This window comes from Athene noctua, chromosome 6 (assembly GCF_965140245.1).
Source record: "Athene noctua chromosome 6, bAthNoc1.hap1.1, whole genome shotgun sequence".
NCBI lineage: Eukaryota > Metazoa > Chordata > Aves > Strigiformes > Strigidae > Athene > Athene noctua.
The window spans coordinates 9,099,642-9,169,531 of record NC_134042.1 but is presented as its reverse complement, the minus strand read 5'-3'; the positions used below and the strand labels follow the sequence as shown (position 1 = coordinate 9,169,531).

General features: G+C 46.4%; 3 protein-coding genes across 4 annotated transcripts; 2 read left to right on the top strand and 1 right to left on the bottom strand.

Moving 5' to 3' along the window:
- Positions 1-18,257: 18,257 nt before the first annotated feature.
- Positions 18,258-39,768, top strand: SLC39A13 (solute carrier family 39 member 13). Of its 2 annotated transcripts, XM_074909439.1 has the most exons (11): positions 18,275-18,374; positions 23,934-24,042; positions 25,244-25,543; positions 25,976-26,089; positions 27,774-27,895; positions 28,974-29,126; positions 34,420-34,509; positions 34,875-34,925; positions 35,141-35,273; positions 35,404-35,503; positions 37,020-39,768. In XM_074909439.1, exons 3-11 carry the CDS (start codon positions 25,276-25,278, stop codon positions 37,093-37,095), a joined length of 1,107 nt encoding a protein of 368 aa, XP_074765540.1. In that variant the 5' UTR covers positions 18,275-18,374; positions 23,934-24,042; positions 25,244-25,275; the 3' UTR covers positions 37,096-39,768. The 2 variants fall into 2 exon arrangements, with proteins under 2 accessions (XP_074765539.1, XP_074765540.1); XM_074909438.1 differs by lacking the exon at positions 23,934-24,042 and having other exon boundaries at positions 18,258-18,374.
- A 2,290-nt stretch (positions 39,769-42,058) lies between these two features.
- LOC141962002 (transmembrane protein 178B-like) lies at positions 42,059-56,336 on the top strand. Its single transcript, XM_074909437.1, has 4 exons — positions 42,059-42,529; positions 51,280-51,393; positions 52,784-52,921; positions 54,675-56,336. The coding sequence occupies exons 1-4, from the start codon at positions 42,151-42,153 to the stop codon at positions 54,917-54,919; spliced, it is 876 nt and encodes a 291-aa protein (XP_074765538.1). The 5' UTR covers positions 42,059-42,150; the 3' UTR covers positions 54,920-56,336.
- Positions 56,337-56,794: 458 nt separating this feature from the next.
- PSMC3 (proteasome 26S subunit, ATPase 3) lies at positions 56,795-64,616 on the bottom strand. The gene is made up of 12 exons (XM_074909436.1): positions 64,464-64,616; positions 64,307-64,387; positions 60,512-60,637; positions 59,661-59,765; positions 59,504-59,566; positions 58,927-59,064; positions 58,644-58,787; positions 58,274-58,422; positions 57,667-57,763; positions 57,378-57,523; positions 57,121-57,202; positions 56,795-57,010 (listed from the first exon to the last, which is right to left on the bottom strand). The coding sequence occupies exons 1-12, from the start codon at positions 64,488-64,490 to the stop codon at positions 56,900-56,902; spliced, it is 1,269 nt and encodes a 422-aa protein (XP_074765537.1). The 5' UTR covers positions 64,491-64,616; the 3' UTR covers positions 56,795-56,899.
- Between the last annotated feature and the right edge of the window lie 5,274 nt (positions 64,617-69,890).

Genomic DNA, 69,890 nt, shown 5'->3' with positions numbered 1-69,890 from the left:
AAAACCAAATTTAATATTTTACCTGCTGCTATTACCATGGGAGTCTTCTACCCAGATTTCTGTTCTCCAGATTGCTTTAGAATGGAGTTTATAACACCTTCAGCACAGTTTACTTTTGAAAATACTTAATCTGAGATTAAAACTTCATACTTCCTTTTGAAGTAACTATACAGATTGTTTCTGTTTTGCACAGTCATTCAGCAGGCAACTTCAGTTTGTCTTGTAACTCCCCTCATTGCATTAACTCAACAGCACACACTTCGGAATTTTTCTAAAGCTTGTAACTGGTTTTTTTCCTGCCATGAGATACATTTTCATTTCAAGTGTGCACAGAGATTAGCAACATGACTACTTCCAATATTAACACATCCATATTCTCTTCATTTTGATCTAACATCTCTCTCTTCCTGATGGTTATTCTGTCTGTTGGCTATTTTCAAAGTTCTAAAAATATTAATAAAATAATGAAGTTTACTGGACAGAATACTGCTGTACTGTTCATGTCTTTTCTTCTGAAAGCTACAACACAGCTACCCTTTTCTCTTGGTGGCAGACTAGGCAAAATATACAGCTGATCCTGTTTGTTTCTAGCAAAATGTCCTAGTTCACACACTTGTCACAGATTTTCCATGGAGGGTTTAATGAATTTATTTTTTTTTTTTACAAATTAGCATATCCTTAAACTCCAAGACATGTTTTACCACTCTACATACATGCATACAAAAAAAAATCACTAGCTCACTTAAATTTGAGGTCTGCACTGTTCTGTACCTTTGGGAATACTGTGCATGTACCTGAGATTGGCCTTCTGGGATTCCATCTCTTGGCCATGTTAATGTGAAAAATAGCCTGTCCTGAGCAAGGAAGAGATCTTTATCATGCCTGTTACTGTGAAAATCTGTTGTGGAAACCAAACATTCAGAAACAAACTATTCCACCAGTTCTTCCTCATTTACTTTACTCAACTTCGAGTACAACTCACAACTTGCCTCCAGATGTTTTCCAGAGGTCCGATGATTCGTCTCAGCCTGTTTCTAGCTTAAGATTTATTGAGATTGATTTTTTCCTTGTGACCTATCCAAAGTGAGTATTACGAAGTTTTGCAGATAAGAATTTAAGTACCGTGAAGAAAAAAAAAAAATCACACTTTAACATTAATTTGCATTGCACTAAAACACAAAGCCAGTGAAGGTGATCAGGGAAACCAGGGGTTTTCAGTCCTCTTAAATTTTGTGTGTTTATTAGACTAGATCATGCTCTCTGAAATTTGTACCTTATTAGTGGTCTAATATGCGGTATGAAAATAATCTAAAGTGTGAGGCAAGAAATAGAAGGAAAGGGGAGCATTTTATGCAAATGAACTCAGAAAGTGTTCAGGACTAGTGACTTTTAAGTGCTTAGGAAACTGAGAGGTTCTTTTAGTCAGAAAGACTTTTTCCGTGCATCTCGGTGGAGAAAGCTTTGATTGGTTGGATTTGACATAGCCCTTTGCAAGTCAAGTAGGTACAAAATTGCCCTTAAGGCTAGAAAAAACACCTTCTATGAAGAGAGGTATAACTTGTATTGAACTGTATCATGTAGGTGCAGACTGGAAAATGAAAAATGGAAAGCACTCTTTCAGATGTGGATGTGATCAGTGTTTTGAAGAGCAAAATGCATCCTACAGGATGCTGTTAGTTACATTTGATTACATTTCAATCACTTATTTCTTACTATTTTTTCAGAGAGAACTTTTAAAAATGCCAAACTCTGGTCATCCCTCCTGCCTATGACTGTGCCTGGGCAGTCTCTGAGCTGGTTCCTCTAATTTTCCTTTCAGTTGTTGTTACCAAGCTTATAGAAAGCTTCAGGTAAGAACCATAAATGCGTAACGTTATAGGCCTTCACTGAGAGCAAGAGGAAGCATCATTTCTCCAGTAGTCATTCTATAATACAAATTTCTTACTTCAAAACCATCTGTTCTGATTTTTTTTTTTTAATTTGAAAATTATTTTGCACACTTCACTCTGTCCCTTCATTTGTTCTCTTAGATTTCACTGACAAAGTAACAACTTTGGTTGTTCTGTACCTACACTGTGTTTTCAGCAGTCAGCATCTTCTTTTAACCCCTTGTAACCTGATTTTGCTAAGCTACAACCCTTTAGAACTCATTTTGTGAAATATAGATCAGGTTTATTTGGTTATTTTATTCATTTGGTTGCTTGTATTAATTGACAAAACTGAGAGACCAAAGAAGAATTGGAGCAATGGAGAAAGAGAAAAATGAAAGGAAGGCTGAAAGCTCAAAACACAGTTTCAGCACTTTCAGAGTAACATATATTTTAGTCCATCAGTTTCTCAATTCAACCTTAGGTCAAAACATATTCTTATTACATTAATTGAAGCATAATTTTGTTTAATACAAGTTCTGACTCTGTTTATTGTTTCTACAGTGTGAAAGGGAAATTCTTACATAGTTAAAACATGATTTTCATAGGTCCTGAGCTCTCTTGATTTCAGCTGCAGTTGTTGGAACATTTAGACCACTAGATATTTTACCAATAAATAATCCAATCCTCTTCAGAGCTGCATATGATCTATAAAGTATTTGATAAGATCAGTAGTGCTATTGAAGCTAAACCGGTGCAGAAAAATACTTTCAGCTTTTCTTGATGTGATCAGAATTTAAGGCAAAACTCATCATTAACTTTATTTATTGCTTAAAGCAAATGCTTTAGCTTTGCTTTAATAAAATCAATATCTAAAATATGAAAATTGTGTATTTTGAATGACAGAGGGTTTCTACATGCCAATTCCATTCTGGTTTCACCAGGTTTTTTTTTAGAGGGAGTAACTTCCTTATGTCAGGATTATGTGACAGAGCTAGAGCTACGTTTGGGATAGAGCTGACCTCAGAGAAAGAGCAGATCTTTGTTTCCCTTCTTTGTGAGATTTTTTTAGCAGTTTTAGCCTTATTTAAAATTATGCTTGTCCCAGGTTTCAACTATGCAGATGCTCGCAGTACTTACTGCCTTTGAGCAGACAGCTTGAGCCTGAATCAGATGACAGAATGGTTGGACAAGTTTGTCCAAAGACGATGGATGTTCTGCTCTGGACATTGCAAAGGGAGGGACTGCAGCTGCCATAGACCTGCCTGGTGAATCCACACTTGCTTATTCTATAGCCCTCAGGAATGTAAGAACTTCCCTTACTGCATAAAACTCCAGAAGATCAGGTAGAAGATTTTCCTTAAAATGGGTTAAGGACCACTTCGAGAAGATCAGCTCAGATCTCTGTTTTTTCAGTGATTCCCATCTTACTTTTAATTATTGTTTTCCACTAAAGAGTTAAAGATTGATTTTGGTGCTTTATCTGCCAGAATTGTTGGTTTCAGTCTCTAGCCTTCAAAACCATCAGTCTCGGTCTCTCTGATTATGGGCTTCATTTAGGATTTGCATTTCCTGGGAAGAAAAATAATTAAGACTTGCATGAAGAGGAAAATAAAATAAAATAAATAAATAAATATAAAGCAACCAGAACATTTCTACTCTGCATTTTTTCCAGTTGGTGGCAAGATTGACTGTATCTCTCCCCCACCCATGCAAACTTTAAGCTTTGTTTCTGCAGGTCACAAATGGCATGATTTTGCATTTCTGCCTGCCTGCTGGTTTGGGTGAAGTAAAGCAGTGGGGCTTTGCAGAGTGGGACAGCTGGGTGAAATGCTTCTTGCTCTCTTGATTCTTTCTTTCTCTTTCAAACTGAGTTGCACTCGTCCTTGTGGGAAGGAAGGAGAAGATGGTGGTTTTGCACAAACGTTCTCAGAGACTGTTCTTTTCTTTGGCAATCTTGGAATTTCCCTGAAGGCTTTTGTAACTTGGAGCTCCTCTGATATATTTATTTTCTTCAGATACTGAAGTCTCCAAGCCCCAAACAAACGTGGTCGCTCTCTTTCAGTAATATAATGGAAAACTAATCTTTGACCCATCCAGACCCTTTGGAACACCAGGGCTGTAATAAACTACAAAAAGATGTGGAGGTATGGCTGCTGCCTGCCTCTGGTAGATGGATTTTATCAGAAAAGGTAGTGCTGATTTGTATCACCCAGCCACACCAAGGTTATACAAAGAGCAGCAAAGCCCCAGGAGCATAACAGTCGGTCTGCTCTTAACCTCAACCTTTATCTCTCACAGCCAGCTTCCTTCCCACACCACAAGCACCACGTGTTTTTTTTACACTGAAGCAACACTCAGCAACTGAGGTCTATCTGCCCAAAGAATGGAAAGGGAAAAGGAGGATGACATGAACACGAGATGGGTGGGCGGCATGAGGACTAACAATTATGGAGCAACGCTCTTACAAACCAGGGCCAATCTACTACCTGACACAGTGTGTGAACTTCGCAGTGGTCGGGATGGGCTCTTCATCAGTCATTTGTTTTTGTCTCAAGCTGTTACCTTCACTTTGAGGTGATGAGCAGTGAATTTGACTAACAACTGCTGAATGAAATGAGAGCAAGCTGAAGGAATCAGAGGGTGATAGCACCTGCTTCAGTCTGCCGGAAGGCACCCATGACTAAAAACAGTGACCCCCCATGCCCCAGGGGGATATATATTCATTGTATCCGGAGCTTGGTGGCAGCTCCTGTGAGGTTCCATCATTAAAAGGTCACATCAACCCACATCTGATTTGAAATTTGTGGAACCCCGTGAATAAGTAGGGAAAGTGACTGTACTCCTTTATGAATTTCCTGTAAATCAACTCTACAGGGGGAAGAGCGGTGCTTGCTGATCTTCACAAGGAGTGAGGCCTTCTAAAGCCTTTGGCAGGGGCTAAATCCCTGAGATATGTGCCTGGAGAACAAAAAGAAAACAAAGGAAAATCTGAATCCCAAGGGTAAAAGTCTGTCTGAATAAGAATGTGTTGGTATTTCCTATTTAAATACTAGCAAACAGGACACATATTTGGTTGCTGAGGGTTTCGTGATCAATACGTTGCAGAAATCAGAACAGTATTTCTTACTCTTCATCTCCCTGATCTGCAACAAAAAATTGTAAGCCGTTTATAAACACGAGATGGGGTAGGCAAAAAAAAAAAACCCAGAGACAGCTGCATAGACCAGCAGCTGTGACACACACAGGAAATTTGGATGGAAAGAACCATTAGTGCATTGAGACCATCTCCTCGCCTGTTAGCAGGGCCAGCCCCCTTTTAGCAGACTTTGAAAGAGCAGCTCCTTCATGACAGACATGGGTGACTTTAAGATTTTGTGCTTCTTAAATAACCTCTCAGGGAAAAAGCCTTTTGCCTTGTATCAGTCTCTGCTTCACCTTTTCTAGTTTGAACTTGTGTCCATCCTGCAACAGAAATAGGCCTATCCTCTGTATTTGAAAGACCTGACAAACTACCATTTGCTCTGTATTATCCAAATAATGACTGTTTCTTTGTTATTCTACAGCAGGTTCAATTACATGACAAAGCCCATCCTAGGATAGGCATATGATGACTAGGAATAGATATTTTGAGTTGAGTGATGGATGTGTATCTTAAATGCTAGAGGAAATAAATAGCAGGCAAGATTGTACATGACTGCGGGCCAAAATGCACATCTCCCATCAAGCCTCAAATATTATAGTTTTGTTTTGCAGGCCATCTGTTTATCATCTCAGTCCCTTAGAAGCAGAGAGTATTAAACGGTTGATAAACACAAGTTCAAATTTTAGAAACTTTGTGACAAGTCTGTACTTGGGTCATTCTGTTTTCCTGCTGATAATCTGACTGATTTCAAACTAATTCTGAGGAAAAAATCCAAAGTAAATGTTCCATGTTGACTCGATAAATTTCATGGCCACTCAGTGTCCAAGAATATTCTATCCAAAAGTAAAACCATTTATTTTATCCTATTACAAACTTCTAAAGATATTCAGTGGAAGTTTTTTGAAGAGCCACAGCTGGGAAACTACTAATTGCATTGGCTAAATAAGAGCTCTGAAGTCTTGTCTGGCTCTTAAGCCCAGCCTATCATCTTCCCCATCTTGCCAAACATAGAAAACCATGTGTTTTCTGTCAAAGTCCCACAGCAAACCATGTGGAAAACAAAAGGCTATAAATAACTCCTCCTCAACATGAAAGGTGACTAATCTGCTGCTTCCAATAATATCACCCTCCAAACCCCAACAATTTTACTTTGCCTCTACCTGTCTTTGTAATAAAGCCATATCGCTGTGCTCTTTTCCTGAACACCTCTCTCTTGACCTCTCAGCCTACTACATTTGGTATTCTCTTCCAATCCTCAAATACTTGCAAAAATGTCACTTTAATTACCTGTAACATCCAAATTACTTTTGTGGAAAAGTAGATCTCATAAAATAAAGTGGAACTGCAAATTTTAACATAGGAGTGTATGATCCACTGTTTGGGGTCAGGCTTGTAATCTGGAATATTGGGTTAATTTTCTGGCTCCTTGTAACATTAGCTGGCCACTTGCATCATTCTCTCTGCCTTCATTTTTTCTGTTGGTCATGGTGGGGTACGTGTTCAGTGCCTTATTTGAAGTAAAATACTGTGTCTAAAGACGAGTAAAATGTTTTGAGATCTGTTGACTAAAAAAAAAGTAATATAAGCACTACCACAGAGAAAAGTGAGCTGAAACCGTGCTAGAGTTTAAAATCCATACAGGTCTGGGACAAAAAAAAAAAATACAGGGAAGGATTTCCTCTTGTGGTCACTGCCGTCACTCACCCTTTATCAGTTATGGGGCATAAATCACCCACATGGTATTGAATCTGTCCTACATTTAATGGAAATACAGTGCCAACAGTGGTGCTGTCTTTACTAAGCATATGCTAGTGCTTTCAAAGGGAGAAAAATTCAACAGCCGATGACATTATAGCACAGTTCTATAAACCTTCATATAATGGTACAAAAGGATGTTTTCTCAATAGAATTGGGATGGATATGTTTAAAACTATGAGATACATAAAGCACATGATAGAGAAGTTTATGCAGAGTTTGAAGGCCTGCTTTAACTAACTACTTAGTAATAAATATGTAAGCATTTTTAATTTTGTACTGTGTTTTAGTGTGCTATGAGCCAAACAACACGGTTGAACTGAGCAAGGGAGATGATTTCATTTGCTGTTAAAAAATAAATTTTTCACATGATCGAAGTCACACAGTTAATGTAAGTCACTAGTCATATTTTTTAAACTTATCTTTTCTCCCCAGTAATTTCTTCTGTAGGTTCTGTCATTCACTTGTTGCATTTGATTTCAAGTTAGGTTACAAGATTTTTCTTACACATGTGTCATTTCATCCAAATGTTGTTCTCACTTACTGCTAAAATAATAATATCAACAATAACAATTCTGTAATATGTTGAAAATCTGTCCTGGTTTAATCCCAGCTGAACCCAGAGCAAAAACAATGATTTGTGTCAGCTACAGTATTTCATAATTCCAGAGCAGTTTGTATTTTGAAGTTATTATGTATTGTGATAATCTTAGGGTGAGTCATAGTTACTGGGGAAGACTGTCAGTAAATGCAGAGCTGAAATCTTTATTGCTTTTCCATGTTTTCTTTTTGAGTACAGCTTTGTCTGTTTGTTAGCTGGCTGTAAAATCAGAATTTGGAAGAGACCAGCAGAAGAACAGTATTCCAGTAAAAGAAATTCCAACTTTCTTTTCATTTCTGAATGAAAGGTTTTTGTTTGTTTGTTCGTTTGGGTTTTTTTTTCATTTGTGAATTTTCCTAGATTTTTCTAACTGATGTCACAGTTTTAAACTGAATTTCTGGAAGAGATCTATAGGTATCTTTTCCTGATAAATTTGTTTAGATAGTCAAAGTCTGGAATTTTCCCCTGTATACTTTAGCAAATCTATATGGAGTCTATGTATTAGTTTAAAGTAGGACAGTTAAATTTCACTGGGCTATGAAAAGATGGCTTGGAAAAGCATTTATCTGCACATAAAAATTTTAAATGCTTATGACTTTATACATAGAAAATTTTGATCGTTATGAAGTTTTTTGGATGGCTTGATAATAGTGTCTTTCTTTCCTCTTGTTTTGCCAGGCCTCTCAGACTTCCTCTTTGACAAATCTTACTCTCGTTCCCTGTATATTTTTAATATTTCATTTCTCTTTAACTTCTTGTCTCTGGGCATCAATGTCTTCCTGACTATAACCATGGCTCCCCCTGCCTCTTTCTTCTCTTTTCTGTGTCATTTTTGAGTCTTTCTATGTTATGTAATGCTTTCCAAATCGTTCTATTCCATGCATCCCTTTCCAGGTACTGCACCATTTTTTTTCCTCAACGCTCTGAATTGCTAAGGAATCCAGTTACAGTGCTGAAAAGGCAAACCATAGTTCAGCTCCATCTACAGGTTTAGGAATAAAGTCTGTTGTAACTAAGCACGCTAACAAAATATTTTTTGCAGTGCAAATAAGTCCTCTGTGTGGGAGGCCAACTTTTCAAATGTGCAGTGTATCATTTGAAAAATTCCCTTGGGGCTCTGACCTTGTAGGCAAATCGCTTAGAAACTTGTTCCAAATGGCTTTTCATGGTAAACTGTCCAGACAGTGTCTGCTCAGCAAGGCTGCCTTTTAACAGGTCAGAATCAAATCTTGGTTGTGTCTGTACAAGTACTTTATCCTAGACTGAATGAAGAGAACTCAGCCTGCTTCACCCAAAGTGCCAGGGCAGGAGGAGCTAGGAAAAAAATCAGTGACTCCATTTTGACACAGGCAGGAAACAATGAGAGGGAGGGGGCCTTGTTTCTACAGCATAAATAATATTTCTGTGACTCCCATATCATGATTCAGCAGCTCTGATGTCAAATTACAGTAACAAAGAAGACGGGAGATGGTCTGTGTGGGAAGGAGTGTTGACAAAAGCATCTTGTACAACTTCCTCTGGGCTCCTCAGCTGTGTTATCAGGGGTGGGCAGCTGTGTAGGACAAGCCCAGCATTAGGGGAGCAAAGAGAAGAGGTCTGTGGCAATAGCAAGAAATAAGGGTGGTAGATAAGCTTTCAAACTCAGGATCTGTGATCTTTGTGGGGCCACTGGCTCTCCCAGCCTGCAGATGCATTTGCTCAGTGTAAATGCCTGTGCTGGAACAAAACGTGCTGTGCACTCTTCAGAGCATACCCCATTTCTCATAATGCAAAATCTGCGAAGCTTAAAAATACAGGATGAACCTAAAAATGTCATAGTTGGTTAAAACATTTTTAGATCCTTGCAATATTAATTTTGGGTTCTCTTTTTTTGTGTTTAGATTTTTCAATTTTGGCAGTTTCATGTTTTCAAATTTTTCAAGCTGTCTAATAAAAAATTTCTGAAAAAAAGAGAAACTGAGATTCCACAGGACCTCGGAGTATGCTGAGAACACAAAACAAAATATGAAATACAAAACACTTAAGTGTGAAGTTCTGGTGAAAAAAAAAAAAAAGAAGATTTGGCAGTACTGTATCACAACTTTTCTGAGCTTTCTTTTCTCTGTCAATCCAATTGCATGTAGCACGGGGAATAAAGAAGAGGAGCTAGACTGCACATGCCTGCAGGGCATTGTGGATCTTCTTGGCATCACCTAGATGTTGTGGGATGGCTCTGATGACTGGAGTGTCAGAATGGAAGGATACAGGCTCTTTAGGAAGGACAGGCAGGGGAGATGAGGAGGTGGGTCACCCTCTATGTCAGCGACCAGCTGGAGTGCACAGAGCTCTGCCCAGAGATGGGTGAGGAGCTGACCCAGAGCTAATGGGTCAGGATTAACGGGAGGGCAGGGACAGGAGATGTTATAGTGGGGGTCTGCTACAGACCACCCGACCAGTAGGACCAAGCAAATGAGGCCCTCTATGGACAGATAGGAGCAGCCTCACGTTCACAAGCCCTGGTCCTCACGGGGGACTTCAACCACCCCAGTATCTGTTGAAGGGACAACACAGCAGGACATAAGCAATCCAGGAGGTTCCTGGGATGTGTTTATGATAACTTCCTTCTCCAAGTGATGGAGGAGCCAACAAAGAGAGGTGCTGTGCTGGACCTTGTTCTCACCAACAAGGAGAGGACGGTGGGGGTGTGAAGCTCAAGAGCAGCCTTGGCTGCAGTGACCATGACATGGTTGAGTTCAAGATCCTTAGGGCAGCGAGGAGGGGGACAGCAAGCTCACTGCCCTGGGCTTCAGGGGAGCAGACTTTGGCCTCTTCAGGGATCTGCTTGGTGGAGTAACCTGGGATAAAGCGCTGGAGGGAAGAGAGGCCCAGGAAAGCTGGTTGATATTCAGCGCTCACCTCCTCCAAGCTCAGGAGTGACACGTGCTGACAAAGAGGAGGTCAGGTAAGAACGCCATGAGGCCTGCATGAACGAACAAGGAGCTCCTGGACAATCTCAAACACAAAAAGGAAGCCTACAGGGGGTGAAAGCAAGGACAGGTAACCTGGGAGGAATGCAGAGAAAATGTCTGAGCAGCCAGGCTTCAGGTTAGGAAAGCCAAAGCCCTGATAAAATTAAATCTGGCCATAGATGTCAAGGCCAATGAAAAAAAGCTTCTGTAGGTACATTGGTGATAAAGGGAAGACTAGGGAAAATGTGGAACCTCTCTGGAAGGAAATAGGAGACCTGGTTACCCAAGACATGGAGAAGGCTGAGATACTCAATGACTTTTTTTGCCTCAGTCTTCACCAGCAAGTGCTCCAGCCACAGCACCCAAGATGCAAAAGACAAAGGCAGGGACTGGGAGAAAAACCACCCACTGTAGGAGATCAGGTTCGAAACCATCTAAAGAACCTGAAGGTGCACAAGTCCATGAGACTTGATGAGATACATCTGTGGGTCCTGTGGAAACTGGCAGATGAAGGGGCTAAGCCACTATTCAGTATTTGAGAAGCTGTGGCTGTCTGGTGATGTTCCTACTGACTGGAAAAGGGGAAATATAACCCCAGTTTTTTAAAAGTGGAAAAAAAGGGAGACCTAGGGAACTACAGGCCAGTCATTCTCACCTCTGTACCTGGCAAGATTGTGGAGTGGATCTTCCTGGAAACTGTGCTAGGGCACATGGAAAATAAGGAGGTGACTGATGACAGCCAACACAGCTTCACTAAGGGCAAATCATGCCTGATGAATCTGGTGGCCTTACACAGTGGGGTTACAGTGTTGGTGGATAAGGGAAGAGCAACTGACATCATCTACCTGGACTTATACAAAACATGTGACATCCTTGTCTCTAAATTGGAGACACATGGGTCTGATGGATGGACCATTCAGTGGGTAAGGAACTGCCTGGATGGTCACAAGCAGAGAGCAGTTGGTGTTCCTCAGGAGTTGGAGTTGGAACCAGCGCTGTTTAGCATCTTTGTTGGTGACATGGACAGCGGGATTGAGTGGGATTGACACCAAGCTGTGTGGTGCAGTTGAGATGCTGGAGGGAAGGGATGTGCCATCCAGAGGGACCTGGACAGGCTGGAGAGGTGGGACCGTGCAAACCTCATGGAGTTCAACAAGGCCAAGGGCAAGGTCTTGCCCATGGGTCATGACAATCCCAAGTACAAACACAGACTGGGACATGAGTGGATTGAGAGCAGCCCTAGGGTGAAGGACTTGCAAGTATTGGTGGGTGGAAAAGTGACTATGAGCCACCAATGTGTGCTCACAGCCAGAAAGCCAACTGTGTGCTGGGCTGCACCCAGAGCAGTGTGGCCAGCAGGTCAAAGGAGGAGTTTCCCCCTCTCTACTCTGCTCTCGTGAGACCCCCCCTGCAGTGCTGTGTCTAGCTCTGGGGGCATCAACATAAGAAGGACACAGACCTTCTCGTGCGACTCCAGAGGAGGCCATGAAGATGCTCGGGGGGCTGGAGCACCTCTCCGTGAGGACAGGCCGAGAGAGTTGGGGAGGTGCAGCTGGAGAAGAGAAGGCTCTGAGGAGACCTTAGAGCAGCCTCCCAGTGCTTAAAGGGGCTACAGGAAAGGTGGGGAGGGACTCTTGATCAGGGGGTGTAGGGATAGGGCAAGGCGTAATGGTTTTAAACTGAAAGAGAGTAAATTTAGATTTAGCTGTAAAGGAGTTCTTCCCTGTGAGGGTGGTGAGACACTGGCAGAGGTTTCCCAGAGAAGCTGTGGCTGCCCCCTCCCTGGAAGGGTTCAAGGCCAGGTTGGACGGGGCTTTGGGCAACCTGGGCTAGTGGAAGGTGTCCCTGCTCATGGCAGGGGGATGGAACTAGATGATCTTTAAGTCCCTTCCAACCCAAACCATTCTGTGATTCTATCACTGTTGTAACTGATACTGTCCATATCCAACTACAGTAAGATCAGTTTTCTAGACCTCATCTTTGAGATGCTATGCCTGCACCCCAATTTTCTCCTCCTAAGACTTACTTTGAGTTGGTCTCTACACAACCTTTCTTGCCCCAGGCTGCTTGTTTCCTTATTCTAATCAATCCTTTTAATGTCTCTGCTAAATTTACTCTGTCTGCACCTTTTCTTCATTGATCATAGCACCAGGAAACCACTGCTGCGTACTGGATTGCTTATCTTGAATGTTGCTTGTGAATTGTTCCTTTTAACCAAAACTTTGAGTTTCCCAGATTACTGGTAACAATGAATGTTAGTTGAGCTTCAGTGGCAATTCTCTTCACTATTCTTGTTCTGAATCCTCCTCCATAATAATGTCTGCCACTGAGTTTCAGTCTTGCCTGCGGCACTCCCACTATTACTCTAGTCCTGGGTTTCTTTGCCAGCTAGAAAAGAAAAAAAAAAAAGGGCTTCCCCCACCTACTTTGAAGTACCTCAGATGAACTTTGCTATCAATTGCACTTTTTTTAGTGCCAGCTTTATACAACTTCTGTCACCTTGGACAAACAGAAATGGAAAAACCCTGATCTCATAGTTTTCTTCCGTCTTTGAGAATGTATTCCATAATGCAGTATGTCAGATTGAAACATAGCAGGAGATGTTCTCCTTGGTCTTCTTAAAGAGCTGTTTGTACCAACCTACTAAGTAGTTTTGTATTTTAACCAAATGGAGACTGCATAGATTCATCAAGAGTCTGGAAGGAGACTGTGACCCACTGACCTCTACACCACGGTGGCCTCCTCATTAGAAAAAAACTGGACTAGTCTGCAATACCTGGACTTAAGTGGTGAATACTAATAACGGATCCTTCTGCATTTAAGAAGCTGGAGAATTTAATTCTGTCTCTGCCACCACTCTGAGGTGGTCATCGTTCTCAATCACAGTATTACTGTTTTGGAAATCCTTTTGCACTCCATGAACCCCTTCATCACAGGGGCCTGATATTTAAACTTTTCTGCACACCATTGCCTTAGCTTGTAAACACTAATCTTACAACTCTGCCAAGTGATGGCTACTCCACTTACAGGGTATGTAGCACTGTACAGTCTGGAGCTTGAAGCACTCAGGGTGAGCAACAGGTCTCACTACTCGCAGTAGATCAGAGTGTGAATCTCGGCACTAGCATTCAGAATATGAACCTCACTAGAGAGGGATGTAGATCTCACTCTGTGCAGAGAATGAAAGTGTGAATGTTGGTTGTAAAGTATTTGTATGCATGCAACACTGATATTGAAACATCCGTACTGAACTGCAGCCTCTCCTCTGTCAACTGAAGGGCAGCAACCGTTGTTTAGGCTGTACCCTGGAGACAGGAAGAAGATGTATTAGGTTGTAGAAATCAGGATTTTCATTATTGAGTGCTGAAGAACATAAGAAAACCCTCTTTCATGGTCAGAACCCAACATTAACGACGTTTCCACATAAGATAAAGACTGTATATCAAACACATAACACATACCGATCCCCAGCTTGGCAGGGTAATATTGTGGCCTCATTATTTAAGTCTGAAACCTCAGCAAAAAAAGCATGCTGGTCTTCCGCTAGAGGTCTAGATTCTGCTAGACCTCCCAGCAGTATTTGCTGTTCATGTTCATATAGATTTCCCTTCATTTTCTTGCCAACATTTGTTAAGACTAGGTAGAGCACCTTTTTATGATGAATCTCAGTTCTAACTTCTGTAAATCCTCTATGGCCCATCCGCCCCATTTCACTCATTTCACCCTGGCAGGTTTCTGCCCTAACCTGTTCTCTTTCCCAGACCAGACCCATCTTTTTTCTTCTTTCTCCAGCATGACACTGAAAACTGCCCAGATTAAATAGCCCTCACCAGGCAGCTCATTTACTCCTTACAAACACTAGTGAAGTGCAGCACCTCAGACTCAGCTCGCAGCTGGAAGTTGTGCATCTGTGCATGGAGGCAGGCCTAAAGGAGACACTGGGGCTGGCGGACAAATCTGTGGTGCACACAGAGTTAATATGCTGACAGAAACACTGAGGTTTACATCTGAAAAACCAAATATAAAAATAATATGATGAGTAAGACTAAAATTCCCTCTTCTGAGCTTCCATGGGGCCAGCTCCCCTCCCCCCCATTCAGGGCTCAGCCCGTCACTTCTCCTTTTCTGCTGTGCCTTGCAGAAATGTGTCCTGGGATGAGTCAGAGCAGGACTTCCAGGCAGTAACATTACTGCATTTGGCTCCCACCAAACAGCAGGCAAAAATGCCTACTGCTGGGGCCTGGCAGCTCCTTTCATACACTTAGCGGGCTCTCCCTCTGATTCATTTGTTACCCCTTGATACTGTTCTTTTCTGAATCGTAGGATCATAAAAAACATTAGGTTGGAAAGGACCTCTGGAGGTCACCGAGACCAGTCTCCTGCTCAAAGCTTCACAATTAGACCAGGCTGCTCAAGGTCAAGGCCAGCCAAACCTCTGAAAATCTCCAGAAAATACCACAGCAACCTTGGACATCTCTTCCAGTGCCTGACCACCTTTATTGGGAAGAACTTTTTGAAATCTTCCTGCCCTATCCACATTCATGGTCTGTCTCTGTTCCTCTGCTTGTCTGTGCCCTGTCTGTCGGTGTGTAACATTTAGTCTTACGCATGTTGGGCCCTCCAGAGATGTTTTTTATGTGCCCTTTCCAGAGGTTTTGCTGGGGCTCTGATACCTTCTCTTTGCAGCTAGTGCACTTTCAGGGCACCGTTCATGTCCCACCCTTTTTCAAAAGCAAGCTTCTGATTGTACAAGAAAAAATATGTTTAAGAATGCCCTGGGGACAGAGTGCAGAGAGTACTATCAGGTGTGAAGAAGCATGAATTTACTGAACAACTCTGATTCCTTTATTAGCAAGCTTTATGGTGGAAATTCAGCTGTCAAAATGTCTTCCCAGGAAAGCACATGCACCCCCCTGCCCCATGGTGGAGAGGGACCCAGCGTACTCTGGAGGGTCCCCTCCTCCAACCAAAGAAGATGCTTGCCAGGCTTTCATGAGACACTCAGGGCCTAAATCCCCCTGAGGCTGTGCCTGGCTAAAGGAAAGTCTCCCACAGCACCCGAGTGACCAGAGGGAGGTTTGGCACTCCCTGGGCTTGGGGTGTTCCCGTCCTGCCAGCCCCAACCCCGACTGCACACAAAGCCCAGGTGCCATGCTGAGCTGTGAACCCCGACGGCAAAACAAGTCATTGCCAAGCTCTTGCTGCAAGGTGCCAAATACCCGCGGCATTTGGGTATTTCACAAAGGCCACTCATGTAGTACTACCTTTGAGTTTAATTGCTTGTGTCCAGTAGCTGTGTGAAAGATCAGATCTAATCTACCAGTGTGTATCTTCTTCCCTGCCCTGACGCTGGTGAAATTCCCTATTTCCCCACCAAAAGACGCTTTAGCTCTAACCCGGGCAGGGAAAGGGGAAGCCGGTCCGGACCCAACGATCTCGTTTTGCGGGCAGGCGGCACCTCCCTGCGGTGTCCCTGCAGAAATACAGCTTCACCGGGATCGCCGCTTTCCCCAGCAACCCAGCAACTGAGTGCTACAGACTCCAGAAACCTCAAGAACCAATTAGGCTTCTGAGCATAACTGCTTTTCCATTTTTCATTTTTCCTCCTACAGTTATTCCACCTTTTTTTGCTTCTTTTTTTTTTTTTTTTTTTTCAGTCTGAACGCTCTAAATGGGCTTTTCAGATTGATGACCCAGCCAATAATGTACTACTGTATCAATCAAAGCAAGACTTTAAAAAATAACAGTAACAATTTAAAAGAAAATCAAAAGTAGTGCTTTTAAAATCAACCCGTTTGCAGCATGTGTCATTAATTGACTAACACTTTTGAGTGACAGAATTTTTCAGCAAACAAATTATTTGCCCAAAAGATAGCTCCACTGATATCTCTTGGCTTTTGTCGATGCACAGCATGACCTTTGGGGGCCATGCATGATGTGTACCCCATGCCTCTGTCTTCATGGGTGCCAGCGAGCTATAATGGGTTCACATTTTTTTTCCAGAACGCTCCTCGGTTCCATCATTGTCCCAATCTAGCAAGAAAGATGCAAGAGATGTAAACAAGGTTAAGTGCTGGAGACATCCAGGTAAATATGTTAGAGAGGCAAGAACATTGGTCACAAGTCAGTGAGGACTGGATATACAGTGACGGGTTTTGCTAGTCTGCCTTTAAAAGTGATCTGGTTTTTTTTCTCCTCAGCTGAGGAAATAGTACAGTAAAGAACACAGAAACATAAATGCTGTTTTCAGAGAAATCAGGTTGAAGCAGCTCTGTGGCTTGGGGGAGGCAGGAGAAGGTCCCAGGCCCCTGCTCCAGTCATCCAGTTGCTATTGTGACAAAATTCCAGCTTTTGGACCCAGCCTGCTGGGCTTCGATTTTGCCGCACTGATCTCTAGACCATCAAGGAAAATTCACTCACACAGCCAGCAACTGTGAAGAAGCTCCATCTGATGCACGTCTATTAGCAGCTGCCACCTGACGACACGAGCTACTGAGTGCACGTTTCATCCAGCATTCTTTCTGTGTTGGCTTACGGTGAGATGTCATAAAAGCTGAAAGTCTTGAAGTCCTACATCACTGAAGTCAACAGCAAACTCCCACTCATTTCTCTGAGACCATGATACCGCAATAATCTGAAATTCTCAGTGTGGCTCGATTTACCTGAGGGGGTGTCTGTTGTAACTGTGCCAACCACAGGTACGATCCAGCAGCACAGGGAACTGTGTCCCTGGAGAAGGGTGACAGTTATTCAGGCAGTGGAAGGGTGGCTGCGGACCACAAGCACCATAAATCCTACAACCTGAGAACAGAATGCAAAATACCTTTCCTTTAAAAATTCCCTTTCAGAGTTCAGCTTTTTATATAAACGTTCGGCTTGCAAGCGAGAAAGAGAAAACTTTTCTTAAACTGCATTTGCAGTGCAGCAGCACGTAGGATTGTTTGCTGTTACGTGAATGCAGAGAGAGCAGCTGAACCAGCGCAGGCGACTGAGGCTGATTTAATTCCTAAATCCTGCTCCAGGGCATGACATTGGTATGATGCAATGAGGCTAGGGTGAAACTGTAGAAAGAAGTGTCAGCATCAGCAGCGTCTCCTTGGGCAGTGGGATTCATTCCAGAAACTGGGAGTGAGAAACCAGTTCTCAGGGAAAACGGTGAGAAGTGGACCTAACATCTGTACGTTTTGGAAAGTGTCTCTTGGAAACTACATAGCTCCAGACTAGCTCAGCTTGTATAAAAGTAAATCTTCGTCCTCCTCTGACCCAGTTGCGTGAGCACATGCACTTTCTGCAGATCTCTGTAAGAACCCTTCACCACCGACAGTCGGGACAGTAACGCTCAGGGAGCCCTGGGGTTACACGGCTGTCATCGTGGAGGTTGTGACGAAGCTGTAAGGAGGGGGCAAGTCTGTTTAAAAGCCATCGTATCTTTTAAAAACATTTGGAGGCTGAGCCCTAGAGAGCTGTTAGATTTTCTTCCGCTCTAACAACTTCCAGAATTCTGCTCAGAACCAGGTTTCCACGGTGCTCCTCTTTACACATCTGTAGCCCGTAGAATTTATAACCCAATTAGATTAAAAATAAATAAATAAATAAAATATCCCCGCAAGCATATTCTAGAAGGACGGGTCTTCCACAGCGTGCCTGTTTCTGTCCCGCTGCCCAGAAAGCTCGTCCCGGGGCTGTGGGACCCCCCCCCCCCCCGTGCGCGGTGGGCTCGGAGCTGGGCCGGGAGGCGGCGGCGGCGCTGGGGGAAGGGCGGGGGGGCCCGGCCCGGCCCGGCGAGCTCCGCTTCCGTCCCGCCGGCCGGGGCGGGGAGCGGCAGGAAGCGCCCGGTGCCCCCGCTCCCCCCAGTCCCTCCCGGCGGCGGCGGCGGCCGGAAGCGCGCGCGGCGGCGGGTCCCCGCCGGGGCGGCGACGCTGGTGCCGAGGAGGCCGGGACCGACGTGGCCGGTCGGGGGAGGCGGAGCCGAGGGGCCGCCGGGCGGGGCAGGCCCGCGCCGAGCCGCGGCTGGATGGCAGCGGCGGCCCGGGGCACGGCGGCGGCGGCGGCGCACGGTAACGGCGGCTGGCGGCCCGGGGCGGGGGGGGGGGTGTCGCCGGGCTGCCCCCCGCTCCGCTGCTGCGGTGGCGAGGGGCGATGGCGGGGCCGGCGGGACGGGGTCAGCGGCGGCGGAGCGGCGCGGCCCGGGGCAGCTTTAGGGAAGACGCGGGGGGCAGCGCCTGGCCGGGCCGCTGCCGCCGGGCTCCCGGGACCGGCGCGTCGTCCCCCCGCCGTGCGGCCGCCGCTGCGGGCGTGCCCGGGGCTGGGGGCTCGGCCTCGGCGGGACGCAGCGGGGAAAGTTTTAGAAGTGGCTCCTCCGGCAGCCGATGAGGCGGGAAGGGCTCGGCGGCGGCGGCGGGGCGCTCCCTGTCCCGTTCCGCCCCGCCCCCCGGGATGTGTCCCGGCTGCGCGGGGTGGCCGGGGGCTGCGCGGCCACCACAGTGGCACATGGACCCCTGGGGGGCAACTAACGCAGCGGTCCAGTAAGGTGCGTGAACAGGGTTAATTTAGTCCCCCCCTTCCCCCCCCCCCTCCCCGTCCCGGGAAATCTGTCTCGCTTTGCGTGGGTCAGCATTCCGCTAACGGCAGACCCGCGCTGTCTGTCCCGGCAGCCGCCACCCGCGGTGCTGTTAGAAACAACGGCGAGAGCGGGGCCGCCGTCTTACCGCCCGCAGATAAGGGTTGTGCCGGGGCCTGCCCGGCCTCTGCCACGGGCTGCTGTGGGGAGAGAAGCCCCACCTCGGCCTGGGGGGGTGAACGCCATTGCCTGACCCGCAAACTTTACTCTTTCGTCCTAAGTAGGATGGGGAAGGAGTCGCCGTCTCCCAAACGACGGGGATGCTCAAACCAGCGGTTTATCCGCCTCCCTTGCCAGCTCTTGGGGTTGCCCCCGGGGTCTGTAATCCGTTCGGATCTGCGATACCCCCTTGTTCTTAGTCCTGCGTATCTCCAGCTTTGGGCTGCGCACGCTGTGATGTGCGTGATTCGCAGGAATGCGGGGCTCTGTAACGCGGGGTTTGGGGAGAGGGATGGGGGAGAGGGGAAGGGACCCGCCGGAGCAGCGCGTTCCCTGAAGGTGGGCGCTGGCTGAGAGAGGAGGGAGTGCTTGGAGGGGCTGGAGACCTTTGCTGCCTCTGCCGAGGTCGGGCCTTCCAGGAGGAATTCAAAGCTCTCCACAGGGCTACTGAAGGGAGGCAGCTCGTGGAGAGTTTTTTGGCTGAAAATTATGCTTCCTCCCTGGAAAATAGCTTTTTTCCATTCCATACAGTACTCTTTTGCAACTGTAAGACCAGGCAACGAGCTTCCAGGGAAAACACTTGTAAAAAAGCCTTTTCTTTTTCATTTTTTTCCCCCAACAACATCTAAAATGTCAGTGTGTGGCAATGATCAGTTGGGCTGAGACTGAGATGAAGCTGTGTGGTCTGAAAAGGCAGAGTGTCTAAGGGGAGGAGGTGGGTTGCTGCAGGAATCACTGTCGTGTCAATATTTTATTTTTTATTTTCCAGTAGTTTTTTGACTTGGCACTTTAAGTTTTGTCCTTGTTTTCTCAGGCAATGCCTGCTACAGAGGTGCTCAGTGAGTGCTGTGAGGTGGGGGAGGCCCTGGGACCCTCTTGGAAGGAGAGCAGGATCTCTTCTAGAATGGTTTGAGTTGGAAGTGACCTTCAAGACCATCTAGTTCCACCCCCTGCCATGGGCAGGGACACCTTCCACTAGCCCAGTTTGCTCACAGCCCCGTCCAGCATTTCCTTGAACATTGCCAGGGAGGGGGCAGCCACAGCTGCTCTGGGCAACCTGTGCCAGTGTCTCGCAGTGAAGGAACTCTGCCCTATATCTAATCTAAATCTGCCCTCTTCAGTTTAAAACTCTTACCCCTCTCCTATCCCTGCACCCCCTGATCAAGAGTCCCTCCCCAACTTTCCTGTAGTCCCCTTAAGTACTGGAAGGCTGCTAGAAGGTCTCCCCGGAGCCTCCTCCTGTCCTGGCTTGGTGTGCAGCCTCCCCCTGCCCCTACTCAAGGGGTGTAAATGGCAAATTCTCATTCATTTGTTCTTCCTGAGCTGGGAAGAACTCATGGTTATTCCAGTGGTGAGGCTGTTGCAGAAGGAGCTGAGCAGACCTGGCTCCTGAATGCTGGGCTAGGAGCCCTGCGCAGGACATGTGATGCTCTGGAGACTGCTCCAGTGGAAACGGTGACCAGGTTGTGATCCGGCACGGCTGGGAGCTGTGATCCCAAACAGTGGTGTTGTCAAAACTGACGAGGGAGTGATGCACTGGCTGTTTCTCTCCTATGCATGTTCTTAAATAACCCTTCCTGAGAAAAACACATCTCTATAAGCCTGGTTGTGCCCCTGTCTCATAGTGACCACAGACTTCTCTGAGAACATACAGGTGCTTTCTCTAGAAATTTCTCAAGACCTACTTGGTTTACTAAAACAGATGCTGTTGTCTAGGGTAGGTAAAGACTTCTTCCATCCTCTGCAACTTTAGTGACAGGGTATTAGTTTCTCTCTTGAGCTTTTTTTCCCTAGGACTACATATTGACTGCTCCTTTTCTTCCTCTTAAATATTTGTCTTAGGAGCAGCTAGTTTGAATTTAGAGACTTTGCAAACATTAAGTAAACTTCATGTCTCATGAGGAGCATGTACTAGTGAGATAGAGAAGCAAAGGGGCACTAGAGACAAAAAGTGCATTTTTTTAGAGCAAGTGGTTATGATAGGAAGAAGCAAATGCTGGGAATATGCTCAAAATATTTAGCTGAGCACAAAGATCAGTTCAAGCAAGTCCTGGGTGATGCACCAAGTTCCTCGTAGGTGTTTTATAAGCATTATTGCGTGAGATATGGGGATGTTCTTGAGCCACAGGGTAATGGTCAGGCAGCACAGGTGTAAAGAAATGTACTGGTTTTCCCTTGTGTAAGTAACATGAGAAGACCGACCTGTGGGCCACAGAAAGTTGACTGACACAAATGTGAGTTAGGGGAATCAGTTTTCTACCCCTTTATGCCCATTTATTGTCCATCACCATCCCTTTTTGGAGGGAGCTGGTCCCTTTTGCTGCTGGAAGAAGGACATGACTCCAGGTATGCAGCCTGTTTTCAGAGCCCTGAGATGCCTGTTGTGTCCTGTGTGCTGGTTGCCTCTCTCCAGGATTTTGGTCACTTAGTCTCAAAGATCCTTTCAGGTGTCCCTTGGAACAGATGTGGGCTGTGAGTGTGGAGAACGAGATGGAAGAAATGGACCTGTTGGATCGGTTGCAGTGATTACTTTTCCAGACTAATTCTCAAAATCTGTGATGACAATGGTGCAAAGAGGCCAGTTTGTGCCACTTCCCATCATTGCCGTGCTGCAGAGAGCAGTCGTTTTGCTGTGTGTGTTTGTTGCCTCTTCTAGGCATATGGTGGTTGTATAAATCCTGATTTTTTTTTTTCTCTGTTCCTCACAAAGAGGCTGTTCGCAGTCATTTTCTAGGTCTAATTCCATCATAAAGGAAGAGGACATCTGCCAGGCCTGCTCTGGGATTGGAAGAGGTGCCTGTCTTTTTTAAATCTGGAAATTCTAACTGCAGGTTGTTATGCAGCAGCTAGTAAGCAGAGAGAAGGCTGTGGCTAGTGTAATCTGCCTGCAGAGTCCCGTCCCCTCCCTGTGCAGATGCCTCTGTGGCTGATGGTTTCAGCCTGTATGGGTCCTCAGGACAGGAGAAACTCTGTTCACTTAGGGGACAGCTAACATTTTAAGAGCTTCCTATCTTTTTGTGGGTTTGTTGGTTTTTTCCCAAGGAGAAATTTGGGGGATTCTGTGGCGTAGTTTTACTGTAGTTGTGTGTGTCTGTTTGCATAGCTGTGGGGGGAACCTGAACCCCAGTGAGGGGAGCCAGAGGGCCTGGCAGTGTCCCAGGGGTGTGCATGTGGTGGAGCTGGGACGAGGGCAGCATCTCTGGCTTGTCAGGCTCTCCTTGCCGTTGTTACTGCTGCCCTGAGCATCAGCCCAGTGCCTCTTCACCTCAGGGTCTGTGAGTTGGTGCACGGAGTGTTGTGAGAGATGAAATTGTCCCTTGCTGCCGCCCCACCCCAGCCCTTCCCTGTTGTTTTGAAGTGGTTGTGCCAATAGTGATTTACAGCTGAAAACCTGCCCTTTTTTGTAGGGTCCTGCCAGTAGAACAAGGATCTCACCAGCTTACATCGAATTGCAGGTGCAGGGCTGGAGGGTCTTCAAGAAGGGATCTAGTCTTTGCAATGAAATAGCATCTGCATCAGGTGTTATTTTTCTCAACAGAAAAAAACCAACCATAGTGCCAGAGATTCTGCATCATAGGTAACCTGTTTCAGTGGATCACCACTTTGGCACTACGTAACCATATTTTTTCCTCTCCAGGCTGAATCTTGCTTACCGTTTGAGCTGATGGTACAACGTGGAGGAAGAGTTGAGCGCTTTTCCCCTTTCTTGCAACATTTAGTATATGCAGACTGTTCTGTTCACTTCAGTGTTATCTTTTTAAGACTAAACACACCCAGGTCCTTCAGTCATTTTTTTCCACGTTATGCTTTCTACACTCTTAATTTTTGTTTCTTTCCACTGTGATGTCTCTGATTTTTCTATAAAGAAGAGTATGTGAGGCTGGGTGTGGTCCGTTTCCTGAGGTCTTGTGTGTGGAGGGGAATGGAATTACTGCTTCTGTGTCACACCTACAACGTAGTTACTAACATGTCCTAGGATGTCATTTGTCTGCTTTGTAGCAACATAAACTTGCTGGCTTGAAGTTAAGTTTTGAATCAATGTATGAATGTAATGTATGAATGCATTTTTATTTTTTGCACATCAGAGTTACTGTTTTGTCATGTCTGTTTGATTTTTTTTTTTTTCCCCCTCTTAGTATACTGTTTTATAGTGGCCTTTGCTGAGATTGGTTTGATAGTATGCTATAGGTAGGTCTAGGATTCCTGCAGCCAGATCAAAACACTGTAATAAGATGCCACAAAATCCAGAACTGGTTCAAACTTGTTATGTTGAAGGATTTTATTTTTCCTGTCAAAAAAAAAAGAAAAGTGATGGGTTTTGTACGGGTCAGTAGAGTTTACACTCGATCAGACATTATCTTGCCACAGACAATTCTAGTGGTTCTTGCAGAGCTAACTAAGCCAGTGTCTTCCTTGGTTCCTCCTTGCATCCTCCCTGCTCCTGGTGCCCATGGTGGCTGTGCTTGGAGCTCAGCGTGCTCCTTCATAGGAGCCTGTCCTTTGATTATTTTTTTTTTGTTTGCTCACTGCAACTGGGTCTTCTTCCCACAGTGACTGAATTCAGGGACTGAATTTTGAGAAGGGCTAAGCCTTTAAAGCAATAGTTTTTCATGATAGTTTGTTCTGAGCCTGCTCACTCATGGGGTCAGGTGTGAGTATGGGGAGGGGATGCTTCATGAGGGGGAGTGGGGGACAAGGGGCAACATCGCTCTTTTCAGCTGTAGTGAGCCCTTAGACAGGTTCCAACACTCTGAATTTTGTCTTGATAATTTCAGGCCCCCTTCTGTCTGGCTGTTACTTAATGCTTTGCTATCTTTATCACTTTCTTATCTTGTAGGTAACTACAAACTGATCATTTAACTTGATCAAGAATCTTTCAGAGGATTGAAGTTACTGGTCTGTAGCTTCTTAAGTCTTCTCCCACCTTTTTTTTTCTTTTTATAAAGGTAGGTGAGGCATGATGCTTCTCCAGCCTTCTGTGGCCTTCCTATATTCCTGTAAATTTTCAAAGATGGTCACTAATGCTTCCGAGATTACTTTGACTGGTTTCTTACATGCTTTCAAGCGAATGCTGTTATTCCCTTCTTAATCTACAGCTGTTTTGCGAACATTTGTTAAGCTGTTCTTTTATAACCCGCTATTTTTCTCCCATTTCCAAATTAATTTTGCTTGTCACATTTCACTTTTTCTTTTGGAGACTGAAGGAGCCTTTGCATCATTTGCTTTCCTTTCCTGTTTGCCAATGAGAGGGTAATTATCATTAATTTCCTCTTCTAACATGCCCGCTTCTCTTCAGTTTTCTTGTGACTGAAGAGTTCTTAGTAACAGCTCTGCTGATTTTGACTAAGAGACCATCTAACCCAGGATCCTTCTAGGAAAGACTAAAAATAAGACAAGTATGTATATTTTCCAACCACTCTTCCAGCCTCCAGCTCCTTTCAGATAAGGGGATTTCCTGAGTCTAATGTGAGCTCTCTAACCATGAACGATCAATAGGTTTGTCTTTCTAGTACTTGTCCTGCCTTTTGTTGAATCCATGTAAAATTTTTCATCATTTTTGGAGAAGTACTACCACACAAGTTACCTGCTGATGAAGAGTCACATCTTTTTGTTTTGTTCTGAAGCTGACCCTCGCTGGCTTCATGTGATGGCTCTTAGCACTTAAGTCTGAAGAGACAGTGAATAACCTACCCTTGTTCACCATCGTTATGCCACTAATGATTTTACAGACCTCTGTTATGTTGCCTGTCTTGCATCCTAATTTGTTACATGGGTGTAGTTCCATGGCAAAGAGAAGACTTGTCTGGGTAGCATCTCTGGTCAATACATTTCTCTGAAGCCTGAGGACACTGAAGGGCAAGGACAAGGGTACTTTGAAGTCCTTGTCCAGCCCACCTGAGGGGAGATGCTGAAATCCAGACTCTTTCACAAGTTGTCACATGCAGTTTCGTACACCTGATGATAAACAGCCTCTCTGTCCTTTAGTACTGTGTTGAAATCAGGAAGAGTTTCAGATGTTCCTTACGGGGATCCCTACCTGTGTTAAGGTGATGAGGGAGGGGGTGGTGTGACCAAGGCCTTTCCTCTGGGATGGTGGGAGGGAGTCTTGGGCATGCTCTCAGAACTGCTCTCCCCTGCTCTTTTCAGAGATCGGCCAGCCCGGCTGAGACCACTTAGCGATGACCAAACAAAAGCTTCTGCTTGATGGGACGGTCTCCTTGTTTCTGTTCATGGCCTGTGAAGCTCAGCAGCTCCCAAGGAGTCATGTTGCTGCTAGTTCTGGTCCTCTGTGCGAGAAGGAGGCAGAGTCCTGGGGAAACCTTTTCAGCAGCGAGCGGCTGGATGCCTGGATCTGTTCCCTCATTGGTTCATTCATGGTGGGGCTGAGTGGGGTCTTCCCCTTGCTGGTGATCCCATTTGAAACAGGAGCTGCTCTGCGGTCAGAAGGTAAGCCTTATACCTGCATTAGCCTTTCTGAAGCCAAAAGTCCTGGGTTGTAACTGAATGGCACGGTGGTGAATGGGACCTTGTCACAGAAATATCGTCCTCTCAAATAGACAGTCCATTTCTGGTACTTTAGACCATACCTGCCAGTTTGATAGGGAGTCCTTGGACAAATGCATGCCCTGGGTGGAGCTTGTACAAAGAGTATGGTTTGTTCTGCACCCTGTGTGCTCCAGGACCCTCCCACACACTGCTGGCCCAGCCAAGTGGTGCAAGGGCTTTTTCTTGCACTCCAGCTATTTGTTTTGTGCTCTCTCCTTTGAAAACTTGCTTTGCAGATGCTTCCAATTTAGGTCTCTTTGTGCGAAATCTCAGCTGGAGATGTTCTGGCTCCCAGCTGAGTTGCGATCCGTTTTTGTTTTGTTTTGTTTTTAGCTGGATCACACCGTTTGAAGCAGTTGTTGAGTTTTGCAATTGGTGGGCTACTGGGGAATGTGTTTCTGCACCTGCTTCCCGAAGCCTGGGCCTACACATGCAGTGCAACGACAGGTATGAAAGCCTTATGTACCAAGAAGCAGTCTGTGCTATGCCTACTGCTACATTTTTTTGAGTCTGTTCCATCTTGAAAATACAAGATCAGCCAGGCTGGGTCAGCCCCCAAACTGGTCTAGGCTGGTATTCTCTTTCAAACAATGTGTAAAAGCAAATGCCTAGGGGAGGATATAAGAACAATAAAAACATATGTGATACTTCATCTTTGTACTCTGCAGTCCAAAGATTTTGCGATTGGAGGCTTCCTGAGTTGGCCACTGTTTCTTTATGTTTAGTAACTTCCAATGGATTTATTATCTATCGACTTTTCCTATGTTGCCTTGGACTTCTGTAAACATCTGGTGATTTTTCTTTGTCCTTTCTGTAAGAAAAGGGAATTCTGCTTTAATCTGGTGAGAAGTTGTGAATGTGCGTGTGGTCTGGTACATGGACATGTGCACCATCTCACGTGGGGATTCTGCCCCATCAGATGCAGCTTGTCTAAAAATCTGTCCCTGTAACAGTGTTAGTCCTAGAGCCTCTTTCTTGCGACTAACTGGAGTCCCTCTGCTGGGTACTTCGATCTATGGGAGCCCAAATGCGTTGCCCTCTCAATCTTTGCTCGGAGAGAAGTAACGGAAAATTGTCCACAGAGCCATGACTAAGATGGAGTAGCGAGGTCAGAGGGAGAAAAAGGAAATGAAGGTGACAGAAACCTGTGTTCGCCTGCAAACTAAACACTGTTTGGGTTGGGATAGATATCAGTGTATCACCTTCACCTCTCAGATAGCCAGGGTTGTTGAAAGCTGTAGTGATTGCATCTCTCTGCTTCAGCAAACTGATAGCATAGAAGGCAAGTGCTGCTGCATCCCACCTGTTGATAGACCAAGAAATCATTTCGTTGCTAAAGACATGAGAGAGGGAAAAGGATGCCCTGGGTTTCCTGGACTTCCTTGCACATATGGCCTTGGATTTCAGATCTGCTGGGCCTTTGGTTCTCTTCCTCATGGCTCTAGCACTGCCAGCAGAACCTGCTGTCCTTTTTTCCCCCTTTCTACAGTGGTTTCCAAATGACTCTGTCTTCCTGCTCTAGCTTGTTTGCTTCTGCCAGACTGTCCTGAAGCATAAAGGTTTCCTTGACCCATGTGAGCCCCATTACGGAGTCGTTCTGTTCTTCCACTGCAATGCAATCTCCATTTCTGCAGCCAGGGTGAATGGATGATTATCTCACAAGCTTGGCTGTAATTGAAAAGAAAGTTTATAGCTTTGGGCTTAATAACTTGCCCAGGTGTGGCAGAAAGGGGAAGGTGAGTTTGTAGCTCCACTAATACCAGATTTCATGTCAGGGCTTGCTGCTCAGTAGATACAGCTGCAGGATTTTTGTGATGTGTAATCTTCACTTGCCTCTGGAAGAAGGAAATTCCTAGTGTTGTCAGGAAATATTCTGGATTGCACTATTGAAGCAAAAGGGGTAGGGGCTCTCACTCTTAGTGTCCTGAGATGAGGATATGTTAGATCAAGAATAAACAAGTTAAACTTATTTGTCTTGAGATATGTTTGCGCCTTATTCCTTGCAGGAGGTGTTTCTATTGTCTTGGGTTTTGTCTTGGGACTCCTGGTTAAACTGTCTGGGGTGAGGTGGGTTCGCATGTGGGAAACACTGTGTAGCTGATAATGACATGGTTTCTCTCTTGTCCTTCAGGAGAAGGGCAGAGCTTTCAGCAGCAGAAGCTTCTGGGTCTCTGGGTGATTGTTGGTTTCCTGACCTTCCTGGTGCTAGAGAAGATCTTCATAGAGAAAGAAGAGAAGGAATGTCCTGGTGTGGTAAGTTAGCAGTCAGAGGGGAGGGAGTGCTGTTAGGTTTGGAGCACTCTACTAATCACCTCATCTGCCCTATCTGGCAGGCTCGGCACATGATCGTGGAGCTGTGAGTAGCTTGTCAATGCCCTGTGGGAGTTTTTTGACACTTCTTTGACACTGGGGCCTAGAAGAAGGGGTTTAATCTCCAGGCTTTGGTTTTGTGGTTTTAGCTGCGGTTTCTCACCTTTGGGCTGGTTTTGTTTTGATGTGCTGTGTGTAAAAGAGAGCTCCCCTTTTATGAGGACTGGGAGCCAGAGCACTCTGCGGATGACTTTTGCTCAAGTGAGCTTTGAGGGATAACAGCTTGCTGATCTGTGTTCCACTGAGCCATCGTGACTCACTCCCCTTCTGGGTGCTCAGTCAGGATAAAGACCAGCCTTCTGTGGAAGGTGTTCCTCACTGCTCACTCTTCTTGGGTATAGCTTGGACTAGGCGTTTATTTGGGTGGCTTTGTGTGGTAGAAGGGGTTTATGGTTGGCCGGTACTAAGTACTGGTTCAGAGGAGAGTCACCCAGCGGCAAAGGGGCAACACGGACAAGTCTGGAAGGAACTCGGTCTTCTCATTTACAGAGACTGAAGTCTGAGAGGAACATTTTGTTGTTTGGAAGCTGACAATCCCAGCTGTAGAATAATTCTCTAGACTTAGCTATTCTGATGCACTGGGAAGTGGAAGACTTTTCCCCCCATCCCCTGCCCAGATGGAGTTATGTTTCTCTGGGCAGCAGCTGCAGCAACTCAGTCCCTGGTCTTTCCAGTGGAACCTGGCTCATGCCAAGTGGGCGTGACTCCAATTCCTCCTTTCTACTTTCCTTCTCTTGGTGATTGGGGAAGTCCTCGTTCTTGTTTCACAGTGCAGATGTCACAATGCTCTCTCAAATCTCTCTCATTTCTAGCAGTTGTCCTCATTAAACAGGGGTACCGACGCTGTTGATGTGCTTTGTAAGGACAAAAGGGTTAAGGGTGAAGATTGGATTTCTGACCCTGATTCATATCATTCATCACTGACAAAAAGGCAGTGACAAGTTGTTTTCCCTTAATTTAGGGCTGTGATTCTAAAGCATCAGCTGGAAAGGTTCCTAATGGCAGTGGCTACCCCCTACCGAAGGTGGCAGGCCAGCCCCAAAGAGCGGGAAGAGATTCAGCTCAGTGTAATGGCTCCTCTCTCCAGTCTTGTCCAACAGACAACAGAATCAAGGTAAAGAGACCCACAAACTGACCTTTACATCTTCTGTTTTCAGGGTATGTATTTTAAAATTCATTCAGGAGGATGAGTTGTCTTCGAAAAGAACTGTGTCTGAGTGGGGAAATCAGTGTTTGAGTTGTGCTTAATTGTCAGAGTGTCTGTCCAGGTCACAACAGGGAGGAAAAGCAGACTTGGAGAAAATCTGCACTGCATTTTATGCAAAAGAGGCAGTCACTATTGTGAAGGCATAAGGCTGATGATGTTTGTTTTGGCTGAATCCTGAGACCAAAGTGCAGTACTTTCACATTTTGGTACTCTTATAGTCACTGTATCTTTGCTTAAATTTTTGTGCCATGATTTCTCTGTTCTCTAGTACCTGCTTTGTACCACTTGTGAACTGCATGTTTCCTTTTAAGGCACCTTTTGGAAGCATTTCGACAGTTGAAGCTATCCACTGTAAAACTTAGCAGTTCAGTTTCTCAGATAAACAGTTTATCTGCTGCCAAAAAGGGTTGCTTGTCCACTTCTGCCTCCAAACCTGTATTTCCCATCACTTCCTTTGCACTGGACCTCATCTAACCCCGCAGTCAGCCTATTCATGGAGTTAAATAAGCAAAGAATTAGCTTTTTTCTTTTTTTTTTTTTCTTCTTTTTTTCTCCCTCTACCCCAGGTTTATTTATGTCTTAACTTCTTGAAGCAGCTTGGCATGTAGACAGACAGCTTGTAGTGCTGGTATAAGGGAGATCATCAAGCTCATAGGGTTGGAGGTGGAGGAGGGAAGAGGAATACTGTACCGTTGGGCAGCAGCTAACCTTTAGATTGGCTTTGCTTTCAGTTTTATGTTACTATCTTTACGCTGCAGAAGCCCTTGTCCGGGTGAACATCACAAGCCAGAGAGTAAACGACCACTTTGGTGAAGGAGGACCTATAATTTGAGTTTGAAAGCCCATAAAAATGTGCAGGATGGTAGGAGAGTAACTATGAACAGAAAGTGTGGTTGCATGAACTAGCCCAAACCTGGATATGTGGTCAGACAGAGGCCCTTCAGTCTTTCTATTTTAAATTTGTTTTGCTATAACTTTATAGCTCTTACTACACAACGTGACAGATATGGTGAGGTCACTGGATATTTTTGGTATGTCTTATTCGTGTAATCTGTACAGAACCCTGCACAGACTGCAGGGTGCCGCGTTGGTGTTTCTAGATGTGATAGTGGTGAAGGAGCCAGTATTACTGGGATATGAAACATTGTGCCGTGATTTCAGAAAGGTTTATATAAGGAACTGTGGACTTAGAGGATGGTTGGTCTACCACTGATCTCAAGTAGAAATGAAACACTGGTGGGGGACACAATTGCTCAGGGCCTGGTCCTAATGTAAAAAAAAAAAAAAAAGTAATTAATGGTGCTAATTGGTGTGATCTTATGGAAAATAAATACTTGTCAACCAGACATCTTTCCCTGCCTTTTATTCGGTCATCAGATTGTTTGATAAAGCTAATGACACTGACAAATGTATATAAAACAGAACTTTAACATTCTAATGAAACCAATTGAATTTCATTGCGTGAAATCAACTTTACTCATGTTAGCTGTATTAAAAATCAGTTATTCTATATTATCAACAGGAACTGGATTAATGCAGCCCCCCCTGCCAGTCTGTTCACTGGTTGTTGATTTTTTCCTAAGTGATTATAAAAACAGTATATCTTCACATTTGCAGATACTGTAATATTACTTAAATGACACATTGTGACTGGATGAGATCAGTGATACCAGCTAAACTGAGTAACTTCATCAGAGCTGAATTTTTAACATGTTTTGATACATGCAAATACTAAGGAATAGATTAAGAAAGAATGCAGGTCATATTTACAAGATAGGGATGGTTTCTAGGAAGACAGTGCCGTGGAAAAAGGTATGAGAATCACAGCAGGAAATTGTTTGAACACATTCTTCCATTATGATGCTACAGCCGGGGAGATGGGTGAGTAGGAAATAGTATCTATGAGAAGAGGCAAGTGTTCCTCTTTCTGTACAGCAGTAATGAAACAGGTCTCTGACTTTTTCCGGTAGCATTATTCACAATATCCATAATACCATGATAATTTGTAAAGTGGTCAGGAGAGAGCTGAAATAATTATTTTAAGTTTGCAGTACATGTTAACAAGTTGTTTTCTGTAGTCTTTAGCTCTGTAGATGACAGATCAGGGGTGACTTAAAGTATACAAATACTCATGTAAGAGGCATGACTAAATTTGAGTAATTAAACCTATACCGAACAGTAGCAGACTAGAAATCAAAGACAGCTCTGTAACTGAGGGAACTTGTCGGTGGACCAACTTACCTTAGAGACACGGTAGATTCTTTGTCACTTGTGGGCTCTAAACTGTGGTTTAAGCTGCTTTCTGCAAAGTACATTATAGTTTAAGAAACAGTGGGCTTTGTGCAGAAATTGAATGAGACTCTTTCAGCTGTGTTATCTAAACTGTCTAGACAACCATGGAGAGCCCTTCTAGCTTTAGAATCCTAACACCTCTGTTCAGTCTTATAGCTGTTGTCAATATGGCATGAAATAGAAACTAATGAGTTAATGTGTGTAGTTTTAACTTTCTACCTTCTGAGCATATAATATGAATATGTTAATAGTGTTTCTGGTAGGGGGGAAATTACCAAAACTACCAAGATATTCCTGCTTTGTTAGCCTGTTTCCTTAGGCAACAACATAAGCAGTCATTCCATCTGTCTGTCCATCTGTTCTGCCCTTCATTTTCAATAACTTTTGAACCCGTAATTAATTTTACTTGAGTTCAGAAGAGGATAGAAGTCTTGAGGGTAATGAAATTTCTGCAAGTTCCATAAAAACCATTATGGTGATAGAGGAGGAATGCAAACTAATGTCCTACTGAAAAACTGGCAGAAGGTAGATGCTGCATGGTGCTTGGCAGGTCCGCGGGGCCGGCAGAGCAGCAGGTCAGCCCCACTGCCCCTGCCTGGTGGCACGCAGGGTGGCGAAGGGCTGTGCAGGGAAACGGTGTTGCTGGAAGCAAAGTAGGTGCCTCCAAAGAAAAGAGAGAAAGCCCTAGCAAGCCAGACTTCTTTGGTTCTACTAATCACCCGGTACCCCCCCCCCCCTCCCTTTCCCCAGAAAACAAAAAGGGGAAGATACTATTTAAACAAACAGACAAAGTCACCCTTCAGGGCTTAATGATTAGTAAGCTGTAATCAGTTGTTCTTTGTCCATATATATTAGCACTTCTGCTCTTTAGCTGCTGCTGTAATAATTTGTCCTAGCTTGAAAACTGCAGGTGGGAGGCTTCCTTTGTGCCCAAACATAGATCAGCTCTGTCCCGCATTGCAGCCTTTATTCCTTCAACAAGTAAAAACATTGTGGAGTACTTTTGCCTTGCTTATTCTTTCTTTTTCCCTGTGGCACATGGGGTCCTTGCTGATTTGTAGAAGTATGTTTTATTGCATAGTGACATTAATTCTGAAGCATGAACATAAACACTTCATCTGGCTGTGCTCTTTATGAGCAACGAGAACATCCTATTAGGATTCACAGAATGTAAATGTCAGAGGCTCATAACTGTCAAATCAACCCAATTTATTTCTGAGCACTCCAAGGCTTTGCTTCTTTCAGTGACAGCTTTTGCCCAAGCCACTGACAAGAAAAAGTCATAATGTTTTAATCATGAAGTCTATTTTTTCCCCTGTACAGTGGTATGGGAAAGCATTTTTGTGTAGAACTTATGTGAATAATTATTACTAGCCTGTGGGGAAAATGCAATCACATAAAATCCCGACATGAAAAGGAGAAATTTTAGACAGTCATATTTGACTGAAAATGAGGAATGAGAAGTAAAACTGCTGTGTTCGTGGGTCTGCCTGCATGCATCCCTTTGTGTTCCCCTTCTTAAAACACGCAGGAAACTCTTCTGCATCCATTGTGGAGATGTTACTCGCATTATTTCTTAAATGTGATCTGTAGTTAGGCTTTGTTTAATTCTTTATTTTCATATTTAATCATCAAAGCACTCTTGAAAGTGTAGAGCTTATAAAGATGTCCTGAGATTGTGCAGTACAAGTGCCCTACAGAAGGGTGGTGCTTTGGAGAGAGAGACTTGGCAGAAAGCCTCATGTAAGCTGTGGAGTACAGATGGCAGAAAGAAAAGATGCCCCAAGCAGAGGTTGATAGAAACAGGGTAGAGCAGAAGACCAAAGCGGGGTCATGAAACCCATCAGCACCTGTGTTTTTCCAGCTGAACTTTGGCATCTGATGCTATGGTGAAGTAAGAGGTTAATGCCTCACAGTTTCTAGACAGTCTCTCCACTCACTGGATGCTGCCCTATATGTGGGGTTAATGTATGCCAGCTTAGTTCTTGCAGTCCAGAGACAGCCTGATGTATTGGCTAACACCTGGTTTGATAATAATTTAAACTGTAGTGCTGTATACTGAACTGCAGTATCTCAGGACCCGCACGCAGTAGTTTTTGTTAAATCTGATGGAAAAAACGCAAAAACCTGTGAGCAAAAGAGCTGGGGGTGGTACCCTCATAAATCACTTCAGGTCAAATACTCAAAATTTGTCTGGAGATGACCACAGTTAGCATAATAGGGAAGTCTAACATAGAGATGGACTTGGGAGGAAGGAAGCTGCTTTATGCTTGTAATTTTAAGAAATGTGTTTATATGCAAATGCATGTACATGCTATCCAGCCTTCTAGTAGGTGTTTTTTTGGTGACTGTCATCACTATCTTCTCTTTTTATTCTTTGTTAAGGGAAAGCAAACCCACAAGCACAAGTTTTTTTAGTACAATGTTTGAGATTTGTTTAGTTATAAAAAGCAATTTCAACAGCATTTGTTCTGTTGCATTGTTCTTGCCAGCATTTGAAGAGGAGATATTTGACAGTTGAATATTAAAGTACCTGACAACAAACAGGGTCAAGTCATAATTGAAGCCAGTCACCTGTGTGAATTAGTCAGCGTTACCTAGAATTGGTTCCATTTCTTCTTTTTCTTTTCTCTTTTTCTGTTTCTAGAGATCTTTATCATTTGCATAAAATGATTATCCTGATCCTGGAGAATACTAGCTTACCCTGAAACTTAGTATACTCTGAAACTGAACATAACATTTAATTTGTACTTGAGCTCTGACACAGCGTTAAGTTCTTCACCAGAAGTGCCGCGTCCTGACCTTTCCCATCCAATTGTGACTCTGTATAACCTGTATCTAAGCCATGTGCTTTCTTTTATCTTGTTATGTCTCTTCCTTTATCAGGAGCTCTTTCTTCTCTTTGCAGATTAGTGGATACCTCAATCTGCTGGCCAACACCATTGATAACTTTACTCACGGCCTGGCAGTAGCGGCCAGCTTCCTGGTTAGCAGAAAGGTAAGGTTTCTGTTGCCAGCTGTGTATTGGAGAGGCCTGTTCTCGAGTGTGATGCAACATGCAAAAAACCCAAAGATATGAGGAGTCCCTCCTATTTTCTGGAGGTTTCTGACAAAATGGAGACTACAGTAAAAAGCAACCCTATCCTGACCCTCTGATGTAGAGCTCCTTCAAACTTGGGACATGTTAGTCATTTGTACTGGCCTTATGGGAAGGGTTGGCTCATCTACCCTTTTGTTGAATAGTTCTAAGCTCTGAGTAACAAGTCTTAACTTGGAGAAAGGGGCCCTGACACGCTGTTGAAAAAGTCTCATCTCTCAGTCTCGGGGGACTGTTTCCTAATCACCTTTTCTCCTCTGCTACAGGTTGGGTTCCTAACCACAATGGCCATTCTCCTGCATGAAATCCCACATGAGGTGAGAGGGCTTTGTATCATGTCATCATGAGGGTTTGCAAGGGTGCTTCATCTACTAAGAGAAGGGCTGGGTCTGGTTAATGTTTTCTTGTCCCTTTGAAAGCTGCTTCCTCTGGAAGACTAGCAGCATGGAAAAGTAGAAATGGTCTTGTTACGGATGGCCTTTGTGACTGAGAATGTTCATATTCATTAACTGTCAGCTCTTGGTTTCCTTAGGTTGGAGACTTTGCAATCCTACTTCGGGCTGGCTTTGACCGCTGGAGCGCAGCCAAGATGCAGCTTTCCACAGCTCTGGGGGGGATTCTAGGGGCCTGCTTTGCAATATGTGCTCAGTCACCAAAAGGAGCAGGTGAGGCTCCCTGGGACCTCTGTAGCAATAGGAGGGTGGGCCTGTTGTTCCCATGTGTGTATCTTGTTTCCCTTTGTTCTCTCTCTTGACTTTGTCTTTGTAATAACAAAAGCTTTCTGTATTTGTGCAGGGGAAACGGTAGCCTGGATCCTCCCTTTCACTTCTGGAGGATTTCTATATATTGCCTTGGTAAATGTTGTGCCTGATCTCCTGGAGGAAAAGAATCCCTGGTAAGTGCTCCTGCCTGTTATGCCGCAGCAATTCTTGCTGCCAGGGAGCAGGGAGTTAACCCTTCCCCATGCCTGTTCTGGGAGCGCATGAATGCCAGCTTTCCATATCCCATGGGCAAGGCTGGAATCTAGATAGACTGCTCTGCTGGCTATTGCGTTTATGGGACTACAAAGACCCTATAAAACATGCCAACCTTCAGCTGTGTCAGTCCCAAAGACTGTGCTAGCACAGTATGTAGCATGACCAGCTAGAGCAGGTTGCTCAGAAACATGCCCAGTAAGGGTGATCCATTCCTCAGTCTGTCGTGGCAGCCTCTGGCATGCACAGGTTTAGGGACTGTCTGAACCAGGGCTCCGTAGAGGGGTGTGTGTGTGTCTGGTAACCAACCACACACAAACTCATCCTTCACATGCTTCTCTCATCCCTTCTTGACGCTATCCATTACTTTGGGCTTCTGCGATTTCCCTTTGGCAGCACGTTTACATAGTTTGACTGTACTGTGTGAAATGGTGCTTCTTATTATTTGCTTTTTAGCCTTTTTTTTAATTAATTTTGATTACTTTTGATTAATTCAAATGTTGCTGTGTGAGTAGAAAATAATATTTTTCTTCTCTTTATCATTCAGCATTTCACAGTCTGTTACCGTATCCCACTTCAGTCACCTCTCTTCTACACTGGTGTATATATATATATATATATTCTGGTGTATTTGGCCTCCCCTCATCTGTATTATTCTAGTTTCTTGCAGTCAGATTAAGGTTGCAGCAGGTTCAAATCTAGCTGTACCACAGTAAAGGCCCTCTCAGATCTGCTGGGAGCGCTGCCTCTGATTATTCCCTTCTGTTTCAGTTGTAATGAGACAGGTAACTTTCGTAGTTTGAATAAGATGCCTTGGCTCACCTTGTTCATTTTGACTGAAACACTTAAGGAAGTGCCCGGAAAACAGCTCCACAGTTAGATCTGAGGAGGCAGGAGCTTCTGGTGGAGAAATATTAATGACCAGTTGGGAGCTTGCTTTTGGGTTGGTAACCTCTCGCTGGCAGAGCTGTTGGCAGAGTATGCAGAGGTGGTAGGTACATAGTCACTTCAGTCCAACATAAACCTGATGGTGCTAAAAGAACAAGAACATTTACCAGCTTTTTAAAAAATTTCTGTAACTGTAGTTGTTAGCTGGATGAAGTCCCTAAAGTACCTGCAAACATGCTGCAGAAGTGCTGGTTCTCTTGTGAGAGAAAGGACAGGAATACATGCCTGGGTAGCTGCATGACTGAATCGGCTTAAATTGATTTTGAAACCTGAAGTTGGGCCTTGCAGCTGAGTGGAACATGTCAGTTTATAGACAGCTTCTTTGCTTGGGGTGCTGGGAAAGAGTCTTCTCAGCTGTTAGTGACTTCATGTTGTGTTCTCCTTGTGGTAAATTCGAAAGGGCAAAGAACAAACTGTTCATGAGCCTCTACGCTGCTGCCTGTTGGGACTGGTTTAAGGTTCCTCCTAATTTTCCTGTTTCTTTCCCAGGAACTCCCTGCAGCAAATTCTGCTCCTGTGTACAGGCATTACAGTCATGGTGCTACTCTCGCTCACAACTGAGTGACCTCTGCGCAGACCTCATGATGCCTCCCAGAGCCACCACAGTGACTCTGAGCTGTTACAAAGCAATAAGGAACACTAATTTTATTTCCTATGTGTGTGTGTGCGCAGATCCGGCTGCTAATATGAGAAGCAGGTGAGAAAGAGGTCTGGGTGTGCAGGACTTCATTCCCTGGCTCTCCTATCCCTGTTCTGCTAAAATCCACACATCAGGGCTTCCGTTTTTTTGTTTGTTTTATGGAGCAAACGATACAGTGAGCAGAAATGAACTGAACAACTGCTCCACAGTGAACGGACAATGTTTCATTTGGTTCATTCAGATGGAACTGCACCTCCCAAGCTCTTGTGTGGAAACAACAGAGGTGATTCCTGTAGCTGATGAAGGGGAAGTACTTTTCCTACCACTCTAAGGGCTGGAGGCAGAACAGGGATGGCAAAGCAACAATAAACTAACAGCTTTAGCCAGAATTCCCTACCCATGAGAAGTTAACGGTGCTATGAGATAGAGGGGAAAGGACGCTTTCCAACTTGATCTCCGGCTTTTCATTGGCATCACTTGTTCCTAAAGGTAGCACTAGCCTCAGCAGTCCATCTTTTTGGTCTATTTTGATTTGGTTTTGTTGAAATCGAGCCAAAAGCTTGAGGCACTTTAGGTCACTACAATTAAATGTCTCAGCTTGGAGATTACTTGCCTCGGCTCTAACCACTCCAATAGCCAGCACAAGTGTGTTTGTCTGAAAAATGGTCAGTAAATCTTTCTTCTGCTGCCACACTACCAGCTCACCTTCATCTGGAAGGAAAGCCATGAAGCTGTTACGACTGAGCTCCCTCTCATAACCATTAGCTGAATGTGGCTCTGAGCCTGCTCTCGAGATCCGACTCACCCACCATCTGTCCCACACCACGTTTCAGAGCTCTCTTGAGGTGTAGCGTGCTAGCCCTGCCTGTCATGTTACAGCAGCTCTAGACCGTCACGGCAGAGATCTGGGCAGTTTGGGCAAGAGTCAAACACTACAGCCTGGTCAGCAGCCGATAACCCCTGGTTAGCTTTTCCTCTGTACAGTGTAGACTATTTAAGAGCATGCTATAACCAAAAATATAGATGGTAGCTGATTTCTGGGCTTCTTACCTCACAGTGGAGTTAGTCGGGAATGAATGGATAAGAACTGACAGCCCTTAAAGGAAGGGGCACAGCAGCAAACAATACTCGAGGGTGAAATGGGAAGGGAAAAACTGCTGGTGAAAAGGTTTTCAAAAATGGGTCTAGAAAAGCTGTGTGCTGAGGAAGGAAAGGGATATGAAAAGGTGATAAGTATGTTTTAAGAGGAGTTTTCTGTTGTATGACACTTGGGATAAAATTTTTGGTAATTTGAGACCAATAAAAATAAATGATATTTCTAGTGCTTTCCCGCATCCCAGCTCACGGTGCTGACCAGGCCATCATTCCACAGGGGTGCTTTGTCGCCACAGAGATGTGCACAATTACTAGATGATCCTCTTTTTTGCTTAAGTCTGTTTAAAAACAGGTCTGACTGAACTAGCGGACTCACTGGACACAAAGCAGGTGTCACAAAGTGAACTGCACCAAGTCAGCTCTGTCTTAAAACGGCTTTTGTAAATCAGTAGAGCTCTGCAGTCTGCCCAGGGCCTTACCGAGAGGGCTCGTCCCTTGAGAAGGCGATTCGGGTCAGAGCAACGAGGCAGGTATGCTGCCCACAGCAGAGGCATTTACTTCCCTAAGAGATTTCTGAACTGTTGACACAGTTCTTTTTTTATGACAGCTCCTGTCCTACTTTTCAGAGAACATTGGAGAGCTCATGCTTGTGGTTCTCTCTGCCCAGGAACTGCTGTCTAAAATTCTTTCAGCTTTCCTTACCCCAGGCTTACATCAGTAACTAGTTTCACTGCAACAGTGAGGGAGGTTTAGTGCAATTTTTTTATTCCTCTTTACAAAGTTGCCCTCCTCTGCCAACTACTCCCTCTATCATGCCATTGTCACGAAGTCTGAAGGTAGCATCTGCTTCCTGCTTTCCTGGAAGGAGGATTAATTTGATTAGCCTGCAGGGACTGGGGGAGTGTGCTAACCCTCTAGTTTTCCCCTCACCCCGGGACTGCAGCTAAGGAGACCCTGTAGTAGGGCTCTGGAGGAAGCAGGTTTGCACAGAAGGATGTGCCTGCTGTTTCCCAAGACGTCTTTCACAAAATGAGGCTGGCATTTAAATTGAAGCATTGCCAGGTGAGTGCCCATGAGTTGGCGTTGTTGCATCAGCACTGAGACTTGCCAAGACAAAACCACAGTCAGGATTTTGTGCTCAGCATTCAGGAATGCGAAGTGGATGACACTGAAGAAAGAATTTCTGAGTTGTTTTTCTTGGCTGCCACCACAGGCCTGGACAGTCTGCGGTTCTTGGGAAGATACCCTGGTAGGAGGTAGCACAGGGCTTGTGGGAGGGAGGGGCTCCTTAGTTTTCCACTTCATCAGCCCAGGGGCTGAGGATGGAGAGCCTTGGGAGGAAACGGAGCATCACTCCACCACATTTGTCACTTTTGGAAATGCAGAGAGAATTGTATTTTCTAGCTCTATTTTTTCAGCTGCTCTTATGCATTTTCCCCCTTCATCTGTATTGGTCTGCTCTGCATGGAGACAATAGAGATGAAATAAATAATTTTCCATGTGGGTTTGTGTTTTTTTTTGTTGAAGCAACTACTTTTCTTTGAATTACAAATTTAAATCAAATTCCATTTGAATTACACAGCAGTATCTCTGGGTTAGTCTAGAGAAACCTGGGCTCTGTCTTGCCCTCCTTTCTACTCTTCAGAGTTTCTCAATTGAAAGAAAAGGTTCTTTAATCCACTTTCCTGTTGCTACTGCTGTGGAACTGTGGACCAGGAGCGGTGTGGTCTGATCATAATTCTTGGCTGCTAGTCTGGCTTCCCTGAAGAGCATCACTGAGTGAGTTGCTCCTCTTTGAGGGGAGAGCTTGCATGGTAACTGACTATCTAGAGACTTCTGCAAGCATACTTTGTTGTGATCTGTTATTTGTTTAATCCAAAAGACTCAAGGCCTATCTGGTGTCAGTTAACATTAAGCTGGCTACTTGTCTTGTGGGACAAAGGTGCACATCAAACGTGTGTAGGAATTGCCCAGAAAGGTCTAAATGAATTTTCTCTACCCTTCAAAAACACGGGTGCAGAGCATGTCTTACCCTACTCTTAATTTGAAAGATTTTCAGCCTATAAATACTGAATGGTAGTACATGGTTCTCTGTTCTCACCGTAAAGTGTTCTTTAAGAAGAAGGAAAACCATAACCCAAGAGCTGGAAGAAGATGAAGGTGGGTAGGTGATTTGCATGGTTTCACAGTCTGGGGACTTTGCCAGCAATCCACATTTTGGAGTCTCTGTCCCTGGCTTTGCCATGCTGCATTCTGGCTGTGCTGGTACCCCTGCCTGTGGGGCTGTGCTGTGAGCCTCCCTTCCCCCCTCCCTTTTTTCTTTTCAGAAATAAACAAAAATAACATGGATTAATCAGCTGCCTGGTTCACAGGTTCCACAAAGAGCTCTGACAGTTGCAGTAGTGTAGAGGAGAGAACAATTGGAAGGAGTGTTTTACGTGGGAACTTTGTAAGGTGGTGGTCTTGCCAAAGCCCCTGTCTTCCAAAGCTATAGCCTGAGGAACTGACGTAGAGAGTAGGGTGGCATAATAGGATTGCAGATTTAAGAAATATGAATATTCGGATCCTTCCAGGAAAGAGCTGTTATAATTGAAGGATTTTTCCATGTTACCTGGAGCAGTGATTGTATTTGAAAATTATTTTTCATTCTTGATGTGGAAAACTTGATTTAGTTGGTATGTGTAAAAAAAAAAAAAAAAAAAAATTCTTTTGACAGCAGCCCTTTCAGTTTGTCTGCCTTGAAGGCACTAATGTGCAGCTGCATGGATGGTAATCCAGTCTGTCCAGTGCAAACTGCTGAAGAGGATCATGCTGAAATGTGGTTAAAACAAGCTTTGTCTGTGGCTGCTGCGGGTTTGGACCAGGCACAGCGCTCTGGGGAGAGAAGTAGTGCTCTGTCGTCCGCAGGGTCGCTGGGAGAAGTGCTGGGGAGGGCATTTAGGTTGTGCTCGGTGTGGCCAGGAGAGCAAGAAGTGACAAGGGGGTGGGGGAAAGGATCTGACTCACCTACAGTTGAACAGTTGCTCCTGGGAAACAAAGTACTTTTAACAAGATGAAGGATTTTAAAAGTGGACGTTGAGTTTGTAATTTAGGCTTACCGTAGCACTAGATCATTTTCTCTGGAGGCCACACTCGAAAAGGCGATGCCCTAACCACTGGCTTTGGGGGCTGATAGTGCTGCAGCTGGAGGAACAAACAGGATCAAAAGGGATTTTGTGCCCTTGGAAATGTCGCATTTAACTAATGGCTCGGATTTAGCCGTTGCATAAAACAGATTGCCGTTTTTCAGCTCTTCAGGCCGTATTTTCCATTAGCTGATAATGAAGGCTTGAGTACTCAAAATGCCAACAAATGCCGCTGCTGCTAGAACGGGCTTCTCATGACATCCACCTTCTAAACCCTGCCTGATCCGCGGGCCCCTCGGGGGCGGCAGGACTGGGCTCTGCCGTTCCGCCCCCCGGGCGGGCCGGCCCCGGCAGTCACCTCTGGCCTCGGAAGGGCGAGTACGAGCCGAGAGGAGGCTGCGGAATCGCGGGTCCCCCTCGCCCCTTTCCCCCCGGTCATCCCCCGGCAGCGGCCGCCGCCGGGCCGGTGGCAGCCGGTAGCGCGGGCCGAGGGGCCTCGTACCGCCGAGCGGGAGCCGGGCGCTGTGGCGGGGTTTGGGGGTGGGTTGGGGGTGCGGCGGGCGGCCCCGGGACCCCCTTGAGGCCGGGCCCGGAGCGCCCCGCGGGCTGCACGGGTGCAGGGCCGAGCTCGGGCCGCGGGCCGGTGTCGGGGAGCGGGGGGCGCTGGCCCCGTTTCCCTTCCGGGGGCGGCGCGGCGGGCGGAGGCCCCCAGCCGGGCTGCAGGGGAAGCGCCCGCCCCTGCCGCCCCCGGCGCGGTAAGATGGCGGCCGCGGCTCAGGCGCTGAGCGGCTCCGGGCTGCTCCTGGCCGCCGCCGCCCTCGCCCTCCTGGCCGTGGCCATCGGCACCGACTCCTGGTACGAGACGGACGCGCGGCGGCACCGTGAGCGCTGCCGCGGCTTCGGCCACAAGCGCAGCGACCCGCCGGGCTCCATGTCGGCGCCCAGCTCGCACCTGCCGCTCCGCGCCCGGCCCCCGCGGGCGCTGCTGCCCGGCCGGCCCCCGGCCCCGGCCCCGGCCGCCGCCGCCGCCGCTCTGGACTCGCATTGCGGCCGCCGCTTCAACTCCACCGTCTCGGGGCTCTGGAGGCGCTGCCACCGCGCGGGCTACGAGCCGGACAGCGAGGAGCTCATCCGGAAAGGTGCGGCGGTGGCGGGCGGTGGCGGGCGGTGGCGGGCGGTGGCGGGGCCGCCCCGGGCCGGCGGGAGGGCGGCGGGGCTCCGCCGCTGTCCGTGGTGCTGAGCGCGGCGGCCGGCGCGGCGCGGCCGGGGCCCCGCGGCTGCGGGCGGGGCGGCGGCTGCCGCCGCGGCGGCGTGACCGAGCCGCGGGAGGGCGCGGGTGCAGCCTCGCACGGCCCCCGGCGCTCCCGGTGTCCCTGGTCGTGCGGGAAGCGGCGAGCCTGGCCCTGACCCGAGCCCGGGGTCTTGTGCACCTCCCCGGCTGCTTCCAGTGCTGCAGTGCTGGGTGGGACCGCGTCCCCGGGGAGCCCCGCCGGCGGCCCGGTGCGGGGCCTGCCGCCCGAGAGGGGTCTCGGTGGGCACGGCCCTACCCCTGACACCTGCTTGCGACCGAGCGCTGAGACACGGACGGTATCGTTCATAGCTCCGCCGTGTTTGCAGCCAGGGGAAAGGGACCTGTTGTTGCCGTTCCAGCACGGGGGAGTTCTGGTTGCGGCAGTGGATTGATTGCCAGGCCTTCATGGTGGCAGATGTCGCTCAGGGCTCCAGGGGTGACAGGAGGGAAAGCGGTGGATCTTCTGCTATTATAGCACGTGGTGCAAAGCCAGGCAGTTCACAAAGTATGAATAAAATTCCTGGACTGGATGGTACAACTAATTCAGCGCCCTGACCTTTTAAGTCAAAATGAGTGACATATAAAACAAGCTTAGGAGAAGAAGCACCATGTATGGTTAATGATAAATAATATTGTTCCAGCAGGTATGTATTAGCACAGGGAGAGTAGGAGTTGGGAGAAGTGCGTCCATTGAGGCACAAAATGGAAATGCTATCTTAGGAAAGTGGGAGCAGTTCTTCAGTGTGGCTTCCAACTGTGACGCCAGTCCTGCACAGCAGAGGATGGATAGACTGGCACTGTGAAGCTCAGCTCGTCTTTGTCCGTTCTTTCCAATGCACAGCTGCAACTTACTTTTAGAAACTCCAGTGCTGTGTGTTTAGCTTCTTTCTATTTAATCTCCTGGGACCCATTTTATGCGTTTTCATTTTTATTTCCATGTTGATCTCATTTCACTAAAAGGCAGCTCATTAATTTCTTTCTATTAATTGTGCCTGTCATGTAAAATATTTATCTATTTTTTGCTTCTCATCAAGCCAAAGGCTTTCAGCTCCCACTGAGATTAGCAAAGGTTGGGGGAAGGGATGGGAAGAATACTAGTTTTGTCCTCAGTATTTCTGTTTCTGAGGTATTTTCCCAACACTACAACAGTAAGAGAGGCTGGAGTCTGCATTCTGCATGCATGAGGGTATTACAGGGTGTTGAATGATCTTCCTCAGGGTCTGATGTGCAAAACTGGAGGGACATCAGACCCAAAAGGTTTTCCTTCTACTTTCTTTTTTTCTTCAGCTGTTCTAATAAAAGACCTTGCCTTTCACTACAAGCCTCACCTCCCTGATATTCTTTGCCTATTAGGTCTGCAGTTGCTCCTGTAAAGATTTATGCTTTATCTGATAGAGGGAAATTATTAATAATAGTTCTTGTGGAGTCAGATCTTTAAATAGACATGCCTCTCTTTTCATCCCTTCCCCTGACCTGCTTTGCTAGCAGCCTTTCCTTGTTCCTGCTGTGTCTATCTTTTCTCTGACAACTGTGATTAAGCGGCCTTTTCCGGACGATGGTCAGGTGTGACTGTGGCTGAGCTGTTCTCTAAAGCACGATATTAGATCTGGGGCTTCAAAAAAGAAGAAACAGGCATTTTTTTCCTAGTATGTGCTGAATATCACTACTGTGCACCTCTGAAAGTCCTCTATTTTCTCCTCAACTTGCAGCAAGTCTTCAGCTAGCTTTTTGGTGATGTGTGATGCCTTCTTATACCCCTAAAAGGCCTTAATCTAGGGATTTTTATAGGCTTTTAGTGGCAGAGAAGTAAGGGGTTTTTTTGGTTGTTTTTTTTTTTTTTTGTGACAGTCCTCTGGTAATTTTGGTTTGGGTTTATACTCTCCATTTTTCTAGTACCTCTGGAATAAAGTTTCTTTCCTTTCTGGATCTTTATTGAAGTATGAGTAAGTGACTAAGTCCATAAGTACCCGTATCCATGCAGGTAATTCCATGGATTTCTAGTCCTGTATTTATCTACTGCTATTAATACAAAGCAGTGCTGTTGAAACTTTCATACTTGAGCATTTTAGCTGATGATGCATATACATGCATACATTTCTATATCCAAAATATATATATTTAAAAAAATGGAAAATATATTCACTTCATATATTTAAAAGGAAAAAGCAGAAGACAAAAAATATAATGCAAAACTGAGAGGTGGGAAATGTTTAAATGTGAAAGAGGAATGATATGTGGGATTTTTCTTAAAATGCAAAATCACTGTTTTGAAACTGTGGCAAAATAGATAGTTTCATCTTCAAAATACAATTAAGAAGGCAAAAGAAGAAATAATGAACAAACCAAATGGGGAAAATGGAGATTAGCAATCACTAAAAGATAGCAGCCAAAGAACTGAAACACTTTGGTAGGGAAACTAAGAGGATGTGTCTGTGTGTAGGGAGGGATGACGTGAGTGTAAGAACTTGAGCGCTATACATCATCTTGTAGAGCCTGGGCTATGCAGATTACACGCTGGATAACTGCAACAGAAACCTTTTGCATGGAGAATTCTTAAGTAGTGAGGTCCTGCAGGGATTTATTATATGCTCTTTAGTGGTCTTCTCTTAATATGAAAAAACTGTTACTTACTAAGTGGTGACAGTAGAAAATGGTGAGGAAAGATCCATTCTAATGGGCTGCTTTGGATAACTTCGTGGGTTCATTTGAACAACATGCATTTTAACACCAGTAAATTGAAGGAATTAAAAACCAGAAGGTTCAGTACTGTTCGTAAACTGGGGATTTTATTGCTTTTCAAGCTTGCTCTGAAAAAAGCTCTGGGGTGGGACTGGCGCATCTCACCCATACTGGTGCTGCAATCACAGAATCACAGAGTGGTTTGGGTTAAAAGGGACCTTAAACACCATCTAGTTCCACCCCCCTGCCATGGGCAGGGACACCTTCCACTAGCCCAAGTTGCTCACAGCCCCGTCCAACCTGGCCTTGAACCCTTCCAGGGAGGGGGCAGCCACAGCTTCTCTGGGAAACCTCTGCCAGTTGCCACCCCCACAGTGAAGAACGTCTTCCTTAGATCTAATCGAAATCTGCCCTCTGTCAGTTTAAAACTGTTACCCCTTCTCCTATCCCTACACCCCCTGATCAAGAGTCCCTCCCCAGCTTTCCTGTAGCCCCTTTAAGTCCTGGGAGGCTGCTCTAAGGTCTCCCCAGAGCCTTCTCTTCTCCAGCTGAACCCCCCAAATCTCTCAGCCTGTCCTCACAGGGAGGTGCTCCAGCCCTCTGATCATCTTTGTGGCCTCCTCTGGCCCTGATCGAGCAGCTTCATGTCCTTCTGATGTTGGTTCCCCCAGAGCTGGACACAGCCCTGCAGGGGGTTCTCATGAGAGCAGAGTAGAGGGTGAGAATCCCCTCCCTTGACCTGCTGGTGACACTTCTCTTGATGCAGCCCAGCACACAGTTGGCTTTCTGGGCTGTGAGTGCACATTGCTGGCTCATAGTCAGTTTTCCATCCACTAAGTCCTTCTCTGCAGAGCTGCTCTCAATCCACTCCTCGCCCAGCCTGGATTTGTGCTTGAGATTGCTCTGACCCATGGGCAGGACCTTGGCCTTGTTGAACTCCATGAGGTTCACATGGTCCCACCTCTCCAGCCTGTCCAGGTCCCTCTGGATGGCACATCCCTTCCCTCCAGCGTGTTGACTGCACTACACAGCTTGGTGTTGTCAGCAAACTTGCTGAGGGTGCAATCGATCCCGCTGTCCATGTCACCAACAAAAATGCTAAACAGTGCTGGTCCCAACACCGACCCCTGAGGAACGCCACTCGTCACTGCTCTCCACTTGGACATCGAGCTGTTGACTGGAACTCTTTGAGTGTGACCATCCAGCCAATTCCTTATCCACTGAGTGGTCTATCCATCGAATCCATGTCCCTCTAATTCATAGACAAGGATGTCATGCGGGACAGCCTCAAATGCTTTGCACAAGTGCGAGTAGTCAGTATGTCAGAAATGACTTCCTAGTAGCATGTAGCTGAGAAACTGAGAACCACTAGCTGCTTAAGCAGAGAAACACAACAGTTTGTGGCAGTAATGAGTCCCTTGTGAGAAAACTGCTCAGTCCTGGTGTCTGTACTTCCTGTCCTTTCCAACTGATGATAAATTGGAAGAGTTACAGGAATGACTGTGTGGTCTGTAGAGCATCTCTTGTAGTGGGATCTTTAATAAACTCAATCTGTTTGGTCATGGCTGTTTGTAAGTATGATCTGTCAGTAAATATGATCTGTAAGAGCTTTAAAGGAAGATCAGTTTACCAGATCTAGTGACCTTTGGGTGATGTTGTGGACAGAATGATCCCATAGCTGTGATGGTCTCCACAATCTTGGGCAGAAATGGTGGGAACAGGCCAGGGAGCTTCAGTGACCACTTGGTCCTGGGGCATGAGGGGGAGGAGGGCCAGACTTCACACGGTAGCTCAGTGTTTACTGCCCATGGTTGCTTCCTGGCCTTGCTCATGGTGAGAAGGAGAGGGTCTCCCAGCTCTGTGAGAGCCAAACTGCTCTAGGATAGGACTGGACCAGGTGGCAGAACAGAAAATCTGAACCCCTCTGTTTCCTCCTCCTAAGAGTGGCACACAGGTGGTGTTGAGAAGAAAATCCACATGTTTCAAAGTCAGGGAGAGACAAAAACTAAACTGAAAGTCAGGGTGTGCTCAGCCCAGGATTACAAATTGAATGTGTCACAGCAGGCCTGGGTCTGGGTTTCTAGGTGTCTAGGCCCAGGGACAAGGGGCCTGTGCTCAGCCTGGGCATCTGGAGGTCCAGAAATTCTTTCTAGCCAGCACCCTCTGATTTTTTCCAGCTTTTGTGTTCAGTCAGAAGAAAAGACTTATCTGGGGACACTCACATATAGTGTCCCAAGGGTTGTGAGAGGGTATGGGAGGGGCACCTGTCTGCAGTTGCAATCCTGAGGGAAAAAAAAAAAAACATATTGAGGACAAGGTGTGAGAAACCATGTTGGCCGTGGGAGGGCACAGGCATGTAGCTTGGCCATGAAAATGTCAGTGTGACACTGCTGGATGTAGTTCATTTGTCTTGTGTTTATTTTTTAATCAAGAAAATTGCACATGCAGTGCAACTTGCATAGTGTTCTTTTAATGCTCCTTAGAAATGCTAGGATCAGACTGTGTAACCATTTTCTTGTACACGTGCCTTATGGTAAGCTAATAACATGAGCACCTGCCCCCTTCTGTCCTGCATTCTCAACTTACTTGTGCGCCAAAAAGGACAATGCTCACTTTGTTGTTGTTCACCACATGATTCCATTCTATTCAAGCCCTTGCCTGAAGGCGAAGTTTTAAATTTTGGCAAGCTCTCTTATGGTGCTCCTCTGAGTGTGTTATAAACAAAAGTGAAATCACTTTGCTAGCAGGTTTCTGAAATGGAGGGCATGATGCTGTCCCTGTTTTATAGACTGCGATTTAAGGTATGTAAGGGCTTAGAACAAAGGACTTACTGGAGTACCTTTGAAATACCTTTGACTTTGTGATAACTTCGAGACTGCAAACCTGATTTTGATTTTTTTTTTTTTTTCCTTGAGTACTTGGAGAACAAGGTGCTATGTGTATCCTGCTCTGGGGGCCACCAGCATAAGACAGACATGGACCTGCTCGAGCGGGTCCAGAGGAGGCCTCGAAGATGCTTGGGGGGCTGGAGCACCCCCCTGTGAGGACAGGCTGAGAGAGTTGGGGGGGTTCAGCTGGAGAAGGCTCTGGGGAGACCTTAGAGCGGCCTCCCAGTGCTTAAAGGGGGCTACAGGAAAGCTGGGGAGGGACTCCTGATCAGGGGGTGTAGGGACAGGATGAGGGGTAACAATTTTAAACTGACAGAGGGCAGATTTAGGTTAGATCTAAGGAAGAAATTCTTCACTGTGGAAGTAGTGAGACACTGGCAGAGGTTTCCCAGAGAAGCTGTGGCTGCCCCCTCCCTGGCAGGGTTCAAGGCCCGGTTGGACGGGGCTTTGGGCAAGTGGAAGGTGTCTCTGCCCATGGCAGGGGGGTGGGAACTAGATGATCTTTAGGTCCCTTCCAACCCAAACCGTTCCGTGATTCTGTATCACTCTAAATGCAGCCCCAAGGGGTACCTGGCTGTCTTTGTGTGCATTGGTGTCTCTGCAAATTAGAGATTCACTCAGAAAATGGGAAGCATGAACTAGTGACTGCAGATGCCAAATCTGGCTACTGAGGATTGCCTGGGTGCATGTTACAATTTTCTGGGAGAAAGTGGGTAGGTATTCAGCCAAGATATTGCCCTCACTGCTTCCTGATCCCCCTGACTCTCTTGCCTACCAGTTTCAGCTTTCCCAGTAGACCTACAGAGAGAGGCCTCCCTTGCTTTGCCTGTGGTGGCTCACACTGGAGCAGGTCCAGTGCTCTCAGAGGAAAGGGAAACTTACTGGAAAAATGGCTTGTGATGGTGTAATCAAAGGCAGTCACCAAGCCCGTGGATTAGGTGTCAGCACTGAGCATAAACCCTAAAATTTGCTAACTCCTGAGCTCTTTGTTTTGCAGACTTGTGGTTTTAATATATTTTTATGTGCTACCTACATAAAATTAGCCCTTTGAATTCTGGGGAAGAAAGGATTAGGAGTAAAGTTTTTAAACCAGAGGCAGAATAAATTGATATTTGAAAACTTCTAAATAACCAGATTTATATAAGAAGGTGGAGAGGTTTTACTTTCAGTCTACATGTAAACTCTTGTAATAATACAGAGCAAAGATTTTCTCAGTGACATTTTAGCTGAGGAGTCGGTAGCTTTGATCATAAGGGATGTACATCTCTAGTCTTTGATTTTTCTTTAATGAGCTATAAAAGTAGTAATCCTTGCTCTTATATAAAATACTGCTTCATAGATAGCACATTTGTAATTAGAATATCCAAGTGCATAGATCTTACATTTAATGAATCCAGTGCACTGTAATCTAGAATCAGATGTCATTACTTTGTACCACAGACATACTTCTCAACAACACATGTAAATCATGTCAATATTGAAATTGCATTCAGTCAACAGCTACAGGTAAAATTTAATTAGATACTGTGATGTGCTGTATATGGGCCTGAGTTCTTAATTCAGCTGTTCGCAGAGCTTTTGCAAATGAACTGACATCCTCTGTTACTGGGTTGTCACGCTGATCTGTTTGTTCAGGTGGCGTTCCAGGCTTTTTTCTGATATAACGGCGAAGAGGGAGCACTGCTCACAGGGTGAGGGCGAGTGGCTGAAGGTGAAGGGCAGCAGCTCGGTGTGTCGGTGTATCGCTGTCGGGGGAGGCGGCAGGGAGCCGAGGATGGCGGCCCACTTCAATGCTTCTCTGCTCAGAGGCTTTGGGAAGTCTAGCTTTGAGTTTTCCCCTTTTGGGGGCTCCTCTTTACATGTCTGCTTGTTCCATCTGTAATAAATGTCACTGGTTTGTTAATGGGGGGAAATTCAGATCACCTTTCCTTCCCTGGCCCTATGGCTGGAATTAGAGGGCATCTTGTGAATCTTGTGAAGTGGGAGCTTCCTCTCCGCGGGTCCTTGCGGGACCCAGGGCAGTGCAGTCCCAGTGAACGTTATTGGAGAGCAGAACCATACTTCCCACTGCGGTGGGAGCAGCACAAAACCCGTTTCTTCTCCCGGGTTTTCTAGTGTCTTTTGCAAAGCTAATCACTGAGTCTGCAGCTCCCTGCTAGTTATTGTTCACCAGCTTAATTAGCTCACTGGCCAACTAATTGTTTCAGAAAGGTTCTTCTGCCCCATAATTCAAATAGCAGTTATGACCCTGTAGCCATTGTTTAAGGGGAACTTTTCATACTATTTAGCTCTTTTACCTTTCTGGCTGTTCTCCTCCACCCCACCATCCGTGTTTATTCTCTGTCCTGGCCCTTGCTTTATTTATAACAGTGTGGGCAAGGCACCTTCCTCTCCCTCCACCCCCTAGTAGCTTCTCTGTTATTGGTTGTTTTCTAAAGTAAAAATCCCTTTCAAGGAGAGCGTGCATGTAGGTTCACATTTGCACCTGGGGTACACTTTTCTCTAAGCTGTAATGGAAACAAGCCTACCTGGGTACTTTTGTTCGTCAAACGCAAAGAGCCAATGACTACTGGAGTGAATTCAAACTTTTCTCCCATGCAGTTCGCTTCCAGCATTCCTTCAAAATTTTCAAAGTGATTCAACTCTATCTTCTTCGAGACAAAGCAGTCAGTCCTGTTGGTACTTGGCCACGTTCTTGTTTCCTTGCCATCCCAAAGAGATCCTACCAGTTCCTCTAGGAACCTTCTGGCGTGGTTTTTGGTGACTGTTACTGTTTTGCCTTCAGCTGTTCCTTGCTGGAGCCTGCCTGGCCCAGCACCTTGCTCCCTCTTCGAGAGTGTTTCTTTGTAGCAAGGCTCCCTCCCTTCCTGATCCCCAAAGCCTTTGAAGTAAACAGCTCTTTTTCGGTTACATTTGCTCTGTTACTGAACTAAGGCTTCCCCTGTGTGAGCTCTGCTGGGCCAGTCAACTCAGCAGCAAGTGGAAGGCACAGGGGTTTCATGCTGTTTCACACTGATGTCTCTTTTTACAGGAGTTATTCAGCGCTGCACAGCTGTGAAGTACCACTACACCTCCAGCTCTCTGCCTCGCAACTTGCCCATCAACATCACAAACACCATACGGCAGGATGAGTGGCACGCACTCCGTAAGTAACCCAAAGCAGCGTGCGAGATGGACCGGATTCCTGAGTGCCTTACTGCAGTGCCAGGCGAGGGCTCCCAGTCAGCCAGCCCTCACTGGGCTCTGAGCATAAGTTTGTTAGTGAGGAAGGGCAAGCAGCTGACAGTATAATTGGAAGGGGACGTGTGATTTGGAGGGACATAAGCGGTGAATTCAGGAATACAGGCATGTGTGTAGTGTGTTTCAAGGTGTAATCATATTCTGGCTCTGGGGACAGACAATTTCTAGCTGGCTTAGAGCAAAAGTGTTGCATCACTGTGTAGTCTGTATAGATCTTGTTGCGTTTTTCTGTGTGCACACCAGAGACCTGGTACAGCCCCCTGGCAACCAGGTCTTTTAGGGAACATCTCAGTTTGCCTTTGCAACCTCCTGCCACCAGCTCCTGTCCCACAAGCGTGCCTCATGCCCAAGTCCTTCCCACACAGATGACTGACCTGTAGCCTGTCACTGAGAATGATTTCATCGGGTTTTTCTACTCCCCCTTCTCTCTGTGTTTGTTTTCTGGTTCTGTTGCCTCACATAATTCTGCCTAGCCTCTGTCATGTGAGGCTCAGTGCTGAGGAAATCCAGCTAGGGTCTGAACTAGGAGGAGACAAGAACAGCACTTGTATTATGGATGACAAAGTGCTGTTCATATCACTGGTGCCCAAGGTTTTTTTTTAGAGCTTGTTACTGGAGTTGTTTCCATCATACTGTATTGATCTGCTGTCTGCTTCTGTCCTCCCACTATTCCTCTTTTCAGTTCACACTATCTGCCTTCCATGCGCTAGTCCTTTATTTCTTTTCAGCATCCCCTCTCACTTCTTTTATTTCTATTCTCAGCAGACACTTACGCAGCAAACTCCATCCCAAAGAAACACATCACACACACACAAAATAACCCTTGCATTACTAACATTTACAAATTGGGTTGATGGGATGACAGTGCTGAAGGATCTGGTGGAGTTGAGAACAGTCAGTGTGAGGTTAATGGTTGGACTGGATGATCTTCAAGATCTTTTCCAACCTGGATGATTCTCTGATTCTTTGAAATCATTGCCGCATTCATAATGCACCCCTTTTGTCCTATGTTGAGGAGTGTTTGGCCAGTATTCCTCTTGATCAGGACAGAAATGCTCTCTAGTTGTACCGTGCCCCGCAGAAGGGAGGCGAGTTAGCTGGATTCCCTTAGTTTCAGTGCGATGGACAAACTCTCTACCTCAAAGAAGCTACAGGAGGAGTTGTCCATGGGTGAAATGCAAACTTTAGAACAAGCAAATCTAAACCTGTCTGGACTCTCCCCTGGCTGTCCTGTCTGGGTGCTGCCATCTTCATGTCTGTCTTCTTTCTTGCTTTTCTCCTTTCTCTTTCCTCAGATCTGCGGAGGATGACAGCTGGCTTCATTGGCATGGCAGTCTCCATCATCCTGTTTGGGTGGATCATTGGTGTGCTGGGCTGCTGCAAACAGCAGGAGCTCATGCAGTACGTGGCTGGGCTGCTCTTCCTAATGGGAGGTGAGAGCCTTTCACTTCTACTCCTGAAGTCACCAGCCAGTATCTCTGGCTGGGGAGGTGTTCTTAAAAGTCAGGTCAGCCCACAGCAAACACACAAAGCAGTTCTTTAGTGCAGCAAACCACCAGCGCAGCGTTCCAACTCCTCCCGGCACTGGGCAGGACCTGTGCTTGCGTGGGTATTTGCATGTGTCTCAGTAGACCCCACTGTATGTACACGAGCCTTCTGCTCTGGAGAGCTGCTGTGTAGCCACGGGGACCATATGCCCAGTGAGCACAGGCCTCTGGCCTGCTCCGAGTGTGTGGAGCCTGTGGCTCCTGTCAGATGGCTTGGCTGTTTTCCCTAGGGAATCTTAATAAGCAAACAAAAAAATCAATATGTACAGCACCTTTCTGCTGCTCTTCAGGTAACAATGCAGTCCAAACCCAACCAAGCCTGGAGAACACAGGCCCGGTGATGAAGACGTGACCTCAGTGCTTGCCCAGGGTGTTACATCTGTTCCTCCTGGCTGGGAGCAGACTTTCTGCATGGGCAAAGGTTTTTCTGAACTTCGATTGTTCAGCTCAAGAATGGGCAGTGTTTTGTCTTTATTTGAAAAGGGCATAGTAGCAGGAAGTGCACCAGAATGGTGAGCTACTGAGGTGCTCCAAGGATGGGGACTCTTAAATTGCAAGCAGAAAATAGGCAACTTTCAAGAATGAGAAGCAAGACTCTACTTAAAAGCCAGAGCTACTACCCTAGAGGTCCAATGTCAGCATCTATAATGGCTGCAAGCAAGGAACTTGGTGATTTAACAGCATCTATATCAATTAAACAAGTAGGTGCCACACTGGTTTCGTGCCACCTTTTTTTGGAGGGGGGGGTGTGTGTGTATGGGAAGAATTTTCCCTTGCCATCAGCGAGCCTTCCCAAGGCATGTTCCTGGGCAGCTGCATAGAAAAGAACCTGCTGCCATGGCGTGATGCTATAGAGGCTGGGAGTTAGGCTTGTGCTGTCCTTGATCACCCCAGATGCTGCTTAACTGAAGTTTCCTGTGGGAACATTTTCATTTCTTTAGCACACGGCAGTGAGAGAGTGAAGTATTAGAAAAGTGGAACAGGTAGGCTGGGTGCCCTTCGAGTGCTCCTGCACGTACTGCAATGGGCATGCCCTCAGCAGCAAGAGCTTTCATTCGTTAGTATTTTAGACACAGATTCAGAGCTGGAGAGGAATGATTGCCTCGACCTTGAGTCTAGCGTACTAGTATCTAGGAGGCATACTAGAGTGCCTTGTGTTATAAGTTCGAGTTTTTTGCTCCTCTCTATAGGTGCACAGTGAATATGTAGCAGATGACAAACCCTGGGCCCTTTCCCCAGGCCTAGGCAGGAGGCTGGATGTTCCCAGTAGCAACCAAGTGGCGCTGTGCTTCACAGCCCTGGGCTTCAGCTGTTCACTGGCCAAGTGCTGTCTGGAACCTGCTGGCATTAGTCCTAGGAAAGAAAAAAAGTCTCGAAGACTGAACCATACGTGACAATGTCAGATAGCAACAGAGGGAGCTAAGGCAAGATGGGTTATCTGTGACATGAGGTATTCCATAGCTCTATATATTTTGCCCTTTTTTTCCCCACCTTGTAAGAAGAGACTGGTAGAACTACAGAAAAAAAACACCCCCACCCTATTTCTTGATTTTGAAAATTCCTGCCTTTGAGGGAAAAGTCCAGAGCATAATTAGGCTGTGTGAGGGCAGTGCAGAACCCTCTTGCTTTTCTCCTGCAGGTACATGCTGTATCATCTCACTCTGCACATGCGTCGCTGGGATCAATTTTGAGTTGTCTCGCTACCCTCGCTACGTCTATGGGCTGCCAGAGGACATCAGTCATGGCTATGGCTGGTCCATGTTCTGTGCCTGGGGTGGCCTGGGCCTCACCCTCCTGGCTGGCTTCCTCTGCACCTTGGCCCCCTCCCTCAACACGTCCCGGGCGTCTGTACAAAAACCCAGACAAGAAAATGGGGCTGTGTGACCTCAGAGGGAGAGAGGAGAGACTCTGGGAAGCGCAGCCTGGGCAGAGCTGGGGGTTAACACCAGGAAGAGGTGGCATGTCAGCGCGGGGAGAGCAGTGCCAGAGCTGTGGGAATACCAGCCCCGGGGATGCTGCTCCAGCCTCCAGCCGCGGACACAGACATTGCAAGTAACTCCAGGTTTGAATTATTGGTGATTTGCTCATTGATGGTTTAAGGGGGACAGTTCTTTTGATTTGTTTTTCTTCTGTTTACAAAGGGATTAAGTCCAAGGCTGTGTCTTTTTTTGTGCTGTTTTTTGAACTGTACCTCCATGGTCCTGTTATTGTCCAGTTGTAAGGGATGTTTACGCACCAACTCTATTGCTGCAGGTCTGTGTAATTCAGACCCAAATTAGGACAAGGAGCTACGTGAAGTTGGCTTGAACACTTTTGCAACAGGCATTGTCTAGCGTTGGCTCAGGCCATCATTTCCCTAAAGAACCTTGATCTAAGCCGAGGTTTAGGCCAAAGAATTAGCCCGTTCTTAGTATTAATTCATTTAAATCAGAAATCTGTGCTACTCCATGCTGTGGTATCAGCTATTTACTCACTACTAAAGCTGTTTCCAAAAGGAGCTGGCTGTAACTGAGCAGCAAGACTCTAAAAAAAACCTCTTGCTGGCTTTAGGAAAGGAGGGGAAAGTTTTCCTCAGCTTCTTACACAGGTAAGGCTACTCATCTGGCTAACAGAGCCTTGTTTTAATGGAGAGATGTATGCAACATGCAGCTTCTAACTATTCCACTAGAGGCCAGGGTGTATTTCGGAAAGCATGTCATTTGAGCTGCTGGGATCAACCTTCACCCCTCAACTAACTTGTGGGTGCAACTCCTGTTCTGTGAAAGGAGATGAGTAATTCTCCCTGAGCTCAAAGAGCAGTACTGCTAAAATAGCAGCAGACGTACAGCCCTCTCTAATATTAATGTCCAAAGGAACCGCAGTGTATTTTCCTCAGGAACGCGTGGCTTCTGCTCACTTCACCACTCACCCCCTCCTAATGTCAAACGCCCCCCGAGCACAGTGTGTCCAGAACACGCACGCTCCGCTGGAACAAGCTCCCGCTCCAAAACGAGCAGCAAGGGCCTTGGAACCAGTGCAAGTACTAAGGCTAACTCAGGAACATCAGCCAAAGTACTCTGGGGTGCATTTTTCTTTGTTCATCTATTCTTTCTTCCCTCACATCCCCGCCCCTCTCCCAAGCGTCCAAAAACTGCACAGGTAAAGATGAGATGGCCAGCATTTGGAGATGTTTACATTGTATTTAAAATACAATACAGTGGCATGTAAGATACTTAATGCTAAAGTCAGTGTATTTATGAAAAGTGTAATTTTTAAATGGAAGTTGTAATTCTCAACTGGCATTAAAAGTACTGAAAGACTTGCTCAGTGGATGAAACCTTGAATTCTTTCTAATTACCAGACTGATTCACCAAGAGCTCCCGCACATATCGGCAATGGTGTTAAAGCTTCCAAAGTTGAAATGAGACAGTTAAAACATCATTCATGTGTGAATTGTATTCACTTCTCCCTTGCAAAATTAGTGTTTGTTAGTTCAGAAGTTTCAAAGACTCTAACAAAGCTGTACAGGCCATTCATGGGCTGCACACGTGAAAACAGGAGGTGCTGTCTGAGCTGCAGTTCATCAGTGTCAAAAACACTTACTGCAGTTATCACCTGTCGGTCCTCAGCCAGAAGGAGCAAAGCAGGATTTAATCCAGTTCTAGCAGGAGGGGAGGCTCCGGAGGCAGCATGATGGGCACCGTGGACAGGAGGTCCTCACCTTCTGTTTTGCAGATGCAGAACTACCGAGCAATGGCAACAGCCCTGACACATCATGGATTTGGTTTTAGAGGGAAAAAATGCTTTATTTTTTCCAGACAGAAAGTGGTACAGTCCAGTCTAGTCCTGTCCTCTGCCAGGGCCACACCCTCAGCTGGGCAGAGCTCAGGCATAGTACTGCAGATTGGCTTTTTTCTTTGCTTGGACCTCCAGGATTCCCTCCATGTAGTCCTCGTGGGTGAGCTCTGTAGCTCCACGGCGGAGGGCAATCATCCCCTGCCCAATGAGACAGTGTTTAGAGAGGGCGTGTGAGCACCATCAGTTCACCATCATTACTCCATGCCAGCTTTCACATTTCCCTCCAAGGCAGTGCTGGCAACACTTACCGCTTCAACACACACGGCCTTGCACTGGGCTCCGTTGAAATCATCCGTACAGCGAGCCAGCTCCTCGTAGTTCACATCAGGGCTGACAAGAGCGGGAGGGGGGACAAAAACAGAAGACTGAGAACAGCACCAAATAGAAAAAGCGAGGTATAGAGCTTCCTTAAAACCCAACAGTGAGCTCTCATAAGAGTGCTCCACAGCCCTGAGGTACCATCATAAGCGACAAACAGCCCCCCGAGGCCATGCCACTTCCATACCTGACGTTCATCTTGCGCGAATGGATCTGCATAATTCTGGCTCTGGCCTCCTCATTAGGCATTGGGAACTCAATCTTGCGATCTAATCGTCCCGAGCGGAGCAAAGCTGGGTCCAAGATATCCACCCGGTTGGTTGCGGCTATCACCTAAGTAGAAGTAAGGTCACCAGTCTGAGGCACCTGGGGACAGGCCTCTCCTCCCCAAGGATTCACCAAGCTGCTTCCCCAGACACTGTTTTCCACCCCGCCACTAAAGCCCCCTCCAGAAACTCTCTCTGCTAGATCCCAACCTTGACTTGTGTGTTGGGCTGGAAACCATCAAGCTGATTAAGCAGCTCCAGCATGGTCCTCTGCACCTCCCGATCACCAGCCTTCTCACTATCAAACCTGAGGAGGAAACAAGGGTAAAACTATCAATCAGTGTGAACCTGACCATCCTGCCCCCGTGTTTTAAATCACCTAAAAGGACAAAATGACTGCAGTGCACACTCCTTGGCCAAGGTCTTCCAAATTCCTCCCTGAAGCTACAGAAGTCCTACCCTGATGAGGACTGCAACTACGGTAACCTGGGCACAGCAGCAAAGTCTTATTACGTCCCTAGAGCTAAATGGGGCTAATGCTGCCCAGGCCCAAGTAGTAAATGAGGGTAAACATCTCCATGTGCTTGATGCAGTTATCAGAAAACAGTTTTATACCACAGCAGACCATCAGATCAATCTCAAGTCTCACGAACTTCGCTCACGAGCTCAAGGATTGCGGCGACTGCTATCTATCTGTGACTGGCTTTATGCTGTTTCTGAATAGGCCATGCCTTAAGCTCAGCTTCCCTTACATACACAGGCAGAAGGGAGCTGCTAGGCAGCTCCCAAGAGCTTTACAACATGGCCCACACCCCACCTTTTAGTGCCAATGGCATCCAGTTCGTCAATGAAGATGATGGAAGGAGCTTTTTCCTTGGCTAGAGCAAAAGCATCGCGTACCAGCTTAGCTCCATCGCCAATGAACATCTGCACAAGCTGTGGACCCGCCAGCTTCAGGAACGTAGCCTGGGAAGTGAAAGAGAATCCTGTGCCTCATTTCTCAGTAGGGTCAGTTCTGAGTACTACAAGAAGCCTTTAATTAAAACAAGCAAGGAAGCAAACACACAGGAAAACCCCAGCCTCTGCAACACCCGTTTGTATGTATGAACCCTCTCCCCTCGGAGGAGTTCTTACTCTTTTTCAGGTACAACCCCACAGCAGCACACGCTTTCAGAGGTTCCTTTTACCTTGGTCTGGGCAGCACACGCTCGAGCTAAAAGCGTCTTCCCTGTTCCTGGAGGCCCGTACATAAGGACTCCTTTGGGCGGCTGTATACCCAAGTTTTCAAACTTCTCCTTATGATTCATTGGCAGGACAATGGCCTCCACGAGCTACAGCAAAAGAAAAATATTAATATGCAAACTCATTCTCCTTCACAGATCCAGGCAGCCTGCTCTGAACTGAAGTTCTGAGCTGAAGTTCTAAAACCACTGTTCTCAGTCACATCAGAAACTAAACATAAAGTATCACCTCTTGGATTTGCTTATCCAGCCCCCCGATGTCACTGTACTGCTCTGTGGGTCTCTCGTCCACCTCCATGGCTTTTACCCGTGAATCATACTCAGTAGGTAGAGTCTCCAGGATCAAGTAAGAGTCTTTGTTCACCCCCTGTAAACACAAGTCCTTTGCTTTTAACAGGCCCTTCAGATAGCAATTAATAAATACGCAATCAAAGATGATTCACTAGACCTCAAGGATGCAGAAATAACCAGCTTTGCCACTTACGCTCATCAAATCAACACAGCCTGACACGGTGGACAATGCCACAGCTAACCTAGTACAATTTTTAAATTTACTTATGGTACAAAAGATTGGGTTTAGAAAGCTTACAAGGTAATATCTAAACTGCCAGCACCTGAAGAACACACACCCCAAACTACTTTTATATACTACAAATATGACTGAACCCATAATATCTTTTTATTAGAATTTTAGTACAGAAATGGTCTTGGGGAAATCCAGACAGATTTGTCTCCTTTCTAAAGGGCAAGGCATATGCAATTTTCTGGCCAACATCATATCTAACAGCCACAACATTATCACTCACCACTAGGTCTCCAGGCTTTAACTTCTCAGCATCAACCAACCCAATAACAGGCAGAAAATATGTCTGGAGGAAAGAAATCAAATTAAGAAAAGCCACCTGCACTAGGAGAAGGTCCTTCTCAGTGCTCCTCATGCCTTGCTGGGCACATGGGCCTCACCTGGCGTGTAGAGGTCTTGATCACGGCACACTTGCCCTTTCTCTGGGAATCCAGGTCAATGTTTGCTCCATCCTCCTCCTGATCATTGGGGTCAACATCCAGCAGCTGAAAACCAGAGATTTCATAGCAATGTAATCAGGCTAGCAGGATGACCCCAGGATTTATGCTTTGAAATTACATGCAGTAGGAGAAATGAAATTTCCCATCATCCATCAGCACTAGAATCCTGAATGCATTAAAGCCCTCCTATAAAGATTAATTTCTTCCTTTCCTGATGAAGCAACGCACAATGGCGCAGACACTATAAAGTTCAGAACAAAGTAGTAGCTAATGGCACTAATTTCTCCTCCCATTTCGGCAGCTTACATTAAGACTTAATTTCATTGTTTTAAAACACTGGCACAAACCAACCCTCTTTTTTAAGAAACAGAAAACTATGAGCATTTTTTTGGCCTATCAGGAAAATGACTGAATTACAAAAAGAATGGGATGTAGTTAACAGAGCCACTGCTTTTCACTTGCTGCGTCACAAGTTTTGGAAAGCATGTACCAAACTTCACATGCCCAGGCGTATACGCTACGCGAGGCCGTGTCACCCTTGATGGCTCTGACATGTACAGATGAACAGGAGCCAACACCTATGAATAACTTGGACAAGAAATGGGCAAGCGATGTGTACTTCCAGGTCACAAACAAAACCAACAGAAAAACCTGAAAGCCCCAGCTTCAGGAGCATCCGTATTTTGAGAATGCACCATGTCTCAAATTACCGATTAGCTCCCCTGCCCTTCTTCCCAATTATATATTGCGCAGAGTTCTCCTGTTGCTGCAGAAAAGCGCACTGCTCTCACCTCGATAACGTTAGAGACAAGGTATGGAAGGGTTTTGTTCACTTTGATCTTCTCACTGTTCTCCTTGATCTTGTCTTTCATGGCCTGAAGCTCATGGGTCACTCTCAGTACTTCACTCTTCATGATCTGGAATCAGTACGCAGAAGCAAGAGATAGTAATAATATCAGAAGACTAAGGCAAGATAAAAATCATACATTATTTCAAAAGTAAAACAGTTATAAAAACATAAGTCTGAGGAAACAGTGGGTAGAAAGGGAAATGTAACATAAAAAGAGGAATAGCCAGCAAATTACCCCAAACTGGGTAGGAATCAAGGCCACACAGTCCATTCTGGTCTCCAACTAATGGATAGCCCTAAACAATTTCTTCCCGGTGTCACTAGACAACCTTAGCCTCATCAATGCATCAGCTTACGGGGCTGCAATCAGACCTAGATAAGCATATGACCTAGGTGGGACAACTGTGGTTTGGTTTTTATTTTTTAATTTATACAGATACACAGGTAACTAGATATACACACATACATGCGTATCTATATGCATACATATACACACCTATTCTAAAGTTATGATTTGCTGGGTTTAACGAAGAATTGAGGCTTCTGTCTACTGAGAGCAGTGGGATTAGCAGCACCTCTGCAAAGAGATGTACCACTACTGCTTCCAGTGAAACAAAGAGAGGTGCCAGTTTTATAAGGCTGTTCTGTTCTGCAAGACCCCACATATTGAGAAACAAACATCTCAGCTGCCTCTGTAGGAGAAAAATATTTTTTGTTCTCCTTCAAACATTCAACACTGGAGTAATATCCAGTACTTGTTCCCCACATATAGCCAGGTCTTTTGGAAAACAGTGTAACTCACGGGACAGCTCAGGTTGAGAAGGAACTTAGGGAGTCTCTAGTTCAACCTCCTGCTCAAAGCAGGGTCAGCCGTGGGCTCTCACTAGGTTGTTTAGGGCTTTGCCCAATCAAATCTTGAAAACTTCCAGGGATGGAGACTACACAATTTCTTTGGAACAACCTGTTCCACTGTCTGACTGCCCTCACAGTGACAAGGTCATCTTCATACCTCTGTGGAATCTCTCATTTTTTCTATTTGACCAGTAATTTATAGTTTGAATTAATCTCGGTCTAGGCTTCTAATATCTTCATCAGTGACATGGACAGCGGGATCGAGTGCACCCTCAGCAAGGTCACCAACGACACCGAGCTGTGTGGTGCAGTCAACAGGCTGGAGGGAAGGGATGTGCCATCCAGAGGGACCTGGACAGGCTGGAGAGGTGGGACCATATGAACCTCATAAAGTTCAACAAGGCCAAGAACAAGGTCCTGCACATGGGTCAGGGCAATCTCGAGTACAAATCCAGGCTGGGCGATGAGTCGATTGAGAGCAGCCCTGGGGAGAAGGACTTGGGAGTATTAGTGGATGAAAAAACTACTATGAGAGTAATGTGCACTTTCAGTCCGGAAAGCCAACCGGGCTGCATCATGAACAGTGTGACCAGCAGGTCAAGGGAGGGGATTCTCCCCCTCTACTCCAGTCTTGTGAGATACCTCCCTGCAGCACCATGTCTAGCTCTGGGACCCTCAACATCAGAAGGACATGGACCAGTCTGAGTGTGTCCAGAGGTGGCCATGAAGATGATCAGGGGGCTGGAGCACCTCCCCTGTGAGGACAGGCTGAGAGAGCTGGGGGAGTTCAGCTGGAGAAGAGAAGGCTCTGGGGAGACCTTGTAGCGGCCTTCCAGGACTTAAAAGGGGCTACAGGAAAGAGGGGAGGGACTCCTGATCAGGGGGTGCAGGGATTGGATGAGGAGCCGTGGTTTTAAACTGACAGAGGGCAGATTTAGATTAGATATAAGGAAGAAATTCTTTACTGTGTGTTGAGACACTGGCACAGGTTGCTCAGAGAAGCTGTGGCTGCCCCCTCCCCGGCAGTGTTCAAGGCCAGGCTGGACGGGGCTTTGAGCAACCTGGGCTAGGGGAAGGCCCATGGCAGGGGGGTGGTAACTAGATGGTCTTTAAGGTCCCTTTCAACCCAAACCATTCTGTGACTCTGTGATTATACTAACTGTAAGGGAAAACGCCTATAAGAAAAGAAGTTCTGTACTCACCATCAAACAGTAAGTACATTTATACCCAATACAGATGTTTCTCAGTGCTGCCTGGCTCACACCCACATACATCTTCCTCCCTTTCCTGGTTAGTCACACAGTTTGAAAACACTGAGTTTGTGATCCCCACAGAAGCAACTGTAGCACCCAATGGTCTCAGGAGAACTCGTTGCATCTGAACTGGCATATGTGATTCTGTTTAATGGGGAAATACAATCTTTTCTAAAAAACTATTGTTTTAAAATTCTCAATGACTAAGGATACTACTGTTTTGTAACACATACTTATTCACAGGACAGAACTGTTACAGGAACCAATAAAAAATGTTACATAAAAATACAAAAAATTAATAATTTTTTAATAGTCTGGGAAACACTGAAGGAAAACTGCATGAAGGGAGGGTGCACTTCTGAATTATGATGCTCTTACTATAAAATAGAGAAGGCTGCTTTTACTCCTTGCTGTATTCTGCAGTTTAAAAATAAGAAACATTTATCTTTGCTGTCTTTAAAGAATAAGAAAATATGTTAATAGGTCAGAATTACTTGTGGAGCCTGAAGCAGCAGGATGAAGTTGCTCTGTAGAATTTATAATTTGTCTCCACATTGTTAACATCAGGCAGTAGAGACAAACTTACACTAAAGTTACACATGCTCTTTTCTGTGAAATGAGTATATCCTGGGACAGGTCTACCCACGTCTCTCCTATTTAACATTCTTTAGGAATGCCCTAGACAAAAGGATGGCATTGCTCTCTCATCATATTTGCAGATTACACCAAATTGGGGGGCTCAGTCCTGTGCTCAAGGGCAGGGCTGCCACTCAGAGGGACCCTGGGAGACTGGAGCAACAGACATACAGAAACCTTCCAGAATTCAAGCATAAATGGAAACTCCGCACCGGGGAAGGGACCTGGGGATCTCCATATATAACAAACTGAACAGGAGCCAGCAACGTGCCCTGGCAGCAAGAGTGGCAAACAGCATTCCGGGCTGCACTAACAGGAATGCAGCCAGTAAATGAAGAAAAGTGATCAGCCCTCTTTACTCAACACTTGTTAGGTCTTATCTAGAGCACTCTGCCCAGTTCTGAGCCCCCCCTATACAGCAAAGACATTGATAAACTGGACTGAGTTCAGCACAGGGCCACCACGATGGGCACGGGCCCTGGAGAAGCGGCTGAGGGAAGCGGGCTTGTTCGGTTGGAGGAGAGAACTACTGGGGAAGGTACCAAGGAGAACCAGACATTTCGCAGCAGGGCACAGGGGGCGGCTGAGACAGCAAAGGTTGAAACAAGAAAGGTTCAGGGTGTACGTAAAGCAAATCTTTATCCTCATGAGGAGCCAAGCAGTGGCACAGAGCACCCAGAGAAGCGGTGCAACCTGTCTTTAGAGGCTGCCGGGGTCCAAGCGGATAAAGCACCGAGCATCCCGGGCAGGAGGCTGAACGAGAGATCTTCTCGAGAACTTCCCAGCCGGAAATACCCGACGGTCGTACCTGACCCAGGCCGTGACACACACATCCCCCTCCCCTGTGCCTCCGGGAGCATCTGTGGGCCTCGAGTCCCCCCCTGACCCCGCCCCGAGCACCCGCAGCGCAGGGCTCCCGAGGGGCGGCTCCGCCGCAGGCAGACGGCCCGGCCCGGTCCCCGGCGCCTCCGCGGCTGGCGGCCCGCGGCCCTTACCTTGATCTCGCTATCGAGGAGACGTGTGCGCTGCACGATCTCCTCCGTGGACATCTTCAGCACCTCCTCGCCGACACCATCCTACGGGGGCACAACGGCACCGTCACTCGCGGCCCGACCCGCGCCTCGCCCCGGCCCCCGGCCCGCCGCCCCTCACCTCCGACTCGTCCCACACCGACGCCATCTTTGCCCCGGCCGGGCAGAGGCTGAGCGCACAGCGCGGCAGGTTTGCCGGGCGGCAGATTCGGGGCGGCCGATCCTGCCGCTCGCTCGCTCGGCCCGGGAAGCAGGACGGGAGGCAGCGGGACAGGCGGCTCGGGGACGCCGCGTCCCCTCCTCTTCCTCGGCGCCCCTCCTCTTGCCCCGGTCCCGTCCCGGCGGCTCTGCCGAATCCGCCGGCGGGAGCCGCAGGCGGGCGCGTGTGTGTGAAATGGCCGCGCAGGTCACGTGCCGCCGCCCAAATCTGCTGAGTGATGGCCCCGCCGCCATCTTGGTGCGGGGCAGGGGCGGCGCGGGAGCCGGGCGCCGCTGCCCCGCCTCTCCCCCCGCTCCCGCCCCGCCCGGCCCCGGCCCACGCGTGAGGGGCGGCCCCGCGGAGCGCGGCGGCGGAGACGGGCGGGCGCTTTCCCGGCGAAAAGCCCTTTATTACAGCCAGGGCCCGTGCGGAGCAGCGGGGAGGGAGGGAGCCGGGCGTGCCGAGGGGAGACCGCGGAGCGCCCCGGCCCCGTCCCGCCGCCCCCAGCAGTCCCGGCGGCGCAGGCCGAGCCCCGCGGGCGGGTCAGACGTAGCCGGGCTTCACCGACAAGCGGCGGCAGTTGGGGCAGCCCCGGGTCCCGTTGGTCTGGAGGCACCTGCAAAGGGAGGAGGTCGGTTCGGGGGGGCGCTGCGTCCCCCAGCGCCCCCCCCGCGGCCGCTCTGTGGGTTAACCAGGGGGCACGGGCAGAGCTCCCTCCCCTCAGGGCAGAGACCCGAGCGCTCTTCCACCCCTTCCGTGGGGGCACTTCACGCCCCTCTACACAAGTAAGTTCCTGTACTGCCGGAGACAAATCTGGAGCCTCGCCCTAGTCTGATCCTGATTTGGTGTCGTGGTGAGGCTCTGGTTTTAAATTCTTGATTTTCAGAACCGAGTGTTTCGTTACACGTGCGCTTCTACTAGAAATAAAACGGCGGTACAGCCAAGTGCGTGGCAGTAGCACAAACTGAACACCTTCTTCACCTCAGTGCACCTCTAGACGAGGGAGAAAGTGGGGGGATTCAGGGGAAAAATCCAGACGGCCCCTGGGAGCGAAGACCTGATTCCCCCAAGAGGATTAAACGAGAACCTGTGAACTGGGCGAGGTGAGGACATAGTGAACAATCATCTGGAGGACAGAAGTGGCAGGGGATGGGTATTACAGCTAAATCTCACCACCCGAGGCCATGAGATTCACGACACCTCAGTAGGATCCTGCAGGGCTCAGGTAAGCAGGACAAAGACCTGGGGAGCCGCATGCCTAGGGCTGTCCTGCTCTGGACAGGAACAGCCCTTTCCTGCGACTAATGTCACGACAAGGATCTTTAGTACTTTCAGCTCATTACTTGAAGTGGAAGAAGTGGGAACAAGGCAGCGCCTGGAGCTGGTTGTTCTTCTCCCCAATGGACTCTCCACACATGCCGCAGTACAGCTCCATCTCCTCCACGCATTCGTGGAACTTCACTACATGGTCACGCAATTCTCGCTGCTGCCCCTTTGTGCGATAGATCCTTTCACACAGGCAGTGGAGCTTCAGCAGGCCAAGCTGCACGTGAGGGGCAGAAACATAGGAAAAGTGAACAACAAGGTGAAGACGGGCCAGTAACAGGAGGAGTGGGAACCCCTACAGCCCCAGCTGGAGAAACACCAGCACAGAAAGGGGGGGTAGGATCCGTCATAAGGACATCTGGACTCTCAGCACTTCCTGCCATCAACCCTACTTCTCCCTAACGTAAAAGGGGACACCGGGTTTGAGGCACACTCCAGCTCTTTCATCAAGAGTGTTTTCCTGCACTACCCACGACATACACTGTGTTGCACTTCCCTTCGCCTCCAGCCAGCACACAGCTCAGCTCCTGCTCAGGGCAATCATGTTTTTCAAGAAGAGACCCCTAATCCTCTAGGCTCTCTGCTTGTTTCATACCCCATTTTTACTGCTTCCCATTCCCCTTTGTTTATCCACCTGTGACTCCTCACTCACTTTTCAGACTTGCACACTGATGATCACCTGTGCAACCGCCCACAACTAAACACAGCAAAGCAAGTCCCGAGCATCAGCTGGTTAATATGGACACGTTAATAAGCAATAACAAGTCTGGATACTTCAGGGCTTGGCTTCTTAAGTTGCCTGACAGAAAACTAGAGACAGTGCTGAAGAGAAGCTGTAGGATCCTACCTTGTTCCCTAGTCCCTCTGCCAGCTCCTGTGCCTTTTCAATGCTTTCCAGAGCCTGTGAATGGAGAGCACGCACCATCAGTTCTCAGTCCGATATATCAAAACCAGACTTGCATGAGTGCCCTATGGGAATCGTTAAAAGGCAGGGGTAAAGAGGTACAGAGTAGCACTTGGGTAAACAAAAGCATCACTGCAACTCTGGAGATGCAAGGTAGCTGTCTGGCAGGTTTCCCTCCCCTCCCAGAAGTTCATCTGTAAGAAAAGCTTGGCTTCCCAAAGACCACAAATAATCCAAGAGCTGCATTTCTCTTCCAGCCACACAGTGCCAAGTAGGGGTATGATGTTGGCAGAGGCTGGTGCTTCCAAGCAGAGAGAACACAGACTTATTTAAACTCGGTCACACATGCTCATTGGGGCTGGGACGAAGCACAAAGCAAAGCAAACCTTTTCCTCATCCTACCCTACAGGCTCAGTAATCCTTGGGCAACTCCAATTTCACTTGTAGAGGAGGGAAGGGAAGGGAAGGGATCAGCACCACCAACACACCACGCTCTTCCATTTTTCCCCTGCTGTTCATATATCCACTTTGTCCTACTTACACATGGTGTGATGTAGGAGTGTACAATCTCATTTTACAGTCAGTATATAAAACCGTCATCTAAATATAAAAAACCCTTCTCACGTAAATTAAATGAGACTGCAGAAATGGAAAAGTCCTCGTATTTTTTTAATTCTCCAAGACATTCAAAGGAAAGCACATCTAAAAGTTCCTTTCTCCCTTCTTATTTCATACCTTAAAAGTATCCAGCACAATGTTCTGTTCTTTATTTTTGGTATGATGAGGGAAGTTTACTGATAGTTTCCAACACTTCAGTTGACATTTTTGTCACTAGTGGAAGACTAGTTTGTAATAGAAATTGTAAATAGATATATATATTTTTTTATTTTTTTTTTTAAATATATATGTGTATCACAAATCACTGCCATCCTCAGTTCCTGCCTGGTTTTGCCCATATAAATAGCTATTTGCCTGCTATGTGTTTGACAGAATCGATGAGTTCTGGCCGCCAGCCCTGTGTGCAGACAGCACCTCCTCTGATGTGATCTTCCTTGAAGCTAAGTTTGATCTTTTCAACACCAGGAATATTCACAGCTGCTTCTGCTGTGCTATATAAACATTACATTAATCCTCCCATCCTTACTGTGAAGGAGAGTACTCAGTGATGATTTTACAAAGAAGAGATTTTAGCTTACAACGCTCTCCCTGTACTTCCCTCTCTATAGCAAAAAAATAATCTGAAATTCACACCATTTCCAGTTCATTCCTGAATCCACGAGACAATCACCCTCAGGTTACCACATCTTTACTGACAAACTTCAGTCTTGATAGTTTTTGTTCTATAACCTTCAGGGTTCATTGCACACAGTCCTCTTAAATGATTTGAAGTCTCTTTCTTTTAGACGGCACAAACTCTTTTGAGCAGTGACTCATCTGTGTTTTGTGATGAACCAAGCACACTGCTGCCTTGAATTAATACCAGTAGCAAGGGTAAATATTTATCAATTTTTTCAGTACGTGTTTTCATTAGAGATTATCAGTTAGGTTTCCGGATAACAATTCCCAAGGGCACCAAGTATTTCCTTTTTGTATAGTGGCAACACGTAATAATTTAAGCTACTAGAACATCTTACATTCTTCACAAAATAAAAAACCCAACCATAAATTGTGTGTGTTTGGGTATATATGTTCTCAGTTTCCTCAGCAGTTTAGGAAAGCTGCTGTGTGGACTCAGTAATGTGCATTAGCTCATGCTTCCCCACATCCCCTTACCTTTAAGCAAGTTCTTCATTATTTCCTGATTGCCACAGCCTCTTTCCTTGGTATGAAGTAATTTTTCTCTCCAAAAGAGGTTGAGCATCATGACCCTTCTTAAATCACAGTTAATTTTGTGCCTTTAATTCTGACCCCTTTTTTCCTGTTATTTCCTCTCTCAATGGTTTATTGGTAAAGTTCTCCTTCCCCTTTATCTTCAGTCACTTGCAGTGTAAAGTCTTCAGTTTGACTGAAGCCATTTTTTGCTTCCTAATACTGGGAAGAACTAAAATTTGCCTACTCTGATCCCACTTTCTGTTCTCTTCTTGGGTAACAAGGTTCAGGTATACTGAGCCCGTTCCTTTGCCTTTGTTTCTTGTCTTCCATGAAGCCTTCAGTATTTCCTTCATGTAGCCACATCTTACCTTTTCTGCTTCTCTCTTCCCCAATCAGTCTGTTGTTTCTGCCACCACCTAACTCCACATCACGTAACAGAACTGGTTTTCTTCAAATGTTTTCCAAGGGTGTTAATACCTCTCTTCTTCGTCCTAAGTATCTGGTTTTACGATAGGGCTTTGGCATGTGCATGGGTTTACCCGTAAGATGTGCTCCCACCCCCTTCTAAGGAGAACTACCAAAAACTTTTCCATGAGATGTGGGCACCTGTTGGGGGAGGCAGCGGGCCTGCCGAATGCCTGACAGAGAGAGAGAACAGTTTGACCTTGACCATCTTATTGTGTACCCCTGAGCAGCTGGAAAAGTCCTGGAGGAGTGCTGTGTCAGCCTGAGAAAGGAACTGAAGATAAGGAGAAAGAAGAAAAATTGTTTGTCAGATACCCGAACAGTGGGGGATTTTAAAAGTAGCCAATAAAGTAGTAGACAAACAGCCATGTAACCAATAAGAATGTTGTATGGATAAAAGAATAAAGTATATAAGAGATGAGGGAACAATAAAGATGGCTATTCTGCTGCAAAAACGTTGTCGTGTTCGTCTTTACCATGAGAGGTACCCCCTTCACGTTTTGTGCTAAATGCTGAATGATTAGCAGACTAGCAAGAGGCAATCAAAAACATCAGGAAAAGAATACCAAAGCCTTTTAGCAAGACCCTATTTCCGGCTGGGATAATTTCTTCAGACTATTACAACATCCTCTTGCCATGTCTTCCAGATTCCTGCGTCACCCACCCAAACTCTGCCTGCTGTTCTCTATATGCACCATGTTGCTTCTCAAATCCACCCATCAGCTTCTTTTTGTTCATTTAATTAAATACATTTATCCTTATGCTCTTGAAATGTAACTTCAGTGTCTTTTTCCCACTCTCCCTCTCCATCAAGCCCCATATCCTTTCTTTTATGTTGTCCT

Bases quoted from the DNA above. Each gene is read 5' to 3' on its own strand.
- LOC141962002 (XM_074909437.1), top strand. From the start codon at position 42,151: ATGGCGGCCGCGGCTCAGGCGCTGAGCGGCTCCGGGCTGCTCCTGGCC. The intron at 42,530-51,279 runs GTGCGGCGGTGG...CTCTTTTTACAG, and splicing joins CGAGGAGCTCATCCGGAAAG to GAGTTATTCAGCGCTGCACA. The intron at 51,394-52,783 runs GTAAGTAACCCA...CTCTTTCCTCAG, and splicing joins GGATGAGTGGCACGCACTCC to ATCTGCGGAGGATGACAGCT.
- SLC39A13 (XM_074909438.1), top strand. From the start codon at position 25,276: ATGACCAAACAAAAGCTTCTGCTTGATGGGACGGTCTCCTTGTTTCTG. The intron at 25,544-25,975 runs GTAAGCCTTATA...TTTTGTTTTTAG, and splicing joins AGCTGCTCTGCGGTCAGAAG to CTGGATCACACCGTTTGAAG. The intron at 35,274-35,403 runs GTGAGGCTCCCT...GTATTTGTGCAG, and splicing joins TCAGTCACCAAAAGGAGCAG to GGGAAACGGTAGCCTGGATC.
- PSMC3 (XM_074909436.1), bottom strand. From the start codon at position 64,490: ATGGCGTCGGTGTGGGACGAGTCGGAG. The intron at 59,065-59,503 runs GTGAGTGATAAT...TTGTGTTTACAG, and splicing joins TAAAGCCTGGAGACCTAGTG to GGGGTGAACAAAGACTCTTA. The intron at 58,423-58,643 runs GTAAAAGGAACC...TTCACTTCCCAG, and splicing joins CGTGTGCTGCCCAGACCAAG to GCTACGTTCCTGAAGCTGGC.